This window comes from Symphodus melops (assembly GCF_947650265.1).
Source record: "Symphodus melops genome assembly, chromosome: 17".
Classification (NCBI taxonomy): Eukaryota; Metazoa; Chordata; class Actinopteri; order Labriformes; family Labridae; genus Symphodus; species Symphodus melops.
The window spans coordinates 6,421,649-6,493,737 of record NC_136707.1 but is presented as its reverse complement, the minus strand read 5'-3'; the positions used below and the strand labels follow the sequence as shown (position 1 = coordinate 6,493,737).

Below are 72,089 nucleotides of genomic sequence, written 5' to 3'. Positions count from 1 at the left end.
ATTGTTTTATATGCCAGGCAGCATAACCAGCTATTGTGGAATATAGTCGTTTTTGAACTTTTGCTACTGGACTGTAAATATTGTCAGCATTTTATCCAGCATACCTTTTTCTGAGGAGGGAACCTAAACTATTTTCTGTGTATAAAAAAAAAAAAAAACCAGCACTCATTGTTTTTTCTAGAAGCAAATTGAATTCCTGCAGCAATGATATTACATGTCACATGTTGTCAATCTTGTGCCTTTATGATGTACTTAACACCACTTCACTTTATTGTATTAGTTCAAGAGAGCAAACACATCCATCCATAATTAAGCATAAAGCAGGCAGAAACAGATTTATTGGTGGACAGCCATACGTCTTGTCTGGATGGGCTGAGAAAGTGAAGGAGAGGAAGAGACAACAGTTCAGACAAAAACATAACTGGGTAAACCAACATAAAAATAGTCGCTCCAGAGCTGCTTTAAAAGTCAGAAAAAAAGGAGCTGCAACTTTAGGGAAAGAAATGTGAGTTTAAACAGTTAAATGAAAAGGATGTACAGTATTTTATTAAAGATTGTTTTTGTGAGTTTATTCAAGGCCACAGCTAACTGGTATTGACCTTTTTTGCTTCCTCACAGTCTTCTGGCCTGCTATAACGACACTGTAACTGATCCTGATTGGATGATATTGACCCCGAGTTGGGCCAGGGCACCCCTCCTCCTCCTCCTCCTCCTCCTCCTCCTCCTCCTCATCCTCCTCCTTTAAACTGCTGGAAGCTCTGCTGCTATTGATCTCATTCTTTAAGTGTTTCCATAAATTCCCTCCCCATTAGGTTAAACTGGACGGCGTTTGGTCCACCCCATGATTCACTTGGACAGTCCTCCACAGAGAGAGAGAGAGAGAGAGAGAAGAGTCCTCCTTCCAACTCTTTGTCATCCTCTCTCCAGACTGCTGTTCATGTCTCTTATACGCCTCTTATATTACCTCTCCATCAGACTTTTCCCCCATCTGTTTAAGTGTTGTGCTTCCTGGATTCCTGCAGTACAAAGTGCTTCTATTGGAGAGATTGAATTCATCCCTAATTTGGTTTTGATCCTCTTTATCTGCTTCATTTGCTTGTTGGAAGTGTGGCCACTGTCTGCAATGTTGATACCTCAAATGTACTCGCTGCACTTTTAAAAATGTCTCACTTCTTCTACGAGTTAACGTCAAACAAGCCCTGACAGAAATCCCTCGCATGAAACTAAAGTACTCTTCCTGAACGCGCTGTTTAATGGACTACAGATGAGTTCCAACAGCACTCACTGGTGCCGGGTGACACTGCATTCGCAAACACATTTTGCGGTTTGCGTGTGCACACTTGGGAGCAAGTTATGTGTTAAGGTTGCCAGGGAGAGCGAAATAAGTCATTCTTCTTTTATGATATCTGGTGTTCCCCCTGGAAAAGTCTGCAGAAATGCTTAAAGAAACACAAAAAGGGTGGTTTAAATTTGACCCGCATGGATGGACAAAAACAACTGCATCCAACTAAACATCACTCCAATGCCAGCACTGGTATAGACACAGTTTCTTCATCCTATCATATGTCACATGATTACCTGCTCCTCCATCAACTCTTTAGCTTCTCAAGTGTCCTGTGATCAAGGGACCGGGGTTCAATCCTCTCGGTGAGGGTTGTAGGAAAAACTCCTTGAATCATTTTATTGGAAATGTGTGAAACACTGGGCGCACAAATAAATCATTTCTGGATGAAGCCATATGTGTGGCTTTAAAAGTAAAGACGGCCAATAATAATGTTGGTCTGGAGCCAGCGTCTGCAGTAGAAGAGTTGGTAGATGGACGTCTGCATTAAGCACCTGAGTAGGAGAGTTAGTATGCAGAAGAAAATGCTGCATTATTTTCAACGAGGCTTTTAATGCACCAAACTGAAGGGACTGTCGGGGTCTGTTGTGAAAAAGAAAAGTTATTTGGATGCCAAATTCACAGTTCTAAATTAAGAAATTGTAATTATATGAAATTGTTTTCATGAGCTTGATTTTGCATTTTTTAAATTTAGCTGCTCTTTTTGGTGTTTGTTTACACACACATAAACGAGACGACCGGCAGGAAGTGCGAGGTTGGTTTCAAGAGATCAAAGCGGTAATTTAATCAGTCGTTCAAACACATGGCAATTTGTGCAGGAAGTTTTGATTAAAAAGCTTGTGCGTCAGTGTGAAGGAGCCTCACCCACCTCCATGGTAGCCCGTTAGCTGATTGAAACCCCAGAGGATCCGTAACCTACAGCCAACCCATTACCACCAATGCACCGCTGTCTGAGATGTTGAGGGGGGAGGGAGGGGTCGGATAGAGACCTGAATGCCCCGCAGCAATAAATCCTCTCCATCCACTAACACTTTAATACTATTATATGTGTTTTTATAAACAACGAAGCACTTAAACATAAAGTGTAATAATGCTGAAACACATCTTGGTTCTGCTTTGTCATTTTTACACACCACAGTTCCAAGTAAGAACACAAACAACAGCACCTCCTCTGACTGTCAGCAAGTGCAGAAACAGAACAGTGCAGCACCTCTGCAGTGTTTTTAATGGCCCTTCTCTGGTCTGTAAATCTCTTAACAGCAGTTAGAGACATTTAAGATGCAGCAAAATGTAAACACAAGCAATCAGAATGTTTACTTGCAGGCCATCTGCCAAATGGCAGGGTTGATCTGAGAGTCTAAGTCTACACTTAAATCAAATAAGCGATTACGTTTTGATCATAATTTACTTGTTACTGTGTATAATATACTTCAGGAGGGTAAAGAACAAGTATACTGAAGATTTGGGGTTGTCACAGTATGTTAACGTTATCAGCACAAACTTGAAATACACTTTTCAAAGCGTCAGATTTAACAAGCATAGATTGGTAAAAACGAGAACAAGATGTCAAAACACAGACGGACACAAAATATAAAAAAGACAAAGTGTTCAAAAGGAACGTTCAAAGGACTTTCTTTTTGCTTCTTTGCCATGAATTTGCTGCTAACCAAGCTAATATTTGTGAAGCTGTCCATGGCTTATGTGCTGCTAAACAACTTTGTAATTATTTCTAGTTTGTCCCATTTGTTAATGTCCTGCTTGTTCACATGGTGCCAGTATAGCTTGTGTCATGTTAACCATGTTCACAAGTTTCATGTGAAGACGCAATAGCAAATCTTGTAAATTGAATTTTATTTTTATTTTGTAAGCCCAGACTTCATGTCTAGACATTTTTGCCTTTCAAGAAAATGCGAAGTCCAGGGAAATTTTAAATCTTAGTGAAGGTTAATCTTATTATTCAACTGGTAAATATTTTACAGTATTTTAATTATCCACATCCTTATCGAAATCAGCTTCATTGGCCAGATATGTTCATGCAAACATTGAATTTGACTCCAGTAAACTTAATGCACTATGAACCAACATTCTATTTACCATTAAACACTCATCTATTAGTTTAATATTTCATAGCTTCTTACTGTGCAATCTTGCTACAGGATAACACATTGTATTTTCACAGATTGAACACTTTGAATGACCTTATGTACTTAATACCCTAAACATCCACAGGCCCAGAGCCAATGTGCAACAGCTCCACCTCATTACATCCATTTATCCGGTCCTGTGCTTCTGCTGGTGCGTGTATGGACCTTTTTCATTATCGGCTAGATTTACTGCTCAAAATCATTGAGCCTTTCGTAGATCCACCAAGGTCGAGAAAGGACTGTGACATTTTGCCAGTCGCCCAATCCTGTACATGGGGGCATGACAGCATCAGAGCTCAATCTGACAAATGCTGCGCTGATTTGATCCAGAAATAGAATGTCAATGATTTTTTAATTCATCAAAAATGATGTGTTACTGCATAATGTTGCAGAAACTGTATGTGTTATGTTCAGGGGTAATGTGTTTTTCATTGGGCTGGTCTTTGGTAAAGTTCTTGACAGAGATGTGAAGACTGAATTCCTTAAAAAGACATGCAGTGGAAAATTATTTTTACCCCTATTAACAGCTTGTGCAATAAAGAATCTGATATAGTTTATTAGCCGACAGTCTTGGAAGCCTGCAAGAGGTTGAGATATAATCAGTTCACTTTGTCCCTTGACCAGACTAAACACTTTAATGAGGTTAATCAAGAAAATCTTGACAAGGACCGTATTCCACTCTGTCAAATATATTTTTCATGTTATAAGCGGACATACTGTATCTAAGTGGAGGATTTGTATATGCATCTTTTATAGACCTCAACAGGGGATTCTTTAATTGGATTCTTAATTTGTAGACTTTATATTAGAGAGACAGGTGGAAGCTGGTGGTCCATTTGAAAATCGTAAAAAGGAAAAAACACACCGGACAGCTGCCTCTATCTTCTGCAAACACACACACACACACACACACACAACTACACATAGAGTCCATTCGCTGACCCCATGCACCAACATCTCCATTAGCCAGAGCACAGTGTGATTTCATTACACCAGGCTTAATTGCGTTCGCTGCATCTTCACATGCTGTGGTAGAAACAGTGGCATGAGGGCGGCTGGAGGAAACAGAAGACGAGATCGGTGGCGGGACGCGGGGCAAAGGGGAAGTCAAAGCTTTTATTCACTGGCTTTTAAAAAGCTCTCTATTCCACACCGCCGCATTTCTCCCTCCGCAGGGTCTGTGATGAAAAATGACCTGCAGCCTCCACACCATGTAAACGATTTTCTGCACAACAAGCCTTGTGAGATACAAAATATTTTACCATTTAGTGAGGCAAGGGACTTTTTTTATTCTAGTGATAAAAAGTGATCAGAATTAGAAAAAACAAAAAGTGCACACATGGATAATAGAGGAGCACATGTTCTCTTGGGGGGGGGGGGGGTTGCCTTTTGGATAGGACAGTGTACAGATTTGAACATTTGACAGAATGACAGTATGAAATTATATGAATAAAAAGAAGCAGCAGGACCAATCTAACCCAGTTTTGAGGACTAAAGCCTCTGTACAAGGGGAGCGACCTAACTGCTCTTACTTTAAAAAGATTCACATATCTAAATTTAAAAAGCTTGATTATGTTCTTATTCCTGCAGACAGCTGGTGCCTATTGACTGCTGTGTAATCAGTTTGGACAGCTGCAAAATAAGAGCAGTGGGAGCAGGACCTGGGAGAGACCTTACAGTTGGTACAAGATGAGTTTTCCCTATTGGGAATAGAAATTGAGGTAATTCTGCGCCAGTCTGCACCCAAAACCTGACATGTTTTGGTTTCTTTCTTCTCTCTCTGGAGTTGAAACACCTGCTGGGACTCTATGGAGTTTTGTTCACATGTCAGTTCATCCAGACACACACTGCTGGTTCAACTGTCACAACACAGCAAAGACCCCGGTCCCGTCTACTAATGTCATGTCAAAAAAGTCTAGTGCATGTGCTTTTTGTCTGTGGTATATTTTTATATACTGGTACTGGTATATATTTTAGTGCATGTGTGATATATTACTTAAAGTGAAGTAGCTTTTTAAGGAAGGCTAACAACGTTGTTTTTAGGTTTCAGCCGAAAACTCTGATGTTTTGTTGCATTTTGCTTGTTCTTTTAAACAAGAGTGTTTTTGGCGGCAGCAAATGTGTAGTTTTGAAAACAGGTTTGAGAGTCCAAACTTTTGAAAACAGCGTTGTCTCCATAGTCTTGTTATATGCAGTAACTTTAAAAATGCCCATTACAGTCTCTGCCATAGCCATGCGCCTGTGGGCGGACTTCAACTCTTTGCAAAAGAAAATTATTTTCAGGCAATTATGTTTGTGTAGTCGTGGTCTCAGTTCAACATTTTAGTTGCCATCAAGCGTTTACAGATTTCTCCAAAGTTCAACAGTATGTTAAACTTGTCAGCACTGTGAGCATGTTGAAATGAATTAATGTGATTTTAATGTACAGCCTCTTAAATAAAAGAAAATGGCTAATGAATCCAAAACTAGCTTAAAGATTATTCTACCTCCACACAGTAACTCAAACAGTAGGACAGGTCCAGAGGCCTTTAAAATCTACAACCTTCAATAAGCTAGTCATTGGCATCTGGAGTCCACATTGAGATAATTAGCAACACTATTCTAAGCCTTCATGTTGTTAACAGGTATGGCTTAGGAACAAGGTATAAGGGCAAACAAAGACTGGGATACAAAATGATATGGAGAACTTCCTCTCCAAATTAAAGGATTTATCATGTTGCTCTGCAAAATTAAAGATAGTATCTACATTATGCTAGCAACTGCAGCTCTCTTTTCTTTCATTTGAGCCTTTACGGTAAATATTTGTCTCTGTGCAGCTGTTTGTGGGATCAAAACGCGTTCCCTGGATCTGCCGTAAAAGAAGAATCTACCTCCGAAACAGTTTAAAGGCCTGTGGTTAACCACAAGCTTTGATGGAAACTAATGCTAAACTATTGCTGTGAATGTTTTCAACCAGATATCAAGTTTAACGATTCGGAAACTATTTCATTGAAATTCCATCCAGCCAGTTTAGGAGCGTTGTACCTTTGAAGAATAGAGTCAGGACATTTCTTTAGCTTAATACGGGTGTTAAACAGAGCTAATAATGAAACAATCACTGATGACAAATATCCTGTTTTCACTTTCTGCTTTAAACCTCCTTGGTTCTTACATGGTTGGATAAATGACTTTGGTATATGTGTTGAATTGTAAATGTTCCTGACCTTAAATAACACCACAGTTTGCTGCAGGTTATGGTACAATGCTCATTAAAAATACTGACCTTGATTCTGTAAAATCCAACCTCTTATTATCTTATTTTTATCTCTTTGTATGGATTAAAAGACAAAATAATCAACTTGAAAGACCATCTAAAATGTTAGCAGTGGGAAAATGGTCATGCACCTCGAGCAATTCTTTTCCTTTTTTTCATTGTTGAATTAAATGGCCCTCTGCCATATTTGGCCCTCAAATGCAACCTTGGGATTATATAATTATTTAGGGGTTTGTACAGCAAATACTTTGTTTTACAATAGCATTTAGCTGGTTATGAGTGTTGAACATTTTATTTTATTTTATGTTTTATGAACACTTCACAGCTTTTTTTTAATGCCCTTTAAACCTTTAGGGGAGAGGGGGGTTCCTCTGCATGGAAATAGCTTTTGGGTTTATAAGTACAATGAGGTAAGACATGAAATCTGACTCAGACCAATACTGTCATAAAAAACAAAACACTTAAAATTGGATCAAAATGAAAGGGTCATGTGAAGGTTTGTGAGGAAAGTTTCCCTCTGTCCTCAACACCAGTTTGTTTTCCCTTTAACAAACTCAAGAGGAGAACTGAACTTCACCTCTTTAGGTGTCCTATTTTGTAAATGAACACAAAAATTATCCGTCAGAAAAAAAACCTGCCAGCTTTATGCTGTGTCTCTTCCACGTTTAAGAGTTGCAGTTCCCTCCTAGGCAGGAAAAAGTACAGGAGTCGAAGAACGGTGTCACTAGATGGACTTGAAGGTGAAGGTGAAGATGAGCTTGCCTCATGCCAAAAAGCCCCCTGCAGGGAGAGCATCTGCTGTCTGTGAGCCGCAGACTACATCAGGCGTGATGACAGCGGTAAACGCAGAAACTTTTGAACCAGAGAATATTGTGTCCACCTGTAACACATGCTCGATTAGGGCAGCTGGATGTTAATGGTCAGAGTAACATTAAGGAATCTACTGCAATGGAGAGATGCCAGAGAAACTTTCTTGTGGAAAAAAAGGTTAATTGGTCAGTTCTGACTTTGGTTTCACACAGTTATGAATTGTACTAAATATTTACCTTGATCTTTTTCTTCATTTTAAATGTAAAGTCTGCACCACATTAATTATAGATCCACAAACTGCCTTTCAGCAGTTTACGTAACTAACATCCCTTTTTCATCTTGGTCCTTATTATAGACTGAAGTAGAAAGCTCTACTGTGTGTGACATAGATGCTTTCATCCAAACCCATTAGTGCATTTTTCTTTTTTCATTTCAAGCTCAGTGTGGACAGACCATACAATATTAAATTGGGCTAGCCTAAGGGTGTGATTTTTGATGTCCACTCTCCTGGACGACACTGCAGAAAAGAAAAGTAGTCTTTGTTTTTTTATCTTGTCCCGCTGTCCGGTGCATTAACTACATCCTTCAGCAGATGCACTTAAAAGTAAGCCATTTCATGTTTTATGTTGAGGGGCACCTCTAAATCTCAAAAAATCATTGTTAAATCTGGCCCGACAGACCTTAGGCTGCTTTATCTGACTGTTTAATACATCAAGCCCTGTGTCTCCATGCAGACACATCTAATGCCAGACATTAACGTTTGCTATTATCATAATGTCGTGCATAAGTAAAGCTCTTATGATACAACGTTTGTTTAGTTTCCACATAATACAGATTCAGCCATGTCCTGAAGTATACTAATGCAACATAAATAAAGAAAATAACCTCATGATGTTTTAGAGAAGGACTGACACCAGCGATAGGAATCATGAATTTATGTGATAAAAGTTTTTGTATGGTGATAAATCGGTGGTCCTATAGGGTCTTTTTCAAACCACTTGAGGCGCCCCCTCACGGGAATAAGAAAGAATGCAGGAAGTGGCTTCTTTCATATTGACTTCACCTGCAGACTGTGAGGCTACATCCACTTCTTATTTACAGTCTTTGTCAGAATGTATGTAGCTGCTTTTTAATGTGACGCTACCTCAGCCATACTGTGGAAATGCATTGATCTTTTTTAATTTTTTAACCTTCAAATACCACAACACACACACACACACACACACACACACACACACACAAACATGCTTTATTCTTGTAAAATCAATAAATGTTTTATTCACTAACGTTTGTTATACTTCACACGTTGCTTAATTGTGTGCCAGTACAACTACAGTAGTTTCCTTGAAGTCTTCTTGAACCTTAGAATTTGACAAAGGGAGTAAGATTTTAAAGTGCAGTTAAACTGTTAATGTGGAAATGTGTGCAACGTGTGTCGATATATCTCGATGCCTTTACTTGACTTTGTCCGAGACATTTTTACTGTCATTATTTAATTCTCTTCTCACCTCCAGAGCTCTTAAGATGCTATTGTCATTAATATAGAATAGAATTTACTGCATTTACTTTGTGGGGCTGAATCTGCATGACTTCTCCAATTTGGACCAAAATGACCTTGTGTAAATGAATTTCTGTGGCACATGAAGCTTGATAATAGTTTTAGGTTTGCAGACTATGCCAACACTACCAGTGCCATAAAGCTAACAAGTGCTCATTTAGTTTCTCTCCGCACAGCACTTAGCGCTATAATGCAGTTTTAATGAGTCTCTGTAAGCACAACTTAACTGTATATGTGTCAGGCTGTGAAAAGGGCCTCTGGGTATTTTGAGCATATTTAACAAAGGAGTGCCTCCGTGCCATCTCTGAAACCTTTCACAACCAATAAGATATAGACACGTTTGTACAGTAGCTGTTCTCCACTGCTATTATTAAAGACATAAAGATGCCAGGAATGTGTCCTGAAATGCTAGCTAAAGAAGCTGTTTCTCTGCTGCAGCTGTTTAGCATCACCATGCATTACAGGGAAAGGAGTGTAAGGCCAGAGAACAAGGGAGGGGAGGAACGCTGGAGTCTAATATAATACAATTTGGTAGGAGCTCTTCCACAAAGATGGTGAGTGGATCCACGTGGGCTAACTAACGACAAGACCAGCTGCATCTGCAAATTTGCCCAATCCCTCGGCTAAGGAGAAAATGATTGTCTGGCCATCAGTTCATGCTCTTTAGGTTTGGATTTGCTTGCATGTGCTTTCTTAGCTTTGCAAGTTCTCTGTTTTTCTTTGGGATATAGAAACACTGGGTCTATTCATAGTTGTTTCAGGTGACATTTTGCATCAACCAATATTTAAGTAGTATTCATGGGAAGCAGTTTCTAGATGGAAAACAGCTTTTCCAAGGAGAGCACATCTACCAACTGTATAAAAGAAGAAGAAGGAGGGTCCTAGTTCTATAATAATCAATGTTCAAATGTTTTCATGCCTAACATGAGGCATTTACTGAGGTTGCAAGAAAATGTTAGATCATAAGCAATACAAAATTGCCTTCCATGTCGCTTGTTTTATAACTCACATTATGTTTTTTAAGGTTGAGTTAATTTGCTCACTGCATTAATATGTTGTCTTTTTGTGTTTGTAAATGTTAGTCACACGGAGTAAAACAACGATAAGGTGGTGTTAGCTTCAGGTAACAGCTACCTTTAAATTGACAAGGATAGCTGCCACAAGGATCGAAAGAATGTCTTGTTCAGAGTTCTTCCTTTAATTCTTTTGGAAAGAACATTGTGTCTTAAAGCTGTTTTCTTTTTTCCTGAATAATATCCCTGTGATCACAGATGACTGATTCAAACTGCTTAGTTAGTGAGCTGTGGCATTAGCTTGTTGTTTAGCATTTCTAATCAATCACTCCAAAACTGTTTCAGCCGTACATCCATTGTCACTGCTGGTTCCAAATAAAACTATTGAAAGTCAATGCCATAGCACAAAGTTGTAGTATAACATAACAATGAAATCTATGGGATACAATGGGGCAATATATCAGGATCACTTATGTTTTATCAAACTTAATTTCATCACAAACTTAAGCTATGTTTCACAATTTACTTGTACAATTGCAACTAAATGTGGTGACATCACACCATTTGGAAACAATTAGCTTTCCACCTGTAAAGTGCATTTTTTTATTACAGAGGGTGCATTTTGTGTGGCAAGCTTTAACAAGGAATTGTAGCTCGACAGATGTTCATTGCCTCCATTTATAGTTCAACCTGTTCATGCAAAGCCACTATGCTACAGTGAAATCCATTGCACCGTGCTCTTTCCTCATTAATTCCCATGCTGCAGTCTAGCCCTTTGTTATCAGACAGGGAGGTAAGGGAAGTCTCTGCAGATTCATTTAAGGCAGTGGTCAGTAGGGGGTCTGTAGTTACCAGCAACCTGTTTTTATATATATATATATATATATATATATATATATATATCCAGGAGGCCTGACAGGAAAAAGACGACTTGCAGAACTGTTTTGGGATCCAGTGACACTTAAGGAAAACATGGCCTAAAAAATGGATGGGAACACTAACTGCTACAGACAGATGTGTTGATAAGCCCTCAAAAGGAAAGGCTTCAGAGTGACGCTGTGAGAGGCAAAAGGCAGAAGTGGAGAAAACTGGGACAGATGGAGCTGAAAAAAAAGAGCAAACGAAAGAAATACAGAGAGAAAAAGATTTACAAACATATCTTCCCCTCAGCCTTCTGCCTCTGCCCACTTTGAGCTCAGTCGTATATTCTTTCAGACTATCCCTTCATTTCTCCTGTTAAATTAGCAGCTGTCAGACCCCCTCGCTCTGTGGTGCTGATTGATGACCTCATCTGGGAGTTAACATGACACACTTTGTGTCAACTTTTCGGACTACTGCACTCACGCTCTATATTGTCCCTTTTCCTCAATACCCTGAACCTTTCATTACCTTACCGCTTATTGTTACCTGATCTGTTAAAACAGCGACCCTCTGGCATGCAGCATGTGGTGAACAGACTTAGGTATAACTCTTTTAGATGAGAAACAGGTTATAAATTATCTTAAAAGTATGAAGTCTTCAGTAAGTTTTCAGCGAGGGAGAGGCTAAGGCGTGGGCTGTGCAGTCCCATTGCTTCTCACACCCACATCTTTAAGGTGTTGATGAAGCTGCAGAGCTCTGATTAATGACTCCTCTATATTGCCTGCGCTCTGGGGTTCATCTACAGCATGTGGGTGTCCTTTGAGCGAAGCCTCTCATTTCCTGCCAAGTCACAAGAGTATGGAGGTATTTTCTTTTTCGTGAAGAATTTCCCAAAAGTTTTGAGACAGCGTTTTATCTCTTCTTTCTGTAAAGTGACGTTAAAGTGAAGTTTAATTGATCCTCTTTGTTTTAATCACCACTTTATCTCTAATTTAGAGGAGTCAGCATTCAGGGAGTGGTCAACAGAGGATTCTAGTGGGAAAATAAAGTAATTTTTTATGGCAAAATGTCGACATGCCAAGTGGGTTGTGCAATCCAGCAATTGTTCCAGTACGGCTTTTCGGAACAATAAAAGGCAGGCCTGTGGTCAGTGTGTGGTTTTACACAGGAGGAGTAATTATCCATTAGATGTGTCAGATCTATTAGTTGTTCTCTGAATGGTCAGCTAAAATGCATGTGTGGGATTTCTGTTTTTCCAGAAAGTCAGATCGTAATGACAGGTAATGAGCTCTCAAACATAACATAAGTGCTGGTAAGAGGTGGTAAGAAGTAAGCAAGCTTTCTACTCACGTGTTTCATTAATCCATACATCTCAAAAACACGTTTGCAAAAGATGAATAATTCTATCCAAAGTTTTACAAGCTATTGTATTGTTTTTCTCATTTGTGTTTTAGAGCAGCAAACATTCCTCTAAATTTGATATATTGATTCTGCAATTGCTTCATACTTGTTTTTTCTTGAACGACATGTTTTGTCATGTGGTTCTGCTTATCTGAATAACAACATGAGGGCGTCAGCAAACAAACAAAGCCACAAATATTAGTTACATGCGCATCAGATCTTTAAAATGGGTTGACAAATATTAATGTATTTTAATTTGAATTTGAAGTGAACACTTTACAGACAGAGGTAATGCATACTTAAATTCTTTAGACTGCATACAATTCTGAACTCTTTGTCGGGAAAAAATAGGTTTATTTTAGCACATTTGAACAACAACTTGTAGTAATTAATCACTTTAAAGGGCACTCTGAGGATATTGAAGGCATTTGTTTTATTTTATTTTTATTTCTGTCTCTTCAGTTTTATCCCCCTCCAAGTTAATAAATGTAAACCTTAACCTGATGTAAAATGTACAAGCTAATCTTTCTGGATTTAAAAACAAAAGAAATCAGCAACCATGCTCAGTTGTAGCCTCTATCCCAGACAAGTGTACAAACCAGATGTTGGGAATGAGGTAATTCATTGCCACAAGTTACAGGTCAAAATTTCCACTTTTAAAGGACATTACTGACAATAAGAGTTTGTAGGGCCAATAAAAAAATATGAAACAATAAAAGAGTAATAAAATACTATAAAGTGATTAAGTTTCCCTTGCACAAAATACCTAATGAAATATAAACACAACGTCAATAAAAAAAGAACCCGAACATTCCAGGGAGGCATGAAACTGTGGCTGAAGGATGAGTGGGAGCAGTACAGTCACTTGAATCTTTGCCATGGGTAGTTTACTTTTGATTGCTTTGCTCTCCACTGACCCATCAAGATTAGCTGATTGGCTTATCTTGGGGTAAGGAAGGATTTTACAGTTACATGATCACAACATAGTTACCAACCATAAAACAAACTAAAAACGTAAAATGTGAAAACAGAATCTTATTTGGATCAGATAATGTGTATTCAAGTTTGAAAACAAAAACCTTCATCTGTTGGCGTTCCATGTGGCACTAAATTGGGTCCTCTATTACAACCCCTTAAGAAAGTGCACAATGTTTTTGAAACTATCTGTATATCACTGAGAGGTTAGAGATTTTTTTTCTCTAATTAAGAATACATTCGGTTCAATCTTTTTTAGATGGTATCGGTTTAGAAAGAGTAACGTTTAAAAAATAAATAAAAATATATACATATATCAAATCACCTTATCAATTAATAGTTTTTTCTGCCCATCCCAGGCTGGTGTAATGATAAATGATTTAACCTTGAAGATCAAATTAGGTTTTACTTATAATCTACTTACAAAATACAACCCACATGAAAAAGAACGTGTTACAAGACTTTTCTTATCTTCACCTGGATTCTAGCAGGTCTGTGATCCTTGCTTACTGTCACCCACACAACCTGGATGGTGCAGATGTGGTAGGAAATGATGTGGGTCCTCAGCATCCCCTGCAAAGGAGAAGAGTAGCCAACCAAGACATTTATCTTTTTTCAATTTCCCAAAAAAGTCCCTTTATCTCTTTTTTATCATACACTACAGAAAACTCACAACTCCCTTTTCATCAGGAATCATCCAGGTGCTAGCTTGCCCACACATCCTGTGAGTAAAACACACATGATTTCCCACTCTTTTTTTTCATTTCTTTAAAGCATACATTGGATAGTCAAGCATCTGGACACTGCAGCTGTGCTGCCAGCAGCAGCAGAGGGTCAATACAGAAAAAGACAACTTCTCTGTTTGTATTGTTGTTGACAGAAATAGAGTCCATAACAAGGTGAGAGCCTAGGAAAACCTGTTTGTTGAATTTCCTATCGCTTATATATCAGATTCAGATTTCCACAGTCAGTGCTTGTTTTGTTGGGAGTTTAGAAAGCATACTGTAGGAGGGACTGCTTTCACTTTTGTCGCTCTATGTAACTGATATCAACAATATACTAAGAAGCTCAGTCTATGATGACGTAAGCTGACTTTACCTTCACTACGTTTCTTATATCATCTAAGATGCAGAAAAAAAACTGGTGCGATGCCTCTGCTGGACCTGGGCGCCCTGAGGTTATTTACTCATCATCGTCTGTCACATATGCTGCCAAGTGGGGCTGATGCAGCTGTCTGCATGCAGGCGGGTGGCTCCATCTGTACAAGCAAATGTTTAAGTATATGTTTGTTCTTGCATGAGTGTTAGATGTTTATCCTTTTGCCTTACACAAAGTCCAACGAGGATAAAACAACAAGATGATTAGAGAGGAGAAATCCGGCCTTGTCTTGTAAATAAACACAGGAGAAGGTGTGTTTCCCAAACATGAACACAGACTTTGTGTTCTATATGATCGTTTTAGTCTGTTTCCTATTTAAAAAATACATATTGAGCGTGTGGAAACAAAAAAAAACAGGTACTTCAACACGGTAGAAATGAAATCACAGAGCTAAAAGGGATAATTGTTACTGTATGTGTAGTAAATTTACTCTATGTTTATTTGTGTTGCTCAGTATTGTCTTCATCCCTATAGCTCACTTTAAACCAATGTTCCCAGTCCAAACTGTCTAAAGACAATATGCACAACGTTGTGAGATACTTGATATGTAAATTGAAGTTCAAAATTTGGAGGAATATTCAGTGGCTTGGGACAATACAATAAATACAAACATACATAAAATCGTAAAACCTTTTTACTGAAGAATGTACAAATTGAAGCTTCTGATCCAGAGCTCACCTTGACGGAGAACTATGTTACAGAGAACTTTAGAGGGAACCTTTCCCATTTTTAATGCCATTTGTAAATACATTTCCAGTCAACAGAGAAAAAAAAACAGAATGTAACCACAGCATAATCAATCTTCTTCGTGCTCTCGGATGTATTCCCCGACTGTGCTTGTTTTGCTTTTGAATTCATCTGAGTAAATGGAGAATGAAGCATACCTGAGGGAAGAAGTGCTTCACAATTCACAAATTCTCACACACGCCTTCATGCAAACAATGGCATTCCCATCGGGAGAAACTTGGAGTTTGACATTAGCCATATGTGCTTTTCTTTATTTAGTAAGTTCGATTGTTCTGTAGAGAGTGAAGCAGAATGTGACATTGTGTTATTCTCCTGTTTCCATCAGACTTGGCAGCCATTGTGGGTATTGGCAAAAACATGATTCAATTATTAAAGTGAACATTTCATCTTCATTTGAAATGTAAATGGGAAAAATCTCAAAGTATTCCCCAAGGTTTTAACTATTTGCTGCAAATTAGAACTGTTATTTCCTGCAAAGTAAACATGCATTGCATATCCTTATGTGGGATGCACAGTTTCAGCACTGTGAATTGTTTCGGTTTGTTTTCCTATTGAAAAGACATTTCCTTTTCTGTGTTAGTCTGCCTGGTGTTACAGTTTATTCCTCTATATTCAAAACCATGAGCTGCAATGGGCATGAAGTTGAGGCTGCATACATTACAGGCTCAACTGAGAAAAGAAAAGAAAAACGTCCCCCCTGCCCGAAAATAATTTACCTCTGTCTTGATGCGAAGCGACAGTTAAGTTATGGATGTGGGCAAATCAAATCCCACTGAGTCTCACTGTAATGTATCATTAGACAACTATGTTGTCCACACTACTTTACAGTAAAGCAGGAAACAAGTAAACCGGATCTATGCATGGAAATTCAACAAGTTACTTAACTGAGACATATTTAATGGGTTTTTTTTGTTTGTTTGTTTTTTGGAAAGTCTTAAAATAGAGAATTCAACAAATGGGAACAATTTTGAAGCATCAAAATGTTTATTTAAGAAGTAATGTGTCTGGTTGATTACATGTGATTAAAAAAGCATGCCTTTATTTGAACTTGTCTTTCTGTTTGAATTTTCTTGTGCAAAGGTGTAAATAGTTCCAAGGTTCTGTATACACATGGATTTGATTCATGGATTTGTAAAAAGTAAACGATTTATGTGGCTATACCGAGAGAGTTATATTTCTAGGCAAAGACAAAACACTCTTTCTTCTTTAAATCCTTTTTTTCCTGCTAAGGTTCCTTAGAAGTCTCACAGCAACAAGTGCAACACCATAAATTAGAATGAGTCTGACTGATGAGAGTTTGTGGTCGGGTGTGTTTGACTTGTAGGGGTGTGTTATTCACCAGAGTGAGGTGTTACTGGACATGGGATCATGCAGCTGGCGTGCATCACAATCAAAAGGGATTTCTTCTTGGTTTTTTAGTTCGTGTTTCATCTCTCTTGACTCTTTCTAGACAATTCTAGAAAAAACAATTAAGACATTCAGGACTGGGTGGTCCCTTTCTATCCGTGTGGGATGTCATAGATGTAAGAAGGCCTGAGTTGGATTGGTTTGATTTGCTTTTGTATTAACCACTGCTACGCTATATTGTTTCCTCATGTGGTCTCACATGATCTGCAGCTTTTATTTTCTCACCCTGCAGAGATGTCTATGAATACATCAGTTAAACACAAAACAGGATAACGATCTTGTTAGAAATACCGACAAGTTTCTGGATGTTGGTGCATGCGATGTTTCATTCCGGAGTGTCTTGTATATTTATTTGTCTGATGTTTTAACATCGCAATAAGAAGTTCAAACATTTGGAATGCATTGAAAGACCTTCAGAGATCCACTTCTTCCTCCGTTTTGTGGAAAAAAGCCATTTTCCAAAAATATCCTCCTGCAGGACGTCAGCCCACATTGTGTGCAGATGAGGCAGCTGCAGTCCAAGATGTGTCAGTACAGATGTCAGTGTTTTAGCATTCTGATGTTGTTCAAACCTGTGCTGGTTGTACCCGGGATGTGTGATTTAGATGGGGGACAAATAATATTTTATGTTTGAGACAACTAGAACCACATTTACCATAAATCTTGCTGCTTCCTGTCTTATGGAGATATGACCATGTGTTTCCTCCTGACATTGTCACTCAAGACAAGATAGAATAACATCCCCTCTGATCTCCAAGTTTGTTATAGTATCCAAGAATTTGAAAACCTGCAGTTGTAACATGTGAAATGGAATAAATATGGAAAGTATGAGCATTAACTGTTTTTTGAGTAGCAAATACGGCCAATGAAAAGTGTGTATCATGCTCAAGAGAATGGCACAATGAAGACAAAAATGTGCCAACATGTATAAAACTGTCTCCAACAAAGCTTGTATGCAACCAAAGCAATGCCCCAAATACCAAAGCAATACCAGCAGAACTGTATTTGGCTTTGCTTTCATTTTTTGTTTAAAAATGTGTGATAAATTTGTGGAAATTTGTGGCTTTCTTTGTTACATAACACCATTCCACAAGTATTTGTGCGACTGCCACCACGATTGTGAAACTTGTTTTAGACACAAAAAAGACTTATTCAAAGTTGTACTTGTCAAGAGTCTTTAGAAGCACTTTGACATCAAAGATCCTTTGAGGAGTTTTAACCGGTTGTGAAACGGAGTGAAATAAATACTGAAACCTTTGCATGACCTGCTCAAACAAACATGACCAGCTCGAAGATTGATCATTTCTACATTTGAAATGTGAACAACTGAAAATGCATTTTGGGGGTAGGTGTCAGACAAGGCACGTCAGCTCACTGCAAAAACAGCAAAGATTCTCAATGACTGATACTTTTTACTGTTAAAAGAAAGCTGGGTGATATTTCTTTATAGAAGAAACTCAACATATATATGGGACAAAATTAGAGGTAGTATTTTTTTTCATGCTACTGCAACATTTTATGTAACAAAAATGTATTAGATCAAATTAACAAAAACTGATTTAAATTACCCAGACTATCCACAACTGTATTTTTGTTTTGGTATGTGATTTTTTTGGTGAGTTCAGTAAGTGACATAGTCACGTTTGTGATTTATCACCTGAAGCATCTTTGAATATGTCTTCTGCTCTTTCTACAATAGTCATCTGTTTCCCTTTATCGATATAAGACTTCTTGTTCCATTTCAGCTGACTTGCAGTCTTGATTAATCTTAATAGGGAAAAACTGCAGTTTGATTATTGTCTCTTCATCAGTGCTACCTGCTAATCAAATGCTGTATTCTGTAATCTGACATCCCATGGAGAGAGAAAAGCTGTACATACCCATGTCTTACTGATTTGTTTGTTTTTAAGAAACAAATTGTGAAGACAGCTTGTCTGTTAAACCTAAGGTACTATTGTTATAAGTGTCTCCCCGGGACAGCAGACATTTGTACTGTATTTGGTGACTTCCTAACCCTGTGTCCGTGTAGGATTTATTGCTGAGGATTTATCTCTGACTCAGAGCAGGAACAAAAGTGATGATAAGACTGCAGGGAACGACACTCTGGGTCCATGGGACACATATGGTCCTGCTTTTGACTGTGGTTTGGCTGCCTGTCTGCCCCTCCATACTTTATCGTTTTACCATTTTATTTTCATTTGCTTGAGGTCATTTTCACAAATGCTTTTGGATGTTTGAAGAGAAAAAAAACTTACGATCATTAAGTTTTTGCAACTTTTGTGGACTTTTCCTCAGGGGATTCAGAGGTCTTTATACAACCAACGTTTGGAATCATATACATAGAAGTACTTTGCTCATTGAGTAGCTAACAGGCTTACAAACTCTCTCTTTTTCTGGCTTTGATAATTCAAAGCACAAAAGTTACTCAAAGGAACACGTTTAAAATTAGGAAATATAGTTATACTAAGATCGATATAACTGTAATGTCCACCTCCAGTGGCTGGTTAGTTTAGCTTGATGAATGACAGCACAAAGGGAGAACACAAGGTTACTCAATTGCCCACAAATTCATCTTTTTAGTTTGATGCATGCAAAAAAGTGATTACACTTGAAGGCTGTGCGGGGATTATTAGCCAGATATTGAGAATTGACTCCAGGAAGTCACTGCACTTTGCCAAAGGATATTCTGGCTCAAAACAGCACATGGAATGGAAAATTGATGGTTTTACTCTTTTCAACTCTTTTCCTTTTTAAAGAGTCCTATTCCCTACCTCAAAAATGTGATCGGTAGAAAAGGATCTTTAGGGAGTTGGAAAGGATTGTGTGCTAGGCTAAGTGGCCACTGACTATAACTTGAAAGGTTTTATTCCTGTTGAGACACGAGAGTATTGATCATTTTATCTGCCTCAAGGACATACAGTATGAGTCGTGAACTTTTGTAGTGTGGGAAGACAAAGCTAACTTTTTTCACTTGTGTTTTATGCTAAGCTTAGCAAAGATGCCACCCTTTGAAGTTTTAAATTTCCTGAACAGATAGTATCAGAGAGTATCAAGCTTCATATTTTGTGCACACATTAACACATCTGGACTTTGTTTAGTGAAAAAAACAAAGTGGGAGACATTATGCAATGTCATCTCATTTATTGTATTATAGATGCTCATTTCATTTGCACAGATTTTTATTTTTATTTTTTTTGTACATTTATAATGTATTTTTGTATCTTGTATCAACTCTAAGAAATTCACATTAACACAATGCATTTAACATTAGTAGGTAAGTACAGGTGACATTCAGCTTTTTGGGGTCAGAAGGTCTTGATCTCCGTGTATCAAGTTTGTAATAATAAGACAGAGAATCACAGTGAACCTCCCCAAAGACTTCATATTACAGCACATTACATGTCCTGTCGCCTCTAAAATGGAGGCACGCGATGAGACCTACTGTACATGCAAAAACTCAGCACAGAGCTGATTTCTATTTTCTAACATGTGAGTTTCAGAGTAGCAGACATGTATGTTATTTGTTATGCTACATGGCCCTATCAGTTGCCGGTATTAATAGCATGTATGCATACAGTATGTATTTATTGGCAACCTATTTGTACATGTAAGTCTTAATAATGGTGCCAAGTTTTTACAGTTTGCTTGAGTCTCCACAAATAATGTTTAACTGTGTTTCTGTTTACTAAAAACCTTCGCTCTTAAAGAAAATAAAGAAATGCACATAAAATCATAAAATAAGTGGAACATTTGCAAAAGAAATATAATTCAACTTTCAAACACCTGACACTGTACACAGGCACTTGAACTGTGGTACACTCTTTGAGTGCATTAGTTATACATCTAATAAGTGCTGCAAAATAAAATATCAGTTAGAAAAAATACAGAATCTAAAAGTGTAATACTATTCAAAATATAAACCAACATAACAGCAAATATAAAGACAACAACAATTTACAACAAAAAATGAGGCCAAATTTAAATCTTAACCTTGAATGTGTCTTGCATATTTCTGTGTAGTTTCAGGTTGTACATTCTTACATTGTGTTTCACTCCACAAGCTGCTGTAGAAAGAAATTAAATCAGATGAAGATGGAGTATGCTACCAGAGGGCTGATTGGACCTCTGGGGGGTTGCGGGGTGAGGACGTTTTTCTACCACTCTAAATCAAAACTCTGGTCACTCAGACTGTAACAGCGTTTGCTTTAATGCAAGAGCCACAGCTAGGATCAGGATGATTCATACTGGCTCTCTCAATAGAGGAGTGAATCATTCACTTTCAGTGTGAGTGTAGTCACATGTCTATACCACATGCCCACAACAACTTAGGAGCTGTGAGCAAAATACAGCAGCTTTTTATTTGTCTCCTTTTATAGTGCTGCAGCCAAAAAGGATGAATCACAAAGCGAGACCGGAAAGTTGAATTGTCTTGAGATGTTGGTGACAATGTTGCCCTTCACACAGTATGTAATGACTCACTCTGAACTCCAGCTCGTCTGACCAGTAAACACTATATTTCTCTTTTAAACGTAATAAATCTTTCATTTACTTTTGAAGAGTCAAATAGAAGTGTGTTTTCTTTGCAAGAGTTACACTTAAAAATGAATACCACTTGTCCTGGGGTCTTATCGTACAATCTGTAAAAACTTTTTTAATTAATAAAACGGGCAAAAGAATATCTTATTGTTGACAAGGTAGCCTTTACACAACACTGATTTTAAGACAGATCAAGACTCGCTGTTTCTACGGTTTCCCAGTCCTTATGTTTAGTTAGGCTCAGAAGTTTCAGGCAATAGCTTTATTATAGAATACAAACATAACTTGGTACCTTCTTCATAGGTGTCACCCATCGTTCTGTCAGATGTGTTTTTCAAGCCATAAGGTCAGCATTTTGGCCACCACGAAGTTGGTTTACTTAACAAAAATGGCCGTATTGGCGCTACAAAGGCTTACATGTTAAACTATGCGGACTCCACTCAAGACTAATTCATAAGCTGCCAAAATCAATGTATTTATGACTTAATTCATTTTACTAGGCTGTTTACAGTTTTAATTCTGATTTAATGTTGGGCTTTTTAACATGGGGCCCAGTGAGGATGCACCCTTTTTGGAGACAGCCTCACATGGCCACTAAAGGAACTGCAGTTTTTCTAAACTCAATAGCATTTGCTTTTTTCCCAACCTGGAAATTGCTGCTTGATATTCTCACGTAAGTGCCAGAAAAAAAATGAATCCCCCTAAAATTTCAAACTATTTCTGATTCATCAGTGCTTTAATCAATACAATCTAATACACACACTAAACTGTACCTTTTTACAAGTGTTTTACTCTACAGCTGTTTTCTGTGTACCTGTAGTCCTACCTACTATTTTTAATCTTTACAGGATGTTTACTGAAATACTCTTTTTTTTTTGTCAAATAACAAAAAAAGGGACCCTGAGAAAGTACGTGCCCCTGTAGAAATGGATGCTGAAGCAGTGCGTTCAGGCTTAAGTCCAATATGCTTCTATACAAAATATCTATGCTTTTACAGTTACTGCAAGTAGCAGGGGGTCAACATAAAAGAGGTTCTTTGTGATTAAAAAAAAGTGTCACCTAGTGATTCTTCTAAGTGCTTTTTTATCCCTATGTCGGTATATTAAATGTCACCAGCCTGAGGCTTGGAGAAGGGATCTGTAATGTCATGTTGAGTCTTCAAATAGGGCCATGTCAGCCCTCTGTTGACCACAGCATTAGAGCTACTCAGAAGAGCGGAGGGTAAAGAAGCTGAAACACTAAGGTAATTACTACCTGCCTGTCAGGACGTTTTCTCTAATGGGCCTTGTGTTGATGGATTTAGCGCGGCTGGTAAATTAGCGCCTCAAGACTGTTTATCAGGCTCTATCAGAGCTGTGTGTAAGTGTAAGAGTGAGTATGTAGAGGGTGGTGCTGTCGGTTAGAGGAGGATAGTGAAGAGTTTGCCTCTGAGGGGTGTCCCAATTTTCCCACTCAGCAAGTGTAAGGAATGACAGATGGGACTAGTCTTTGGGCATTTTTTTTCCTCACCAAATTTATCAAAGCGCCTGTTTATGAAGCAGCTCTATACTGGGTCACCAATGACGTCACAGCTTGCATCTCAACCCATCACAGTGACTCAGCAGAGCTCCACAGCCCAGGAGATGTTTCTCTCGTGTTGCACATCCAGGCTCCACAGAGAGCCCAGGGAGCACCCTGCTGAATCAGCCATGTAACTGAAGCCACAAAATGAAAGTAATGCACCACCAACCGGAGCAGTCTTACATTATAAGCATGAAATTACAGAAATACAATCCCTGGAGCCACTGTGAAGAGGTCTATTTCAGACAAGGGAAAGAAAGAGCAGGAAAAAAAGAGAAAAAAAATGTTGATGGGCTACGCAGCAATTGACCTTTCTTCCCAGATATGAGTCACTTGCATCAGTCTGAGCTGCCAATCTCAAGCAATGACGCAAACTCTCTTCAAGACAACATGCCATGAAATGCGTCCATTAGTAAGAAAAATGAACAAGAAACTTCAGAAGAACTTGGGGTTGACTCACGGCTCCCCCGCTGCTTTTTGTATCGCAGACAACAGCGGGGGCCTAATGGATAGGATCCTATGGATGGAGACAAGGGATTAACTGAGAGCGAGACACCACAGAGGAAGAGAGAAAAGCATTTCTTATCCACACAGAAAAGAAAGAGGAGTTCATGGAGAACCCATCTTCCTATTTCCATTTCAGGCACATTCGTTTCATGGCTAGTGATCATGGAAGTAGAGGGGAAATGGCAGGATTAGGATGGGTTTGGGGATGCTAAATTGGCAGTTAGTGGGAATACTAGATACTGTAATAGTCATTTAATACGAGATGCACTGGCATTTTGGATGATTATTTATGTGCAGTGACATTGGTACAGATAATGATTGATATTGCCATACAGTTCGTGTCTAGGCACACTGATGGGTAGGTTTGGACTCTGTATGCAGGGATGACGAGTCAGAGTGTGGCCCAAAGGTGCTGGGAAGCTTTCAAAGTCAAAGATTTTCTTTCTGGCCACTTCAGATGTGAACTGGAGACAGTTTTACATTCCCATGTGCCCCTCCCCCTGCTTTCGTTTTTGGTCCACTGTCAAGTTCCAACTCTCCTCTCCCTGTGTTCAGCTCTGATTTCTCCTCGTCTTTCTCCTCAGACTTCGGGGGGAGGCGTGTCAGGCTGGGGGCCACCATCTACCCTCACCACTGCAGAGAGAATGAGAAAAAGAAATATGTCAGGTTGTCTGGAAGAAGACAGGAGATTTGCTATGATATTTAAATCAGTAAAGGGTGATTTTTTTTTTTTTTTTACTTGAACCTTTTGAATGTCTCACCCTTTCTCTCTTCAGAAGAACAAGATTAGTTTATGATTCATTTTACTATGTTACAACCAAGATGAAAACGTCCTTTTCTGGCAAATACCATTGAGACCCTCTGTATGGAAAAAGCACTGATGATCACCCTTTTCCCTGCAGGGGGCCCTGTAGTGTCACTCACTCATCCAAACCTGTTAAACTGGAGTCATTAGCCGGATGAGGATGGAAGAGGAACACTCTTTTCCCACAAACCTCTTAACCTGCTGTCAATTGAGGGAATCCATGGAGACGCTGGGGGAATGCAAAGGCGTTTCTGAGAGGACCCCCTTGCCTAGTGGGTGTATTCTATTCTTTATAAATGCATCTTGTGCCAGGAGAGTGTGGTACAAGAGAGTTATTTTAAAGCTTTAGAAAGGAGGATTCTTTTGTCAGATTACGTCATACCCTCCCTCTGTTTTAATTCCTTTGCTATATTTGTTTCTGCTTTAAAATACTCTTAGTTTGCTATACCCTGACACTTGGCTTTCTATTTTTATCCTCAATGATTATATCCAGTTTAGGCCACAGTCCCCAATGCTCTTCTCTCTTCCTTCCTGCACTTATTCGATGTATAACTAATGCACTCAAAGTTGACACTCTGCAGGCATCACCAGTGAAAAAGAGCAGCGAGACACTGATGCTGGCCAGTGCAAAGCTATCTGTAACGTACAAAGGTGCAGAAATACCTACAATGATTTACACCTTTGTTTCCACCTCGGTGCAGCTGTTTCTTCACTTGGATTGTACCCCAGTCTTAAGGAAGCATGAATAATAATGGCCACATGGCTATCCAGGGTTTTATAGAGTCCAGCCTCATCTGAAAAATCACTACAAGCTGTCGCTCACTGAACCAGTTCAAGTCTCTGTAACGTGAACTCCCAATCATTGCAGAGCTTTGTTACAGCTTCCTCTTTCTTCTGCTCTTTGTTAAATTCAGCATATTCAGGATTCCTGATTGGACCCGAAGCCATGATAAATCTTTCTAAAAGGCTGATTGGGGTTGAAACTAGAATGGCTTCATGGTGATAACAAGAACTCCTGGTTCTAGATATTTGGATTGTTTCTTTTTTTTTTTTTTTTTCTGACTTCCTATATCCTGGATGCCAGGTTTTTTCCACTTTTTTTATTTTTATTTATTTTTTTTAATCTCAATTTGTTTTGTCAACCTTGTCATACAGTATATAGTCCCCCTTAAAGGTCGAACTCTTAAAGGTTTTGTTTAATCCATTATGGAAGTGACTGTATTGATTTCCTTTATGTTCATCTCACTGGCTTTAAGAAGTAGGAAGGACTAAGTAGGTTTTCTGTGATGATGATTCGTCTACGTATGGATTCAGTCTGAGCAACATTTAAATCAGAACTCCATGGTACTGGGGTGTAAAAGAATAACATAAGACCTTAAGGCATGTTTTCAGGGACTATACTTTTGGTTTATGTCTGTAGCTTGATTTTCAATTAAATTATTTGGTTATAATGGGCTAAAACAATCCCAAAAGGCCTGACGTTCTTGGAAGCCCAAAGCCCAAAAATCAATGGATATGTCTTCAGTTAAAAAGTCTATCCATCAAAAAAAGCTGTATCACCATTGAGTGAATAAGTAAAATCCCAAGGGCTAATGTTGTTGTGTCAACAATTGTGGTGGGACATCTTATACAGTTGGTCTTAAAGACAACAAATTACAAGTCATCTGTCTAACATTACTGAAACTTCATTAGTGATTAATCATGGGACTGGGCTATATTATTACTGTAACCTGCTGCCAGATAATGTTACACATGGGGAAATACTATTAAGCTCCTGTAGATCCCTCAGGCTTTAGACCAGAATCTAAAGTAGGCCTACTCTGCAAAACTAAGCAGAATCCCCTCGATAGTTGATTGTAGTTTTTAATTCAAGGACATCCTCCCTCAGGGTTTTCAGTGAGACTTATTTTTAGCATCACTTCACTTTGGCTTGTAGAAAGAAATCCACTGATTTTACATTTCACGCTAATGAAAATCAATTCATACTGTAGTATATACGCACTGACTCTACTAAAGCAGCTGATTTTTATTCAGTTGATTTATTTTGCCTGGACTGCAGATTGAGTTGACTGTGAGGTCAAACACAGGGCAGTGATTCAGAGATGGGTGCTGGTGAGGGAGGGTTTAGAGTTTTGTTAAAATTTTAAACTCATTCAATATGCACGATTCAGAGGGGGAAGCAGGCAGCAAAAGAGGGTGGGGGGGGCAGAGAGGCGCTAGATAGATTGTGCTTTTTAATGGAGATGAGCATACAGAAATGAGGTCAAGCACCCTTTATATCGAAACTCCTACCACGCAGCAGTGACTCATGCAGGGAATACCCTCCCTGAGTGTTGTCATTCATAACATGGGACATTTTCACTCCTCTGTTTCCCTTTTTAAAAGGCTTATCTGACTTGTTTTCACTGGAGGTGTTCCCATTATTTTAGTCGCCACTAAAACATGGTTCGTTGGAAACAGGAAACCCCCAGCGATTACCGAGGATTTATGGCGCATATTCTCACCCTCTTGCGTATTTTAACACTCAGAGTTTGAAGTCAAGACCAGTCGCTGCCTTTTTAATGGCTTCCACACCAGCACACAGTGCTAATGCCAATTAGCACATCCCTAATACTGACGCTGGATCAGATTTTGAAATGCAGCGAGACTATGCCTGGATGCTGTCTTATAACACCTTCTAATGAGCTGATCAGTTAAAAAGGCAGCAGGGTTACTGGAGCAGCCATCTTCTGTTTGAACAGATCCAAAGCTGTTCCTCAAAGAAAAAAAATCCTTCTTTTCTTTGACATGCAGTGGGGACTGCATTCTTTGAGAGGAATGGACTAAAAAACACTAATACAAAGTAATCGTTTCCCCAGCCTCATTAGAATGTAATGGGCATCCCACAAAAGACGCAGTGGTGGGTATTGTTCGAAAGAGGATTTATCAGCTGTTTGGCTTGTAAGCACATTGTTATCCTTGTAAAACCATTTTTGGGCTTTGCTATGATTTACAATAAAACTACAAGTGAAATACATGGGATTCTCAGACACAAAGTCTTTGAGAGAGGCATGAATGTCTCAATGATTATCAAGATCTGAACTTGAGTCTTCTTCAAGTAAAAAGCCTCTCAGCTTTATGAGTATAGATCGAGTGAGAATCAAGGTTTCATCTCTTTAATGTAAGTGCTATTTGAGTTTTAAAGGAAGGTGCGCGTCTTTACAGGGGTCATATTTCATTCGTGCAGCACTTGTTTTTATTCTCCGAGCTGTTTTAAAGGTGATCCTCTTTGTGTAGCCATTCTCTGTAGATTCCCCACTATGGACAGAGCATCATTGTCTGTACTGTGCTCAGTATTACTAAAAGATTTAAAGGCAGTGATATGTGATATGGATGGATTTGACCAGTAGGGTTTTTTCTACTTTTGGCATACTCGTTTAACTTCGAGGTAATGAACATTTTATCTGGATCCACAGAAATGTAGGTTTGCTGTCAGGGAAAACACTTGCACAATGCTTCGAAACCATCACATATCTTCTCAAAATCTGAGCATTGGGTCTTGAAGTGATAAATTATGATTTTCTGTGGCAGCTGCAATACAATGGTGTGGAGAAGGAATGTGCTTGTACTTGGATGAGTGCCTATAATCTTGAAAGAGTTTCTGAGATACGTATAAGTCTGTCAGTAACAACAATGATCGGTTTCATATTAGTGGACTTGAAAGAACAGTATTTTATTGCATTAGGTTTTCCTGGCATAGCTAAACAATGTTAAAAACATACGCAGGAAACCCCCAACTTTAATAGAGCTGGGTAAAGACTGAGTTTTAGGCTTACCTATCTGTTCCTGTGTGTGAGAGCGTGCAGGTTGAGCCTGGACTTCGGCCTGGGCCTGCTGCTGCTGCTGCTGCTGCTCCTGCAGACTCTGACTGTCGACTGAGATGCCGCTGTCGCTGTGCAGCTTCTCTCCCTCCGGCGTCACCATCTGGTTGTTTGTAGCCGCCCGGTTATTAGCTGCTTGCTTGTTCTGCTTGCAGCTGTTCCACCTGTAAAGATGTCACATGTTAGAGGTAGAAAAATCCAGTAAATGTATAACATCCTGTCCTCAGATATCTGGATTTCGAAGCAATTGTGTGCAATAAAGCAATGGCTGAAAATTGCCTTTTAAATGACTGCTGTTAGATAATCAGAGGTTGTGTTGTTGTAACAACAGCTTAAAGGTCCCATATTATGCCCTTTTGGGGGTTCATATATCTAATTTATGTCTACTAGTATATTCAAAATAGCGAACATTCGAAAAAAGTGTGTGTTGTCATGTACTGCCGCACCATGGAGGGTCTCTAATCTGTCTTTGTTTCTAATGCTCAGAATCTGGAAAAAGACACCTGGAAAACACACTAAAGAGCATATAAAACCAGAAAAGGCATAATATGGGACCCTTAACAGACAGAACAACTGTTTTAGACAAATCCATGTCTCTCTCATGAAGTAGACCTACATATAAATTTTCTTAGAATTTCTGAAACTTCAAAATACCAACAAAAATATAAGGAATGTCCAGCTAACTATTTTGGTATAATAAGTCAATGCCTCCAAGGAAAAACCTTAACACACCCTCGTTTGTTGGACATTAGGTAACATTAAAGTTGTTGGAGACAGTGTTTTATACTGTACCAAGCTGACTGACGTTACATATAGCCAGTAGCTATGCAAATGAGTGTGATATTTAAGCAGCCAAATCAACAGCTCAAAATTCAGATTATGTGTTTATGTTTCATCTGGAACCTGTTATTTAAGAATTTACTAGACATAAAAAAAATTAAATCATCATTTTAAACTGAATGTACTGGCTAAGAGAGACTAGAGAAATGTAATAAAATATGCTCATGAAATGTTGCAGCTCTTTAAAAGATAAATGACTCATGAATAAATCATGAAAAATATTAAAGACTTATTGAAAAGCACAGCCAAGTTTACAACCTTAAGTCTCACTAATGAATTATAAGGTGTTTAAGAAATGAATACATTTTACAGTCTCTATGTGCCTAGTAATAAGTACTTAAAGAGAATCCAGATGTGTGTGTGTGACTCTGCCGATACAGCTTGCACTTGAACTTGCTCTAGTTGGCACTTTCTAAACATTCAGCTCTGCAACTAATGATGTTGTTTACTCGCTTCAAATGTGTTTCAGCCCAGCCATGTATGTATCTAGAATGCTTTCTCTTGTGGTTGTGTGTCCTAGTGAATATCTTTGTGTTTGTGTGTGAGCTCTGTAATGCATTAAGGGTTCTTTTTCTTAAAAAAAGAAAAAACTTGTGGTCCATTCGGATGAGTACATTTTCTAGATCTGGGTCAAATCCTCTTTGAAAGCGACAGGCCTGAATATATGTTACCAACCAGCTTACAACAATTTTTTTTTTGTTGTTGTTTTTTTTTGCCTCAGGAAACATCTATCCAACACCACCATCTCCATCACCATCACTGTCCACCCTCTTTGCCCTAGATTGTATTGTTGTCGAGCTGCAAAACCCAACAGTGCTAATGTCTTTAACCACAAAGCAGCTTTTCTTCTTGTTGTTTTCAACAAACTGACCTCTTAAAAACAATGTAAGCCACTAGGCCCACCACCACAGCAGCCAGGATGGAGCAGTAGATGGGGATGAGGTTTTCGTTGAGCCCGTGACCGAGGAAGCGAGGAGAGCCAGCGCTGGAGGTGGTTGTTTCTGCTCCTGGAATCGGACTGTCAGAGCCAGGGAGGAAGTAATTGGTAAATGAAGGAGGAGATGGGTCCATGTCTGTCGTAGCAAAATATGTAGGAAGTAGAGGATCTAAAGAGGAAGAAAATAAGGATAAAAGAGCATTTGTGAGAAAAGAAACACCAATATGAGTAAGAAAGAAAATAGACGTCAATGCTAGCAGTTCATCATTGAGGAACATATCTACTTAACTTTAATCCATCAAGAGGTTGTTGAGAATATTTCGGTCCAGAGTAAAGCAACAGACCACATATGACATCTAAAGAGTCATGCCGCTAGCATGACTAAAGAGGAAGACATGATATCTAATCTCTGAGAGCTTGTTTTGCTGAAAGTGTAGTCACCAAGTCCCCGACCAGATGTCAGATACACTGCACACATGCAGCAGCTGTTTCTGATTGGCAGATGGTGTGTGCCTGAGTTGCTGTCTACAGAATGAAAAAGAATGTTCCTCAACAAGGGTGGAAAATAGCTGTCACCCACCAGCCCCCCCCCCCCCCCCCCCCCCCCCCCCCCACACACACACACACACACACCAGGCCTGAGGCCTGCACGCCAGGTCTCTTCTCACAAGGTCCACATCTATCTGATCTCATTGCATGACATTAAGGCCATATGGATCCATGTGGGACAAAGTCCAGGGCTTTAGAGAGGTCATCACTTTGAGTGTAGCCTTTGCTGAGGCCAAAGAGGCAGGAAGGCTCTGTGCTACTGGAAGGGTCTGGTTTCTATCAGAGCAATGCCTGGAAAGAAGACTCATTTTCATAAATTGTCTTATTTCCATGTTCTTTGAAGGCTCCATTAACGATTCTGTGTAATTTCCTGTGAAGTAGCAGCCCCATTTCCACTCTGATGGGCATGACTTGTCCTGAAACCCAGTTTATCCATCTTTCCAGGAGTCCTGACATACAATGGAATTATTTGAAAAAGTCCTCTAAGAAACATTGCGATGTGATTCTGTCAGATGGTAGAAGTGGTCAGAGAGTTGTCCTCAGAAATTAACATAACGCGTCCGCGAGATGCAATATGCATGAAACCGAAGAGTTTTATGGTGATAAGACCGGATGTGACAACATCGGAGACACCAGAGAGCTGCACACAACAATGGCAGAAAGTTTTGAAACTAACTTAATCAATCACATTCATGACTCCCCACATTTGTTTATACAGGCGTACACAAGGTTCTGGAGACAGTGCAGCAGGCCTTTCCAGCAAAAAGTAAAACTCTCCTAAACTCCCTCTGGTAGGAGTGGATAGTACAAGCCCGGGTTCAGACATGAGTCTTTTACTCCCTTCAGGACCTCAGGCTGCTCCTCATTAGCTCCATACTGGCGCTCACAGGATTAACCCTGTGAAGACCTGGGGCTTCCTTCAAGGCCAAAGACATGGACATTCTATCCCAAATACTTAAGGGTTGTCCTGCTTTCAAAGTACTCTGTTTTTTAAGGGGTATTAACTAAATGAATGAGTAAGATTGACAAGTACAATATGGTGAATGCAGCAATCAGATTACTAACTGTTTGCTGCTATGGCTTTGACTTTGTATTGCTGACACAGCACTTATTCACTATTCCTTCAATAGGCCACTTACTGAATAAGCCATGCTCTGCATACTGTACTTACATACCCACTTCATGTTTCACTTCTCCCCTGACTTCAATGATATCTTGGCTCACAGTACAGATTATTATCATTTTATTACTAGAGGGTTTGTCATATTCATCTCTTACATCACTCGAGGCAAATACAAATTTCATTTGTGCTACTCGCAACATTGAAAAAATAATAATTCAAGAGCAGTGTTTATTTCCAGAAATAATATCCTGGTTGCTCTGGATAATCCAAAGACTGCAGCATGTGTTAATTTCTTTATTATTACTTTACTACTTAGTTATGAAGAACTCTGAATTGGAAAGTTAGGAAACAGTTGAAATTGTACTTAGAAATATTGGTTATTTTTTCATTATTTTATTTTGGGGCCAGCATAAAAAAGAAATCCTTTTATCTCTAAATCCGCAAGAGAAAAATGTTACCAACCAAAAAATGTAATTATTTTGCTTTAAAAAGCTTTTGTCCATTACTTGTTTTTAGATCATGTCAATATTGATGCTTTTCCGTTGCCTTTACTAAACTTCAAACGTTAATACTAAACAGACAAACAGCCATTTGTCCCACCAAAAATTTAACTTTAAATAAAGGAATTTTGAGTAAAAAACTGATTAGCATCACAGTGTTGTATGGCTACAAGAAGAACATTCAGACCCAGTGGACCATCACAGTCAACGCTTCCTACATATGTATTCCCTGTTCACTGAAATGGCAGCTAGTCACGTTTACCAGGATGGATTCATTGCATAACTTAGACAACCTCTAATAGTCCAATGGGACCTTAATCGGTAAGTTCTGTGGACATAAAAAACCTCTATTGGCCTATAGGAGTCCACCAGACCTGCATGTCTGTAAGCTGATGACGGGGCAGTCCTAACTCCAGGGGGTGAGGGGCGATTGGTTTACTGAAATGATAGAGAATATGTTTTATGGATAGAAAAACACAGCACATGTGCGGGCCATACTTAGAAACACAGAAATAATGCAGAGGTCTATTTCAGGCGGTGCTATTGATTCAGATCTGTCTAAAAGGAAGGGAGCGGTCAGAGGAGTGGAACACGGGTGTCTGTATTACATGCATTTCTTGACCTTTCCTGGGATGTAGTCAGGTTTCCTTAGCTCAGCCATATATCATCCAGAGAAAGCAGTGCTGGCTAATAGTGTTAGCGGTGCAACATGAGCTAGCAAATATAATAAATTGTGCATCAGAGGTGTGAAACTGTTTGCAAGTGTTCAAATAGTTGTCAGAGAATCTGCCTGTTGTACATTACAGTCCCTTTCTTTTGTGCAGATATTCATTCACCTTCCACCTTAGTCTGATTCGAGACGACAGCTCTCCTAGGATTATGCTTCACATCATGTCACCTCATACCTACACAGAGAGCAGCTAAAGCTCGAGTATGCTTAACTTTTTTTAATCTTTACTTTCACTCCCCCACTTTTCCTCCATTTCTCTGTGCTGATGCAGAAAACATGACTGGCTGCAGACCAAAGGATAAACTTCTGGGTTCCTGAGGCTGCATACCTCTGTTGCAAACGGAATGGGAGCTTAGAGGCAGCGGTGGAGCTTTAACAATTTAATTTTTCCTTCAGTGGGTTTAAAACACTTGTGAAAGAAAAATAAAACTAGCTCTGGATTTTACAAGCGTGGGGATGTGTATGCAGTGGAGATGTGTTTATTAGGCGGGTGTGGACTGAAAGGGGGGGGGGGGGGGGGGGGGGACTTAATTTTTATGAGCCATCGAGGTCTTTATGGTGAAGTTAACCCCAGGGTCTTGTGCAGAGGTTGATGTCTTGGCGGCTGCCATTTAAGGGTGGAGATGAGCAACTATCAGGCGCAGTACATGTACAATGACCTCTTTATCAGCTGCCAAACACTCTCCCTCTGTCCCTGCTCAGCCTCTATCTCAATCTTCCTCTGTGTTTATCGCCTGACGCGCACACATCCATCAAACACACACGTACAAATTATTCAAGTGAGCGCTCTGTCTTCAGTTCGGGAGGGTTAATAGGAAGAGCGGGAAGTAGGGGAGGGGGGACGGACAGAGAGGCAGAGTGTTAGGAGAGAGTGAGGAGGGGTACAGATGAACAGAGAAGCTGCTGTAAAGTGCTCTGATTAGCAGGAGTAATTATACTGCAGCGGTGAAGGCGCTGAATGCACACTGGCCACCTTCCACCATTCTGTCAGCCACTCCAGGGCCACTGTGGGAAGTTATAGAGGGAGAAAATGAAGAGAGGAGAGAAGAGGATGGGGGAGATTGGTTGATGAGCGGTGGGAATGAAGAGAAGGGAGTCAGCCTATATCAGCTATTTAATCTTTCCTTCTCTTGATTCCCGAGGACAAACACTCAAACAGATGCTCAACACTTCACGTTAAATCATCACCTCAACTTGAGCCTGAACAGCACCTTTTGGTAAAGCAGACCAAAACCTTCAATGAAAGAGGAGGTGTTTTCAATTTCCCATCAAAGCATTTCACACATGTGTGGTGTCTGGAGTTTAATGAAAAATGTTGAAGCTTAAGCACATTTGGCAGGGTGAGAAAGCGTGCATGTGCTATCAGCTGTATTGATTTTGGATGGCCCATAAAGGGTGTTTGTGAACTGGCTGTAGAAGACTTGGCTTTTCAGAGTCTCTCTGTGTGTGTGTGTGTGTGTGTGTGTGTGTGTGTGTGTGTGTGTGTGTGTGTGTGTGTGTGTGTGTGTGTGTGTGTGTGTGTGTGTGTGTGTGTGTGTGTGTGTGTCCTGCAGTTCAGTGTGGGTGCTCATAGAGGTCACTCAGCGAAACCTGAGCATGAGCAGAAGAAATCCCAGGACTCATATCGACCCATTGGCATAGAATACCAGCACAGCACATATGCTGCAGCTCTCTCTTTCTGTTTTCATGTGTTTTTTTCTCCCTCACTTTCTTTCTGTCTCTGTCATTGTTTCATGTAATTGACACCTGGTGACATATGGATATGAAGTGGGGATTTAAAAATAACTTAATCATACATTTTATCATCATGTGCAGAAGGGAAGAGAGGACAGGAGGATAGGAATACAAAAATATTTTCCTCCCATAAAAGATGCACAAACAGGATGAGAATTCCAGGGAGACAGCTTCCCATTTGCTGCTAAACACGTATCTGTATGCGAAGCCAGCAAAGACCACCAAGGAGGGCCTGGAACCATCATCCCCACCACATGTGACCATTACCCACAGGCCCAATGGTGCTAGACGACAGGGCTGCCCATTCAAATGGATTTCCCCAGTGCACACTTATCGTGCCATATCCAGTCATAGTCATCGCTGCTGTTACAACTCTATTGGTCAGGACAAGGAGGGTCAAAGGTGAGACCAGCTGCATGGGTGGGCGTTAAATGGGCAGCAAAGGAGGGTATTGTGGCCGACTGTACATCAGATAAGCCAGGAAAACAGTGCATATTCATGGTGTTTAAGTGGGCATAGGGAGCTTCTCCTTTTTTCATGGCTGCCAGTCTGGTCATGAAACAACCTCTGAGTGGACTTGACTTTATCACTGCATGCCAAGGACCAGTGTAAGACTTCTCCAAAGCACACAAATGCACAGTGTAGGTCTTGGTTATGTCTGTGTAGACTTTCAAGTTTGAAACGAAATGGAAGAGCTTGCCTAAAAAGGGAACTTGTCATTTGTGGATTCAATTGAACTGAATGATCTATCAGCAAAGATTTTTTTTCTATTTTCCTTCATGTTTATGTTTATGAGGAAGGAGATGGGGAAATAGAGATGAGGCTATAAATAGGAATAGCACTGCTAAAAGCTAAAGGCTAACAGTGCTTTGCTGAGCTATGTGTCCCATCCATTAGTTCTAGCTATGTCCTTGCTGTGATTGGTAAATAATTGTTGTTTGCCTTATGGCCTTAAGGGCATCTGTCAGCACTATATTAGAAACATTGCAGTGTAAGTCTGAATTATTTATTTATTTATTAGGCCAAATCAATACCATACCCAAGCAATGCAACTGACTTACATTCATTTTTGGTTAAGGCCCAAACACTGCTGTGATATATTGAAATAATGATTGTGGTTTGGGTTTAAATATTTGGTAAAAACTGCTTTTTGAGACCAGACATAAATCTATTGGAGAAAATTAAACACGAAAAATGTGCATGTGCTTGTAGTAACAATATAGCATGCTGATCTGATGCAGGTTACCATGTTATTCATCTTGACAGACTTAACATGTGAACACTGGCTAACTGACACACAAGGAGGGATTACTATAGTTGTGAAAAATTATGTAATGGTTGATATGTATTCTTCATTCAATCCAACAGGGATTGAAATATTTTAGTGTGTGCGGAAAAAACACACATTTCCATATAGAACCAAGCTTCTGGTATGGCTTAAACTGTAAATATATGACCTATAAGGGTGCACAATACATACAGTGCAGTGCAGAGCACAGTAGGGCCAATGTTTCAAAGGTGTAATAAATTTAAAAATTACTATGGTGATTTTATTCGTAATGAAAATCAAAATGTTGCATTGGTGCTCATGGAAGAACAGGTCAAAAGTCATGTTCTATGTTATTAGCCCTTCCTCTTCCTCATCTACCTTTTCTACTCTTGTCTCTCCCCAGTGAATTTCTCCTGTGCTATTACAGTCTATTAAAAGAGGCATTTAAACCCTCCATGTGGCGCTACCACAGCAACTAGACTATAACAGGGTATTGACAGATTCTTACGGTTCATTAACTAGGCAAATCCAAATAGCTACCAGTATCTGAGATTGGGAAAATCCAAATAAAGCAACAAAAAAAAAAAAACAGCGCACGTCAAAATACTAACATTCATTTCCAAAGCCACCAGACATTTTCAGAATAAAGTGGTAATGCTCACAGGAGATCAATAGGGGCCCTGCATTAGGAAGTGCTCCCGCTATTAAATGCTTTCTTAGATGCATTTAATCATCCCTATTACATAAAAGCCTGTTTGTTCAAAGTTTACATTAAACAAGTGTCCTTTCATAAAGGACAAGAAAAATGTAATTAAAAAAACAAAATAATCCAAACCAAAGACATTTCTCCTCCCAGATCTGAGCCGTGTTGCCCCCTGATGAAATGGATTTCATGCCTCATCTGGCTGAGAGAATTTACTGCTTCCTTGGTTGCGCGCTGACTTCTACTGTTGGATACAAGGAGCTGCTCCTCCTGTTGTATGATGCTTTCTCGTTGTGGGAGAGCAGGTTTACACTGCAGTATAGTCTTTGACCTTTTAATGCTATAGCTTTTAACTTTCTGCCATTTGAAAGCCTGGTCTCCAACTGGGATCTATATAATGGCTGCAGTGGAGCTTTGAAATTCCCAGCAACTAGTAAGCACAATGAAACCAGAAATAAATATATAGTACAGTATATAGTTATGAAAGCCCAATTTGTGACCTCTTCCACTTTCTCCCCATTTTTTAGAAACTATATTGTAATAGTAAAGTAAATATCCCAACATGACAACGGACAAGGAGCTGTGGTTTGTATTCCTGTCACCTGTTTTGAGCCTTTATGACAGATAAGGGACATTTGCATGCTCGAATGATTATGACAATAACCATCTCTTCTTTATGTGCTCTTTGTAAGTGAAAATAAGTAAACATATCAAAATTAAATGGACCATTTTTCATGGTCAAATCACAATGTCTTTGGATCTGGTTTAAACAAAATTGTTGGTTCATGGTAAAACTGATGATGCATCATTTTGGTCCCACCTGTTGTAACAGTGTCTTCATAAAGTGGACCAAACTAAAAGAAAATAGTGCCATCATTTCTCTCTTTGTTAAATGTTTTCCTGAACTAAAGCAACCTAAATGTGCAGCAGACTTACTGTGACAAACAGAGTCACTGGTTGGTGTGCATTCAGCCAGCTGATTCTCCGTTTCCTCATCACAGATGGTGCAGGGCAGGCAGGGATCGAGGTAGCTTTCCCGGTCAGAGTAGGTATCGTCCAAACATTCCTCACACACTGTATCGTGGTTGTGTTCGCAGTGAGTCAACACACCCTGGCCTGCAGGGCACACTGTACATGGCTCACATTGGCCTGATATTGCGCTGAAGAAGTAGTTGTAGTTGCAGATGCAGATGGCATCGTTGGAGTCGGTGCAAGGCGTCTCCATCCGCATCAGGCCGATGCACTGAGTGCAGGGCGTGCACTGCTCTGTGTGACTGTAGTTCTCTGAGAAAGTTTCACCTGCAGATGTGAGGACAGGTCAAAGAAAAAGAGATGGAGAAGTGAGAAAGAGAAAATGAGAGAAGGGGCAAAAAGCAAAGGAGTTTAGACGATGGAGAGAGCGGGAAATACGAGGAGATAAACAGTGGGATAAACAGTGCGTATAATGACATTAATCATGTTTACTGCACATTCATTAGAAGGGAGGACACATTGATCCACTGGGCTCTTAGTGATTTGTGCTCCAGGACGAGAAAGGTGCTCTTGTGTTGGAGTGAGTCAAAAGCCTGTTGGCTCATTATGATATCGATCTCGATGTGTTTGTGCTGCATCGAGTAAACTGCTTTAATTCCAGTCATACAAGGGGAAAGAGCATCAACACAGGTACAGAGATCATATTAAAAAAAATGTTTAAAAATGATCATTATTTGAGTGTACTTAAAGGCTTTACACTGGCTTCTTTTTTTTTTTACACCCAAGGTTGCTGTTTGAACTATTTCACTTTCCATAAGCTAAGCTAACCCTGCCTATAAGTCAGTGTTATCTTCAGAGTAAAGATGTATACCAGTAATTTTAGTATAGATTGTCAGTTAGCTAGCCAGCTAATTTATAAATTATCTAAACTAACTTACTCTTAAGTTAGCTGAGTAATTGTGCTTTTCAATGACTTTAGACTCATCAAATTTGCTCTCCAGGAATGTTTGCTTCAGGATGGATGTGACGACCTCAAATTAAATTATTCTTACACTGGTAGTTCAAATGGTCCAAAGTAATCTATTAATATTGCATGTTAAAAGAGAATAATTGTCAGATAGCTGAATGCTTGATGAATTATGCAGGGGTGGGGGGGTGGGGGGGTTGAATAAGTTTGGAGGAGGAGGCTGACTAGAAAGAAAAAGAACTGTGTCGCTCTGGGTTTTCCGCAGAGGGAGATTCATTTCATCAAATTCCATTTTACTTTTCTTGTGCCTACAATGAGAACGGTCAACTTGAAAGAGCTGCAGCTCAAACACAAGCAACTCAATATGTTTTACTCCTTGCTGCTTTCAAAACACACAAGCAGTTTTACAAAGTCTAGCAGGAAGGCAGCCAGCATAAAAATAATGCGATTATGAGACATGTTTGTGTGATGAAACAGCACTGTACACTGTTAGATAACACCAGCAGAGGCCTTTTCACAAAGTGATGCATGCAGCAAGTCAATACTGGTTAAAATCTCCTCAGTGATTAATCATTGGGACTGGGTGGAGTTGTAAAAGAAAAAGCCCCTTGACTGTGTGGATAAGGAGAACTTTTTGCGTAAGTCTTATCTGCATTGGCATATGTCAGATAGTAGTGTTTGTTTGGGGTTTTTTATGAGAGCTACTTGGTGGATAATGTGTTGAGATACACCATATTGTGAGTGTGGAAGGCCCCACAGCAATGTTCCAGAACTTGCTTTTGCAACATAAACAGCTTTGACAAACACTGGCACAGACTGAAGCCTTAAACACCTTGTAAACGGCAGTACAGCTAATGCCGTATATAAAGAATGTCACATTTTACACGCAGCCTGAAGGAAACAGAAGGAGGGAATGATACAGAGGCAGGTAGGAATGCATATGCTTTGCTTGGATTGGTCTCTGACGCGATCATAAACACAGACTCTGAGGGTGGTCTGCTGTAGAAAAACATGAATGAGAGATCAAAGTGTTGAGGTAGTGCTGAGGTACAACTGACAGGGGAAAGGTCAGAGGAAGGGATGTAAGTGAGTTCAGTTTCCTTCTTGTCTGCACACACAGCATCAGACTCAATGTTATTCTTTTCTTAATCTGTCAACTCTCCTTCTCTTATTACTGTCAGGAGGCAGAAGTGAAAGAGGATGATGACACTGACTGAACTGACAAATAACAGACCTTAGAGTTAAATGGATATTTGAATTTGTGAGCTGAAAGCTCTTGGGTTTTTTTTGGGGGGGGTTTTTTTGCAACCAGGCTCAACCGGTAAATCTCTGCTCATTCATTTCAATTATCCCGAAGCACGCTGGCTTCCTCGCTAATTTTAGCTTGCATGCATGAGCCCCTTTCCAATCCTTGTGTGTAAACATGTCTAAATGCGACCATATGCACTGAGCACTCAAGAGGAACAGGAGGAGTGTGTGTGTGTGTGTGTGTGTGTGTGTGTGTGTGTGTGTGTGTGTGTGTGTGTGTGTGTGTGTGCGCGTGAGTGTGCGTGTGTGTGTGTGTGTGTGTGTGTGTGTGTGTGTGTGTGTCCGTGTGTCCGTGTGTGTGTGTGTGTGTGATTTATGTGTCAGCGCTTTCAACCTGGGACTAAAAAAAGAAAGTAAAAGGTCATCAAAAAGAATCAGGTGGAGAGTATCTTCTTTAATAAATGATGACTCTTTCTCTAATTGTCCCCAATTGAGCAATGACCAGTGCATCTATCGCAATCAGTTTCCATGTTCAGCAGTAAAAAAAAAAAAAAAAAGCCATTGGTCGAGGAAGACCTGTTTGTGCAGAGGAAAGATGATGCACTTAAAATGTGCCACCTCAGCCCCTCAAGACCCCCCTTAAAACACTGATGCATTTCGCCACCATTAGTGTCATCAATAATGTAGCTGTGGACGGCCTTAAAACTGCCCCATGATCTCCACAATCAGCACTTCAGGTGTAAGCTTTTAGTAAGGGATGGCCATCATTCCCGCTCCATGTAGTGCCACGTTCTAGGTTTCAGCGGAAACACCATTTTTGTCATTGCACTGTGCTGACTGTGTATAAAGCATCAACATTTGGAAATCAGAATTTGTTTGCCTTTTTAAACATGCAACATTTTTGTGTGCAATTATCGCCCTGCTTTGTTGGTCCACTTAGCTTCCTAGTTTAATTTGAAACAGGTGTTTCAACGTATTACCTTCGCTATTTTTAGGAGAACAAAGGAGCAAAGCTGTTCTTATATCCTGTACCGAACTTCTGGTTGTCTGCTATTTCCACTGAAGACCTGCCAGGGCAAAATCTCCATTTCCACTTTCTACATCCCTCATGATCCAGCATTGGAAGCGATTCTCGACACCGTTTCAGTCCTACTTTCCTTCCTCTTTTAAATCCCCAGTGACTCGCCATCGAGTCTAATGGTGCTCCTCTTATCACGCTGCGTTGACCTGTGATGTTCAGCTTTTTGATCTTCAATGATTTGTTGGGGAGAGTTTTTTTTTTTTTCTGAATGGTTCCCCAAGTGTGGCGAGCCAGTTGCCTTGTCTCCAATGACAGCAGAGAAAAGAGAAGGAGACTGATAAATATTTCAGCACTGCTGATTCTGGCACTAGTCCCAAGCAAGGATTGTGGGGGTGGGGGGGTTTCACTCACCAGAAGTAGTGAATAAGGGGGGTCTTAAATAAAGATTCAACCATATTTACCATGAAACAGGAAATGGATGTGTTGAAATCCAACTCTTAAATTATTAATTTCTGCACTTTTGAAAATGTATTTGTCTTAGCTTTCCAGGTAAGGTCAGAGTTTCAGCCTCTTACTTCCACATGAATCCAACTAAGATTGTTTTGTAGACTCTGCTCCTCAGGGCCTCAGGTACATTAAGATTCTGCTGAAACAAAGACATTTTTTAAACCATCGAAAATGCATTCACGTTGGAAATTTAATGCAACCTCCTGAGTATTTCAGCTTAATTGTTGAGTGTTTATCAGTGGCGAATACCGTTCCTGTACAGCAGAGCAGGATAATTGTTCACTGTTAGAGGCACAATAGGCTTTTCAATAAGGTTTAATTAGCTGGATCAAATGAGTAAAGATGCACTGATGTAACAGAGTGCATGATGAATGAGCAGATAGTGCCCTTTGGTGCCTGGCTCTCTAATACCATTTTTATCCGCTAATACAGACGATGAGTCATAGGAAAAGGGAGGGGGAGGAGGGAGAGAAGGGGTTCAGGGGGATCTGGCTGACAGGAGCGACTAACAGGAGGAAAAAAAAAAGAGGAGACACGACAAGAGTTGGATGGATTTGCTGGTGTGAAGGGTTGGGGGATGGGAGAGTGAATGAAAAAAAATACTCATCAGAAGTGCAGTCATGAGAGACATTACGGAGAAATGGAGCTGCGGGTTACCTTTTTGCACTCGACCTGCCAATGTTTACAGCAAGAATACAAGCATCCAAAAGAAAGTCCTTATGGCTTCGAGACAAATTTAAAGTCCATCAGACGTTTGTGAAGCTGTAACGAGTTTCTCCTGGCACCTTTAAATCAACCAATTTCCTGCAGCACACAATCGTAAGTAATGTTCAGGGGGGACTATTAATGACTCGACTCACTCTGCAGCTGTCGATGTGATCAAAAGTTTATTTCTCTCCTACTTTTACACCTGGACCTATTTTGGGTCAATTTCACACCTTGAAGCTTCGGTTTCAACATCGACTTTGTTGGACAGAGTTGGTTTGTGTGAAATTGACTCGCAGTCTTTTGTTTTGTACCCTATGGCACAGTCTCACTCGAGATGGAGCGAATTGGCTCCTTGCCTCCATGTGCCCGTTGCTGCTGCTCCAAAGTTCCCAGAGGCAAAGAATAAAAAAAAACTTCAAAGGGGTGAAATCATCCAGAGTTTAGATTCTTAGTAACACAACACAAAGATTAACATCTGTTTTGCAAAGAAGTTCAAGGACCATCACGGTATCAGCTGTCTTACAAACAACCTTCCTTCCTGCCAGCCTACAAACTTTTTCCACAGTTTTAAAGGTTGCTACAAAATGACAAAATGAGGTTTAGTTGATTATTGTCGCATTTACTTGACACAGGAGAGGTTTGCTGTCTTTGTTAAAATGTGATATTTGTTCATGAATAAACGTTCTGCTAAACTGAAGCTGTGATCTTAAAGGTTAAGAAAAGGTACCACTGCAGAGTGTGTTACCGTTGTCTAGTCCCTCCTGACCTATACAGCCATGATTGTGACCTACACTTTGACGTTTATTTAGCACTCTGACATACACCAAGATCTTAAAGGGCAAGGAGAGCTGCAGGAACAGGTCACAAAAATACCATGGGATTAGGCAGAGCACTATTGTTTGCAAAATGTGCTCTTCTTCTTCTTCTCTGTTTTCTTTTTCGGGATGTTGCAGCATTGGCACCTCTCCCAGCTCGGGTCTACAGTGAGTGCTAATGGTTCACAGCCTGAGCAGAGCTGTCGGCGAACACATTTGGACCCACTTACAAACATCAAACATATGAATTCCTGCTTTATTTCTACAGACACTTGATAAAGGCAAAGTAGACACTTCATACAAATTGGATAATAAGAATGTATTTTGGCTTCAGTATTCTTTTTGTGTTCAGAATTCAGAGTTGAGTTACTTTAAAAAGCTAATAAAATGGAGTGGATGTGTGAAAAGAGAAGATGCAAGAACCAAAAGTTTGTATGTGTAATTCTGCTGATGACATGTAGTTTTGCATCTGTTCATCAGTGTATATACTGTATTTGATTGTCTCCAGATTGAATGTAATCCAGTCAAATTCAACACATTTCAGGAAACACTTTCTGCAAAGTCAGGATTGAGCAATTTAGAGTTACTTTTTGAATCTGTTTCAGGGTTAGGGAGCTTACTTCACCCAAATCAGTTAAATAGAAAACAGATCTTTAGACAGATTGTGAGCAGATTTCATTTGAACCACATTTTTACCATAGACGAAAATTGCTGGCAGGGAGGTTTGTGGACAATGTTTGTGGAAAGACATGTCGCTGTTGTGTTTTCAGTTCTTTGAACACCACCAAAAACTTCAAAATAAGATGCCTCAAAAAGCTCAAAAGCTTGAAAGAGACAAATGTTGGTTCCTAAGACGCCTTAATGTGTTTTTGAGACCATTATTTTCCTCTTAAACGCTATTGTTGTATTTACTAAATGTCAATTAAATAACACCCAAATCATATCACATACCACTAATAACATTATAGATCAGAGACAAGCAGTTGGTTAAAACAATACTTCGCAGCATTTCATCTCCAAGGGTGGCCATACTTTCTCACACATTCGACTGGGATGTACATCTTAGTTCTTCAGCTTGATTCTAACTCATAATAGTAAGTTCCATTAATGTGCTCGCAGAAATAAATGTAATGTTGTTTTTAATGTAATTGTTGAGTGCTTATCACAGTCAATACTATTCACAGCACGTTTTGTCTGCAGAATACTGTATATGAATTATCAGTCTATTAGATTCAAACTATGACAAATGTGTACTCACTGTCCAAACACTGGGCGCACTGGGTCTGTGTCGCACCACATTTTTTCACCACTCCCTCTCCAGGTTGACACTGCTCGCAGCATTCTCCATTGGTAGTGTACTGGCCGCTGTCACAGGGGAGCAGAAGCACAGCCCGTTCCGTCTTAGACGCCAACACTAACGCCACCTGGCACAGCGGGGACAGAGACACAGTACTTTAGCGGAGCACATGCAAACACTCACAGGCAGAGCAAACTTTCACACAAACCCACACGGTGCAGGGCCACAATGACTTAAACCTACACAGCAAAACTAATTGACGTAAATTACTTCCAGGTGTAGAACCTGTTCCTTCAATGCAACTGCTATCAGCATTTATCATAAATCATGTTGTCTCCACCTTAATCTAAACTGTCTAAACTGCCCCATTAGCTGCCCCGAAGGCACATCAGTTTTAATATTAAACTTATGACACGCTCCAGCCGGGGCAGTTACCATAAAATCATGTGCTCACGACATTATACACATGCCTGTCCTAATTACTGTCTAGAAGTGAAGATGGCTGTGAGCCTCTGCTTCTAATCGTTGGTTTACACGAACGTTTGTTTTTCTAGGTTTTTGAGGACTATGTCAAAATGCTGAAAGAAAACCTTCATTTCCCTGTAAACCCCTGCAAGGACAGGTAAACATTTACTGATGGATCTTTAAAAAAAAAAAGCGTCACACTGAATCAGGTGCATTTGTTTCTTGGGGGGAACCCCAACCTTAAACCAAAACATTTGGTCAAACGTGTAAACTTAAATAGTAACTTCATGGGGACTTTAGTACTAATGGGGACCCCAATGGGATATGGGTGCTCATAATGTTTTTTAAAGAACTTTTTTTTTCAATTCTACTCAAGTCATAAAGTAATTTTTTCATCTTTTAGATGAAAAAAATCTTCCATAGCCCATCCTAATTAGCATTTCAATACACATTTATCACCCAGCAGACTGTACCTGCAGACAGTAAATACAATTGCAATTGTTGTGTGTTTCTTTCATCCTGACATTAAAGTGTAATACCCATTAACATTTTACATCCTTTTAAACCGTCTTATCTACTCCAGTAACAACCTTCTTCCTCTCCCTCCTTCCTTTTTGCACTTTCTTGGCTCATTCTGATATAAAAGCCACACAAAAGAGCTGAGACCACAGCAATGTTAAAAAAAAAAAAAAAAACAAGAATTCAAACCCGCAAACTTTATAGAACAAAGAAAATCATCACACTAGAACACACTATGTCCTGTGGCTCTTATTATGTAACCGACAAAAGCTCATTTCCACTTACATTTGCTGAAACATCAATTCAGTCTTTTCTATCGTTCTCATTCATCCCTCCCCTGCTCTTCTCCAGCACTCCTTCCCTCTCTGTGCTGTCGCAGCTTTCATTCAGAAACAGATGTAGAGTGCAGCCAGCAGCTCTCCCTCTCTCTGCCTCTTGTTCTTGCTCCTCTTCTTCAATATTGCCCCTATTTCTCGTGTCACGCTCAAGGCTTAGTCCTCTCATCATTTCTGACAAAAACCTCAAGTGTTATTCAGGCATTTCATCAGAGCTAAAATCTCGTTTTTTTATCTGCTAAAATGAACTTCTGAAGCAGCCAAAAAACCTCAAAGGGTTCCCTCTTGTATCTGCAAGAGAAGAATTCATGTCCCTGACTACTGCGTCAACTCCCTTTCCTGTGACATCTCCCTGGAATTTCACTCAGCTCAAACAGATTAATGGCGAATTCAGCGGGAAAAAAGGGTTCAACATGCATATACACTCACCAAAAAAAATAAACATACGGTGACACAGCTGTGATATGCTTGGTTTGCCCTTTTCCCAATTTCATGGCCAATTTGTGAGTTTATTTCTAAATGTAATTCTACCAAAGAGCACCTGACCACTGCCACCCTTCAAAACAGCTGTCATAACAGAGTGTCCCCTCTCTCGAGGCTGTTCACATGATGACTGAGAGCTGCACAGCCCCATTAGACCAGCTGCTGTGGACATACCAGAGTACCAAGAGGGTTTGCACTCAGCTCAGTGCCTTATCGTACTCTGTCCTCTGTTATCAACTTTTTCACATTTTCAGAAGACCAGGCTCATTTTTGATAAGAATTTAATGAATCGATTTACATTCAATACGCTGCAGCCTCTTTATCTATCCTCTATTGGACTCAAAAATTGAAATGCATAACTTAAAGTCACTAAAGTGTTTGGCCAAATTTCCTGCCAGCAGACCTTTTCTAGATTACTGGATGCAGCCCAATGGGAAGCAGAAATCTTAATTTTCCAGATGCAAGGAGCAGGTCTGTGTTACTTGTTCTTCCTGGATGAAACCCCAAAGGGAGGTGTGTTTGTACAGTATGCACAGGTAATGTTAAAAGTGGATGTAAAAAACATGTGAATTATATGTCTAATGCAGATCTGTACTTGGGGTTAGGACACAGCTGTTTACTGCTTTGCAGTAATACATATCTCATAGTCGTCCATTCATATTACAATTTTCGTGGGGAAACACCACGCACTTCTATACTAAGCATGTTTTACTACGTTTATGATATGGTAGAAATATCAAATACATCACTTACAGCTAAAAATGGATGAAAGAGAATTTAAGTCAGGAAAAACTTGCTTAAAAAGTTCCAACTGGATGTGTAACTTATCAGCATCTGACTTAAAACAAGGTATAAAACTGCAATCTCTATAGTGATAAAGCTGTGTATATCACGGCATGCGCGCATGAGTTACTGTACAGATTACTCACCAGAGCGCACAGAATCACCAGCGATAAGGTAGTAGTCATCCTGCGTCGCCTGCTGGAGTTTCATAAAATCAGATCTTGTGCAGAGAAAGCTGCGCTATGTAGAGGAGGCAGAGCAGGAGAATGAGGAGGAGGTGGAGGAGAGCCGCGCAGCAGGAGTGCTCATTTTAATCCCAGCGGCGTGGATTTTTATCAATGAGCCCGCACCGTCACGCGTCCGTCTGTACGGGACCCCCTCACCAGAGTCAGATACGACTGATGGTGCACCCTTCAACAGTACCACACACAGATGAAAAAGAGGAATAAGAAGAGGAGGCAGAGGAGGAGGGGGAGGAGACCGTCCTGTCCGGAGTGCTGCTCAGCTGCAAGTGCACTGCGGAGGAGGCGAGAGAAGAGGAGAGGAGAGAGAGGGGGGCACGTCCACCCTCCTGTTTATTAGCTCCGATACTCCTGCAGTAAGACTATACAACCTGCTCCTCTCTCTCTCAAACACACACACACACACACACACACACACACACACACACACAAACAAACACACGCACATGCACTACTGCTTTAATCTCACGTGAGGTCTGATGAAATCCAAAAGAGTGACATTAAAATAATTTACACTCATTGCAAACAGTAATGTCTGACACATGTAGCTGCGTTACAGTTTCTTCAATTCACTCTATATTATAACAATGTGGCCAAAAGTATGCAGACATCCCAGCCCTATCTCTAATTGGTGTGTGATTATGTGTGCAGCTGTTCATCAAGTTTGTCCCACATGTGGGAAATGTCACTGCAGCATCACATTACTTTTTTGTGGCAATTGTTTGGGGAAGACCCTTCCCCTTGAAATGCCCCATAACACTGTCCACATTTTTTTATTTTTTTTCAATGAATTTAATTCAGTTCAGTGAATTTTATTGTCCACTTTTTTTGGCCATGATGTAAATGTCCCCCTTTTAATCTTATATTTCATTCCTGTTGACACCATGCCAGAGGCTGCACTTAATCAAGTTTATGGTGTTGTCAAGCTGGTTTGCATTATCTTAACATGTGTTTCTGATAGTCTTTTCTCTTCCACATTATGTAAATGACACAGGAAGCAAATTATTATTAGAAACACCTTTACAGAAAAAGCAAGATAACATAAACCACAAAGCACAGCCTCAAAACTTGTCCTAAGAATTAGGTCACCACACAGAGATGAAAAGAAACCTCAGTAACTTTAAGTGTGACAGGTGTTTCCTGTTTTTCTTCTCTATTTTACACATAACTGATGACTCTATTGCACTGAAACTAATTTAATATTTAGTCCTTGTGTCTCTATGTTGTTGAAACAAATGCATCTACATTTTTGGAAATGATGAAGACGTACATCCAATTTCAACCACATCCCCTTCAATAACTTATCAGGTCTCATCCTGTAGTAAAATCACAGACCACAAGAGGGCACCTCAGCTGAGCTCAGTTCAGCGGCAGCAGTTCATAATGACATTTTGTGTGATGATCTTGAGCTTAACTATGAAGGATGAGGTTGTTTCACTCCAAAGAGCAGTCACTTTACTGAGGGAAGGCCTCATTTTTCACCCATGTCTGCTTTCAAATGTGAGTTCATCATGTTACTTCTACACAACTGAGTTTTTTTTTTTCACCGCCCTCCATTGAAAAAATAGATTCCCAAACATACTCGTAAATGCTCGTAAATGAACTGAATTTAACCGTTGTCCTTTTTTCCCCTCACTTTATTTTGATATTTGATTATGTTTTTTATAAAGCCTAATTATATGCCCCTTTTTAAAAACATGATACAGTAAAGTCCTCAATCTACTTATTAGTCAGAAAATGATCAAATATGGGTGCTTCTCCCGGATATGGCTGCTGTGTGAATAAAGTGAATGAAGTTACTTTTGAACATGTTTGAAACAGGGATCCATTAAGATCTGACTTTAGCGTAACAGATGTTTCTATTTTGTCAAGATGACACAAAATTTGCTGCAACCACTCCAAAACCACTAATGCACGTCTCAGCATTGTAATTGTGTTTCATGCTCATTGAGGTACTTAGCATTTACACTGACGCAGAACCAGTGATGATGGATATTGATCCAAAAAAAAATGTGACTGTGAAGCAGCTGCAGCCACCCAAAAAAGACAATCAGCTCTATCCGTGTCCATCCTCCTGACCCCTCTGCTACCTTCACCATCAGCTCACTGGACAGAGACGGCTGCCCCTGAAGAAGCAGCAGCACCCACAAGGTGATTTAGTTTCACTGTTGAGATCCGAATGCTCTCCAGTATTGATCTTGGGACACATCAATTCTCCCACTTCCTACATCCTCCATTGAGATCACCCCTGCAGCACCTCTGAATACCCCTCTTTCTGATGACTCTGGCAGCACTTTTCTCCATCAATACCTTTCATAGTGTTCACTTCAGCTCCTTTGAATTCAGCATTCAGTGCTCTTAATCACCAGAGTGTGATTAAAAGATGTGTATCACGTTGTGTGTGTCTTGGTAGTTAATATTGGATGAGTTAGGCTACAATAAATGCTAATGTTCATATCACTGTTCACATAAACACTCTCCACTAATGTTGTCGTTGTTTCATTTCATCGGCAATGTAACAAAGATGTTGTACAACTCAAGACTGAAATGTATCCGCCAGCAGCCAGGAATAGAAAAATGTCCTCTGAATGTGAGCTCAATTAGATAGTGTTATGGATATATGGATAGATGCTGACAGGGCCTTTGCTATGATACATGTATTTTTCTCTGTAAGTATCATATTTCTGGCCATATGATTGGTCAGCAAAAGGAAAATGTCATGTCAGCCTGCAAGGTCACTAATAAAATACAATCGTGACAAAGACAACTTGCTGCTCTGTGAAAGATATTATACAGAGCAACCCGAGGAAAGCACATGAAAATCCTTGGTACAGGTTTAATCAATTAATGTGTTGAGTATAAGAAGAAGTAGAAAGCCATTTTTGACTGTGTTGATTGAGTAGTTTTTTTTAAGGCTTTGGCATTCTAATGGGTACATCTTAAGAGTGTTTTCTCTCGTAAACTTCTTCAAATATTTCTTAGTGCTGTGTCCAATTGTTTTGCTGGCAACATTTCCTCACTCAACCAAATGGTGAAATAAATGAATCAACTGTCTGTTTAACATTTTACTCTCTGTTGTGGCTTCAAAATTTTCACAACTGGATGAACATTATGAATGGGTTTTATGCTTTTCTTTACTAAAATTCCCCCAATTCATTACAATGGGACCTAGTTTAGACTTGGGGCATGTGGTGTCATTAAGTCAGTCCTTTTTTAATACAGTGTCCTTGTTACTGTAATAGTTCAGGTTACAAATGCTGACCTCTCCTGAGCATTTGTTAATCAAAGACAGTGTTTTGTTCGATGTTAAAATAGCTGCAGATAAGTCTGCAGTTAGTGATTCAACAGAGACACTCTGTTTTGCCTGTGTACCGCTGCCAGTGGATTTTAAATGAAACAAAGAACAAGGTTTAAGTAATGGCTTTCAGCTTTATGGGTCTTTGAAGTTCCTCCCATCCATCTTGGATCAACAGTGGAGGAATTTGAACCCTATATAAATATATTACCTCTCATTTTTACCAACACATATTGTTCTCTCAATTAAGTGCAGACAGCCTGAAACTGATGTCATATGAAGGGTTTAATCACTGTCATGGTTCATGTTGGATTCTGCATGTGAAGAACATGGCCAAAATGATCAAATACGCCAATAAACTGTAAATGTATTGCACTGTTATTTAATAGCTCTTCCATGGTGTGCTGCCGGTAATGATCCTGATATTCATTTGGATTGGATTTATCTGGTCAAGTCCAACTAGAATGAAAGATTATAACTGATCCAAATAATCAGTTAAATCCTGGCTGCTGTTCAAATCTTGATGGTTGGAATTAAATGAATATCATCCAGGTTGTGACCCAAAGAAATCAGGAGGAATGTATTTCTTCGCTTTGATGCATATAAAATACAGATGCTGTTCTGTTTAGATGAATATCAGTGCAGTCAAGACAAGAGGAATCTCTTGCTGCAGTTCAACGACACTGTGAACCAGGTATGGGATTACAACAGGGCTGTGATTTCTTATCTTTGTGCTGGTTAGGTGACATATTGGGGCTGATATAAGGGTTGGACAGCCACTGTACGCAGTTATGGCCCAGCGTGAGGTTTTGAGGGAACTCTGGTCTGAGTCGAGAGGGTGGACACCACATGTTTTGAACAGTCTGCCAAGTAGGGGATAGGACATCACCTGTGCCTGGTTACACATCTAAAAACAAGAATTATAGATCCAGTTTGAAACAGGGGAGGAGTTGCACTCACCCTGCACAAATCGCTTGCAAATATAAACCGCAAAAAGTAGACACTGAAAGCTGGAGCGGAGCCACATCTGTGTGGGGGGAACGTACACTTTTCTCCTGGCAGGCTGTCTTTATGCTGTCATATTCATAGCCAGGGGATTTTTCTTCTCATGGTTAACTTTAACTCTGAAAGATTGCACACGTCCAGAACGTTAAACTCAAAAATCCAAGGTTCAAAGGGAAGAATAAAAATTGATATTCAAGTGGATGATCCCTTTATAGCCTTTTTAAATGGCCTTGTTACAACATTATTAAACTAGCCAGATAGTGTTTCTCGCTAAAATATCCCCTTATATTACTCATATTTATGTAAAACAGATACAGTAGGCCATTTGAGAATTCTCTCCAGAAAAACACAGGATTAGTTTTAATCCTACGATGGGTCAGGCTACGATCAGTCGTTTGGAATAAGTTGCTCAAACAATGGCTTGTCTTTCAAACAACACTGCCTGTTGATATATTTAGAAAAATAGTCCAACCGCACTTTCACACAATTTTAGGTTGTGTTGCATGTTGTAAGTTTAATGAAGGAGCCTATTTACCAGCTTGTTTCACTCTGGAAAGTGCTAAGTGAATTAAGCATAAATTAACTCCCCTGTTAATTACAGTATGTGAGTGATTAAAGACTTCCTCTAGGTTTGAACAGGCCCAACCCGGATTTCTCCTCATGTTATTTTCATAAAGAGGCTGCCTCTCTGTGTTTGTGAAAGAAAGCGTCCCTCTGGGTAATGCGCGTCAATGACTCATGTTTACTCTGCGTCTTTACAAAGCCTGATCTTTTCTCTCTCGGAGCTCAAGAGGAATTTATTGGAAACACTGCTCTGCACAAAATCAAAGCAGAGGCAGCATTCAAGACTTTTCATCATCATTTTCCTCACATCTGCTATTCTTGGATGTTCAAAGCATTGTTTTGTTTTTTTTTCGGTCATATACGTACTTCCAATGTGCATTCCAGAGTGAAGGAGCAGGAGAGCTGACCTGAAGCCAACAGCTCATGTGGGATGCCAAGTTGCAGGCAGAAGGCAGATATTTCACATTTCACTCTTTGTTACATTTTTCATAAATGTAGATACAGATGAACAAACTAGGAATAACAATAGAACCACAGGCTAAACAAAAGTGACAGGGATCCCCTGTTCGACTCTAAATTCAGGACTGTTTACAATATAGAACATGTTAAGTTTCCAAGATTCATTAATTGTTGTATCATCCGTCAAAACCAGCATTATAAAGTGCAGAGAAGCATTCAGTAAGTCCTGGTCTATGGATTGTAGGGGGATAGCTATTCAGGTATTTATTCTGGGGTCAAGCTATGATGGCCAGAAAATTTAAAATTTAAAAATCAATTGTAAACTGAATAGAAAGCCAGTGTAACGTGAGTAAACTTTTCTTTTTTTATGTGAAAATGCCGCTGCTGAATTTTGCCAAGTTCAGAGTCTATTATTTTTTAGATTTTTACATTTGAGTGTTTTTTTGCTCTTCTTTACTGCGTTTATGAAAGTTCTCATTGTGAATGGATCATTTCAACTCGTTGTAATGGACCTGTTGTCAGCTTGTTTAAGCTAGCTTGCATGATTTTGAAGTTCAACGTAGCAGCTGCACCTAAGACGCTCAGAGTTAAGCATTGGCAAGTTCAACTGTTGGTCAAAACTATCTTCGTGACTTTTCCACAGCTTTCCACATTTCCTGAAGGACACACACAACTGAGACTGATGCAATAATGTGCTATGATGAGGGTGTAAATCATGTAAGGTGTTGGATGATTTTTTTTTTTTTTTATTAAACTGACATTTATGTTTCCCTGTATCATCTCCAAATGACTTTGATGATCCTTTCTAATCTCATATTCTCCATCATCAGATCACAATTTAAATTCAACCAATACTTTGGACCATGACAAATCTCATTAATGATATTTCCCTTGGTCTGTCATGAACTTATTAGCACATATGTAAAGTTGATGAAAAGAAGATTTTTCTTTTTTTTAAAGATAAGTACGTCACTTTTTTCAGCACAGTTGTCCTTGGTATTTTCACTTTGTTGAGCTCAAATTGCTGATGTATCAAAGTACTCACAGAGCCACCAGACTCTCATTATTGATGCCTTGTGTCATACATTCCAAGTAACAAACATAACATCCCTCCTGGCCCCTGATCTTTGTGGACATTATTAAGACCATGGCTTTCTTTCAGTCTTGAGACAGTAAAATTAATGCATTGGGGCTGGGCAAGCTGATTCAAGCCAGGTTTTGATATCTCTTTGTGTTTTCACTTCAAAGTTTTATGAGAACTAAGTTTTTTTTTTGTTTCCTTTTAGTCTTAGATTAAAGACTTACTGAAGACCTGCAGAGTTCATTCTTAATTATACATGGTAACGCCATGATGACGGTCAGACAACACGTTGTGAGCACTAATATAGAATGATCCAGCATATGTCAGATTTCGGGACCCATCAGCTGTGAATGTTGGTTGTTTTATTGTGTATAGTGTATCATAGTGAATGACAATCAAGGCATCTGTGACACCTCACAAGCTGCCATAGACAGCCTAACACGTTAGATTATTTTCTACCTTCTTCAAAATGTTCTGTCACTTCAGTAATTTTGACCAATAAGAGCACAGAGCGCTCTGCACGTGTACATGAGTGCTAACAAAAAAGCAAAGCAGAAAAAAAAATGGATGAAGTTTGAGCTACAAAATGAAACTATGAGACAGAAGAAAAGTTTGTTGCACTCTGGAAACATTTTCTTTTCTTTTATTTATTTATTTATTCATTTATTTATTTATTTATTTTCAGTCTTCTTTCCTGGTGCTGTCTAGCCCAGTCCCTTCTCCTAAACTGCGTCATCATGTCAGTCAGGATGATTGATCGAGTGCAATCGCGTCTGTTGGTCAAGTCACAGCACAATGTGATTGCCTGATCTGACAGTGTGACAACTGTAACAGACAAAAAGCTTGTCTAATTGGACCTCAGCATTAGACACATTTTGCATTTTGCTTTTTAAGTGTTTTAAGTCTATTGTTTAAAAAAACTGTATCTCCGTCAGAAATAGAAAACTAATTACAAAAGCAATGCATTTGCAGTGAAGTATCAGAGTGTTATATAGCTCCCTGACACACACACACAGACATAAACATTAAACAGGGCATTGTATTTCTGAGCAGGTGCACTGACATATTCCTGAACAGCTGTAAAAAAGTCTGTCTCACATGGCTGACCGTTAGAGCGTGCTCATCTCCAGACTCACCCTCAGATCCCCCCCGCTGTCACGACATGGGGGCTGCAGGTTGTAAAACATGTGATCCCTCAGAACACATGACCCTGGTGTACCTGGGAACCAGACACTGAGAGATGCACAAGAGCAGCAGCAAAGACAGCTTGTATTCAGGCTCAGGAAGCTTGTTCATCTCATGTTTGGTTGTGATTTATTTTTTGTTCTCTCTCAGAAGCAAGACCAAACAGGACAAAAGAACATCTTCCCCCCCTGACTAAAACATAAATGTTTTTTTTTAATAAATTGTAAAATGTATGGCAGCATATTAGCTCAGATGGTTGCACTCATAAACAATAGCATTATGTCACTTAGGTCAATCATTTTAAAGCAATGCTTATAATTAAAATAATAATAATAATAATTACCAAGCCCCCTTGGCAGAAAGTCAAAAGCCTGCAAAAGACGTCTTATTAAGTCTCACCTTTTTGGTTCTTCTCCTAATTTGTAACCCATCCTTGTGTTTAGCAACACCATTTATTTCACCTTGCCAACTCACTAACAAATACACGCTCCTAAAAAACTAACTAGTTCCATAAAAGACCAAAAAAGTAAAAAGAAAATTCGACTTCATCCCATTACCTCCCTACCTGCCAGCCCTCATAGAAATGTCTCTATCATAGCATTGAACACAGAGAATTGAATATTTTAATAGTAATATTTTGGAGGACTTTTTCTTTTTGGAGTGTACTAAAAAGCTCAGGAAAATGACTGTAATTACTTATGTGCTGTTTCCATTAATGCATGGGTTTGAATGTTTCTAAATCTTTACATACTGTGAAAACTTGTTTTCCTCTATTGCACAATGAACAATGAATCTGAATCAGATTTTGTCCTGCACAGAAAGGCTCCTGCTGCATTTTCAAATATTACCTTGCTATAATTTGAGCACCAAAATTCACACATTACCGGGTAAGCAGCAGAATGATATTAAACAATCAAACCCTGGGATCATTCAAAGATGATCTGTATGATGAAAATGACTCAAAATAAGAGGGTAAGCTAACCTCCAGGTACAGTGTGACTTAACAATGGAAAACTTTAATTAGAATGTGTAACAGAAGTGCACAGCCAGGTAAAGGCAAACGTGTTGCTCTTTTGTCAGGTTTATGGATAACATTGAATGCGACTAGACTGACATTAAACTTTAAAGACATAAAGACTCTTAATATACAAAAACAAACATTTATTATTTCATCCACAAAGTTGGTGCCTTATATTCATTTACTTACAAGTCCATGCACATTTGTGGTTGCTGCTGTTGTTTTTTCAAAATGCACATCTTTGCACAGAATCTTGAAAGTTTTGTAAATCTCTACTTTTATTTTTATCCTTAATCTTTTTGTATATATTTTTTAAAAGTCTTTCTACTGTTAGTTTACACCATGGACCAGGGAGAAATGTTTTTTTGTTTTTAACTGTATGTCCAGCACATGTTGAAATATTGAAAGTAAATATAACCTTGACTTTGAGAAGCAACAAAAGAATTATTCCTTTTTTATGATAGGCAGAATGGATCAGAGTATCCATGTGAACAATAACTTTTATAAGGAAATCACTGAAACGGGAAATATGGATTTTCCACCAACAAAATGGATGATATTCTTCCCCCCTTGTTTTATGAAAATATAATAAAATTCACACAAAATAAAGCTTTGTTTGTATCATAGGATTTTGCATTTACAAGTATCTGGAGAACTGTAACAGTAATCACTTGTTTTTAAATAGTGTTGCAGGGACCAGATGATGCTCTCATTCTGCTTTATCTGATCAATGTTATCTTTTCATTATCGTCCACGGGGTATGCTTCAGTTTTAGTTTAGTGTCTATTTGCATTAGCTGTTGCCATGATCATTTTGTTTCTTTGGAAAATGACAATGGAAATATGTTTAAAATGGTTTCGAGAGCATCTTTTGATTCCACCTTCTCTCCTCCCTTAGAGAAGCAAAGCAGTGCCTTAAATAGGACTATTTACGATGCACTGTAATTGACAAAAGTAGTGCTTATCTGCTGTCTTAGCTGCTTTTCTCCTTTCTTTTTATGGTGATGCTTCAGTTAAGCACTATAATCAGCCAAATGGATGAGCTGCTTCACTGGAGGTGATGGAATATTGATGGCACCATGTGATTTTAAACCTTGATGTCTTTCGAGACATTAATCCCCACTCTGTGAATGCAACCCAGCACCTCGGTAGACCAGTGCACTGTTCCCTTGGCATCAATCAGAAGAGCTATTGTTATGAGATGCACAGATAGCCATTTAAATATATTCAAATCAGTGAATTGTAATTATAGCGTCATTGTTCGCTCAGATATGAGAGAAAAAAAGAACATCTGCATATAGACTCCCTGCAGGAGGAGGGATTTACATTTCACCAAACTTGCACACACTTTGTGTCGTGCATAGATCAAAGGACTTTTATGTTTGCAAATGAGGCAAGACATTGTTTTTTGGGGGGGCTTCCTTTGGTCTGTAGGAGCATCCTGGGATCATAAAAGCTGCTGCTGTTTGACTTCTTCAGCAGCTGGAGGAAGGCAAATGCATAAGGAAGAAAAAAGACAAATCGAAACAAATTAGAAGAAGGGTTTAAAGGCAAAGGAAAGGAAAGAGATGGTAGTGAAGAGTTGACTAAGTGCAAACCGAAGATGAGTATTGACAGCCAGGCACAGAAAGGGGAGTAATATGATTAGCTTGTTGGGTGGTATCCAATAGCAATCACAGATAACCTGATCCTGTGTCTTTACCTTCCTCCAAGCATCCTTTCTTTCCAGAGCGTTATCATCCGGAGCCCTGGACTTCCACAAACAGCTCAATACTATTGAATTAAAAGTCTTACATTCATACAGAGAAACAAAGGCATTAATTTAGACCAATCATCACTTCTTGCACATGTGAATCCATGTTTGCTTTTGTTCGCTATATATGTCCTCATCTTGATTGTATTTTCTTGATGCATGCTCCATGTAAAGCTAAACGTGTGTATCAGCTTGCATGTGTGTTAGGTGTGTAGTTATGTTGTCTTTATGGTCCAGCATGCTTTTCGTCTCATTAGCGTCAATCATAGGCCATAACCCTCTGTGGTAGGTCATGTTCACTCATCTAGCATGCAAGGCTGGCTGCTAATGTACCGGAAATCCCCAACACAGACACAAATAAACCAGGCAGAGTGTGTGTGTGTGTGTGTGTGTGTGTGTGTGTGTGTGTGTGTGTGTGTGTGTGTGTGTGTGTGTGTGAAGGAGTTTAAATGTTGTACGTGTCAATTTACTGCAATTTTTAGCTCAAAGCATAAAATATGTATTCATTCGCTTGTTTTTTTTTTTTTTTTTATGTTCATCATGTCCTTTTCCGGTAAGCGTCACCATATATCTCTTTTGAGACGACATGCATCCAAATAACTTTTTTACATCCGTTATGTTGAAGGCATTCAAGCCACGGGGCAAAGGCTCCTCCGCTCAACCATATATTTTCTTTCACTGGGAAAACAGACCAATGGCGGCAGAATCATTGAAGTCATTCATCCAAATGTAATGTCAAAGATTGTATCAATTTCAGACTAAATTCAAGCATCCTGTCATGTATGAAATAAGCTCTATTAGCTTCCAAATGTGGCTGTGTAGATAAACATGTCCATATGGTAACCTACGGGAATCTAGTTGTGAAACTCTTTGGTTTGGAGGCAGTGTCAACTTAAGATATCTTCTGTAAGTACAGATCAACTGAAACATAACTTTTCCTTTTTCGATTGATTCATTTGAATACATTTACAGGCATAGCTGTGTTAGCTTTGAGCAACATGAAGATGTTCCTCTGCTAACATACAATAACACTGCACAACACTACACAAAAAAATTAGGTTTCATACCAATACTTGCCGATACTGGCCAAAACACAGAGTTCTGCTAAGGCTGTAAGAAACTTTCGATTCGTTAATACTGTAGGTATTTGATCATTATCCTCTGAGATTTTCAAGTTATCAGTTCAAGAAAATCATAAATAGAGTAGGACTGTTGGATTAAAGCAACACAAAACTAGAGCAGATCCAGGTGTGGATGGCAACAGAATAAAAGTCTGAGGGCATCTGGTGGAGAGGTGGAGAATCGCAGGGGATCAAGGGAAATGGAAATTACATTATAGATGAGACAGACTGTACCACAGGAAACTTTTACAAGCTCAATTACTTGCTTGTTTGTTCTTTTAAATCTAGGATTTGAATTAGAATTTACATCTATTAAATTTGTAGTTATTGTCTCTGAATAGTAGAGGGTTTTTTTGTACCTACTACAGCCATCACACAGTCATTAATGATTAATAAAAATATCATGAAAATGAAAATATCAGCCTGTTGTTGGCACTTGAGGAAGATACTTTCAAATAACGTCAAGGCTTTATCAATGTTGGACCAAAATTCCATTCAGTACATCAAATACCAATTGTTAAATCTAAACCAAAATGAAAAACCTATTACATCCAAATGTGGCTACAAATCTGACATGGGTTGATCTTGTTACTCCGTCTACTTAGTATACAGATGGGATCATGAATTCTTTATTGTTCGTTTTCAAAGAAAGTTTTTGAAGCTTCTGTCATGTTTCCATACCATTCACCTTTTGCTGTTGCGCATGAAATATTGCAGCAATACATAGCTGTGAAAGCATGCTCTTTTGTTGGCCCTGGTTTGGTACAGCTCGTCTGAAGGTAAACGGAACATTAGGGTCAAGCCACAAACCCTGTAAGCCACCATTGATTTACAGGGTTCTCGCTCCATCTCATCCCTCTATATAATTGCTCTTGTAATAGCCACTTTTGAAGCAGATGGGGTCTACATTTTGAACACACAACTGTGTTGCTTTTTCCTCTTTTGTGGTCACCAGTCTGGGGGTTAATGATTTAACGAGTGAGACCTTCTGAGAAACAGACACATATCCAAAATGGAGCTGGAATTCGGTCCATCAGGGTGCAGTTATTTTCCTTAATTGTTTCCTGAACTTTGCCCTTGAGATTTTCCCTGACCCAGCGTATCCTGACGGGGCTCAGTGACAGACGGGGATTTGGGAAGATGGAAGAGGGTGAGACCTTGGTGTTTGTATGTGTGTGTGTGTGTGTGTGCGTGTGTGTGTGTGTGTGTGTGTGTGTGTGTGTGTGTGTGTGTGTAGCTGCTGTGGTCCAGTCCAGGTGGCAGCAAAGCCAAATGTACCTCATTTACTCCTGACACACTCTTCTCCATCACCTTCACATTTCAAGTCTGGACTCATTCAGACTTTTCTTGAACTGTTCCTGTGGAATTGTTCCCACAGGTTACCTGTGATGTCATAATGGAGTCTAAATATGGCCAGAAGCCCTCACATGAATGCCCTGTGCCATCATGACTGATGATACCTTTGAATCAAACCTGAAGACCCGAGACTTTAACTTAACTCAAGCGAGGATTCGATGTGGGTTCTGCCGCTGATAGAATAATTCAAGAAAATGTATGTTCGTCATTCTATCTTTGTGCATGCAGATCAGAAATCTTTGGAATAAAATACAGGTGTAGCGACACATAATTTGGCTTTTGAACAGCACTGAACAAATTGCAGAAATTGCTCACACATATGGAAGCTGTACGGTGACATTGGAGTTTAGGGTTGGGTGAGCTTCAAAACAATGTATTTGTTCAGACATTAACTATACCTCTTATGACTAACTAATTTTTGGATCCAAACCAATGGTGTAATTAAGTGTGGAGTGAGAAGCACTTACCTGTTCACAAGTCTTCTTCAAGACACTCATGACATCACAATCTAGTTCCAAACACTAAAAGTAAATGATAATCAAAGACAGCTTGAGAGCAGAGCCGATGGCCGAGCGATAAGGCCGCATCCCATGTGCAGAGAATGTGGTCCTCCTCATTCCCCACTCTCTCTCCCAGTGTTCAACTCTATCCACTGTCCTCGAGATTAAAGCAAAAGCCACAAAATAAATCTGAAGACTGGGTATGAATGTCAAGTTTGGCAGTTTGAGACAAGTATAGGATATTACTTTCCAAGTCTACTTTCAGAAATGTTGATCTGATAAGCACTTTGTTTGAAGAACATACTTGGGTCTGATTTACTGTAAAGGATTTCACTGTAAAGACTTAAGAGTTCAAAGTTCATGAAGTGACCAAGCAAGTTTTAAGTCGAGACAAAATAAAGGAAGGATATACTGTAGAACAGCAGCAACTGGCACATCCCTTGCAACAGCAACCTTTCATTTCACTATACTTATATACTATACTATTCTTTGAGTTTGCAATTTCAAACTACGACTTCAGGGGGCATTCCTGATCATGTTTAAAACAATTAAATACAATTTTTTAAACAATTTTGTCGAGAACTGTTTTTGAGCACCGACTTTCACTTGTTTTAAGTTACTTGAGATTTGACTTAAGTCTATTTGTCATACCCTAAAACTCTTGATGAAAATTCTGTTTGGCAGAAGACAAAAAAATATGGAGTCCTTTTGCATCACCTCAGCCTGTCTCCCTTGTTTATTAAAAGCTATGACCTAGAGTCCCAGTGCTTTGGACTTAAAAAATTCAGTCTGGCACCACACATCCATGACTTGGCCCAATCGCCTATTACAGTCTTATGTGTACTGGACTCCCACTTTAAGCCTGAAACCTCAGCACCACTGTGAGTCATGTCATTCTGCAGACTGTCTTTATGGGCTGGAACAGGTAGAAAAGTTCAGGCCTCCCGCTGAGGTGCACTGGTTGAAACTGCACCGTGTCCCAGACATCACCCCTTAGGGACTCCATCGTACCAGAGCATGGAGGGAAACGGAGGCTGGATGATTCTTTTACACAAGGTCTAAATCATCCTTTTTTCTTCCTCCCATTCCATCCTTGATCCTATACTCTGACTGGATTTTTTTTTTCCACCTGGAAAAACAGCAGTCAGTGAAACGTGATACAAGGTAGCTTGGGGGGGGGGGGGGGGGGGGGGGTCGTGCTGGTCGCTGCGTTGTCCCGCTAATGGAGATGGATGTGGGTTTAGAATTGTCTCCTGAACAGCCTTCACGGCGGAGAAATAGAGAGGAGATCCATTTCTCCTTTGCTTCCACCCAGCCATCAGAACTAATGAGGAGGGGGTGAGCACTCACAACTTGATTTGGAAGAAGCAGGGGAGTTCAGGGGATGATGAAGAACTACAGAGAGAATGGGATGTTGGAAGAATAGAAAGCCAGAATGGGTGTAGAGAAATTGAGCATTGGGAGAAAAGAGAGGAAGAATGACATGTTGACAACAAAGGAAGATGGATGATGAGACAGAAGGGAGAGGAGGGACATATGGACAAATAACGTTGAGGAAGGTGTTCTTGCAAAGAGGGAACGTAGCACAAAATGAAGACTGGCAGATATGATTGCAGACAAATCACTCCTTTTGTTATCATGCTTCCTGTGAGTCCATTTTCAAAATGTCTTTTTCCTTGTCCTTCATCCACACAGGTGTGATTTCGCTCATCTTTTACAGTAGCATAACATTATTGGATTATTTTTTTGCAGCACAGGTCATCTCTCAATAACACGTTGGGAGATAAGGAAAAAAAAACGTTAATTTGTACAGCAAGAGAAGAAGAACATTTATAGCCAATCCAAACACTGTTATCTTTAAATGCAGCTTGTAGATGACACATGGTGAGTAACACTGTCTACTCCTGGTTTAATTATTGTCATTGTTAATTCAAAAGGCGAAAAAAAAAAGGCCACTGATCAAGTACGTATTTGAAGTACGTATATTTCAAGTACTCTATACCTATATGTGGTCAAATGAGTTAAATACCACAATCAAAATGTGGTTTGTCATTTTATCTTCTAAATATCATCATGTATGCATAGCTATTGTGAAAACGTTTTCAAGATAATGTTAGCATTTATTGTTAGCAATAAGCATTAAACATAGATTTCCCTTCGCTCGCCTTTCCTGAAAACTATGATGGGTAACTGACAGCTGAAGACATTTTTGATAAATGGTTACTTTTGTATCTGCAAAATAATAATCCTGGCACAGGATTCCAAACCTCTTTGCACACAGAGAGCAGCTATAGACAACACATCAACAACAAACTCCTAAGCAGTAGTGAGTCAAACCATATCAAGGAATCACAATGCTGCCATATTATATCAACGGATGTGAAATAGGGTTGCTGAGGTCTTAATGTTTCAAGCAGTTATCTCTGGCTGCCATGTGGAGTCAACAACGTGCAAAGATACACCAAAGCATGCAGCTTGAGGAAAAGCAAGGCAGACACATTGATTATACTGATGTGATGTCAGACCTTAGATATACAACAGGAAACAGAAACTCAGTGATTACAGATATTGTTCTTTTTCCTTTGTGTACACACAGGAAAATCAGACTACTTTCCCTCAGACATAAAATAGGCATGTGCCTCCTGGTGTTACCAATCACTTTTCTCAGGGGTATGTGAAAAGACAGCCTTGACAGCAGATGACAGTCACTGTGTTTACACTACCAGGTCCTTGTTAGCATCTGCATTGTACAGTTTTATGTGCTGCTCTGTGTGACTCACTTGAAGTCTTTTGATTCTGGGGAAAAAAACATTCAAATTGAGCCCATCCAGATTCTCTATTTTCCTAACAAAGGAAATAGACCTCCTGTTTTTAACCGCTGTCACAGCTGTAAACGAGAAGAAACATATGTGGACCTGATGAGCATGGTTAATTTCAACCTTTTGAGGCTTTAATGTTTGTGTGATATGCTGCCAAGTTGCAGGGGATCCTATGATTTGTAAGGTGAGCGACTTTAAGAGACAAACAAATAGCCTGATCTCTGCTTGCCATGGTCCGTTATAGCTTCAGATGAGAGTCAGAAAGAGCCACGACCCTTTTGTTGCTTCCATTAAACCACCGTTTCATTTCTTCCACTTCTGCCAAATAGATGTGGAAAAATTGCCAATTGGGCTTATTTCTTCCCATGTTGTTTCCTCTCAAAGTCATGAATTTAAAGTAACACTTCATAACCAAGAGTATTTGTACGGACCTTGTGTGCTTCTAGAGGTAAAAATATGTCTTTCATTGGGTTATAACCCGCTGATGCTTCCAAAGGCCCTTTAGTGTTATCTTTAAACAATGACTTGTAAACAATAAACCAATGAATGCGCTTTAAATTATGAACATCTTACTTTTTATTCAGTTTTCTTGTACTATATTGATATTATATACCAAGATATAAATTTTTTTCTTGATATTGTGTATTTTTCACATATTGATATTTTTGTTTCTGTCGACTGCTTATGATGTAATATATGACATATGTAATTTTTACTGTAAAGATCATTTTTATGAGCCAGAAGTCTAAAAGAAAATCAAGAGGTCTGAGGAGCAGGGGGTCTTGTTTTGGTGTAAAGATTTTGTTTCATCCTTGATTTTAATCTGACATGACAATGATATTAGAGATGTTTTCTTTTTATGCAAAATTTCAACTTGACCTGGTCTGCAAATAATCCTGACCTCAACCCCCGTAATGCTCTTGTGTCTGAACAGGAGGAATCCCAGCAGCCATCTAAATTCTCTATAAATTGTAGTTTCCCCTGTTTCTGGAGTTGTTCTATTGATCACTTGGAATTAAATCTTTGAAACTTGAAAAGAAACGTTCACATTTAATAGAATGCAAAGCCAGAATACTAAATTGAACACAGGCTCTAACTAACTGACTTTGGATTAACGCACAACTTTTACTTAATTATCATTTTAGAGAAGATACTGAAATGTGACTTTGTTAGCTGAGTGACATCTTCCAATGGCACTCAATATACCTTCAGTTTAACACACACACACACACACACACACACACACACACACACACACACACACAATAGTTCACTGGCCACATAAATTCTTAGACCATAGCTCCCCCTTGTGGAGAGATTGCATAAAAAAAGCTTTTCTTTATTTTACTTCTGAATGGGTGGATAACAACACTCTTTGTCTTTTCACCATTTGTTTACTAAACAAAAACACAAATGCCTGTGGATGACAACATATACTGCAAAACTTGAAAAGAAACTGAGAAGGATAAGACATGATTAGAGTTTACTGACATTTAAATTGGACTTTATGAGAGAACAGTTCACTCCATGTTTTATTCCCCTGTATCAACACTTTCATTGTCATCTTCTTTGATTTTTTCTCGGAGGTCCTGTATGGCCTTCCAACTGAGCTCCAAACTCTTCCTCAGCTCAGCCATATCCACCCTGATCTCCTCGAGTAGCTCCAGCTTTGAGAGCTTCTTGTCGATAGATGAGAGAACATCCTCTTGCTCTCCTTCTGTCTCCTTTAAGGCAGCATCCTGATCAGGCTCAGTTGGCTGAAACGACCCCATGGTATTCTCCCACACCATCTCAAAATAGTCATCAATGAAGGCCTCCAGCTCCTCCATGCTGCTCTGGTGATCCCACTGGTCGATCAGCGCCTGCAGACTGCCAGACTCAGCGAGCCTCATGAGAGTCCGCTCCCTCAGTGAAGGATGGGAGAGGGAATACGTACTCAAGACATTTTCCTCTGCAGGCACTTTGTGCTGCATTTCAGGTATCCCGGGAAGCATTTTCATACACCTTGAGGAAAACAGACGCACTTGATTTTCACTGTTCGGTCTTAAATGAAGCTCATCAGTCGGAAGCCAAACAGGTAGATTTAATGTCCACCTCAGTCCCTTTTCAGCAGAGAATACAAAGGCCAAACAGGATCTGAAGGTGTTTCTGTCCAGGATAGTAAGTCCTGCCCTTCCTCCTGATCTTCCTCGTGCTAGAGCCACGATGCCACCGCCATTATCTGGGCTGTTTGGAGATGTTGGAGTCACTGTAAAGGAAGTAATAAAAGATTTATTGTGCATCAAACCTACCAACGGTCTCCACCCATCATTTGATAATAATCTGCTTATCTTACATTACCGGATATGCTGTTATGTTATGTAACATATGATTTGTTACACCTGATGGGTTTTTTTCTTAGATTTATTGTGTGCGTTGCTAACTCTGTCTGTTTTGTACCTTTGTTGTTTTTCTATACATAGTGCTGTTTTGTATAGTGCATATTCTTTCAAGTTTCTTAATAACGAAGAAGCTAAAAACTAAGGCAAATTGATTTCTAATGCGAGACCTACCTGATGGGTGATCAAATAAGCTTTTCTTGTCTTTTATTGAAAAAAATAGTGTTTTCCTACTCAATTGAAAGCAGTGAAACTACAATAATATATAGGACTGTCTAAATGATGCACATTGGTGACATATTAGGCCATATACAGCTGCTTGCAATGTGTTGGCCAGAATGAAAAGATACTGAATGAGTGATAATGCAAGTAATTCTTTGAGTTAAATGGTATTAAGATGAGTAAAAATAAGTTCATATTATATATATTTCATTTTTCTCATTTCAATCCTGTTGAGTCTTGAATGTCTTGAAACCAATCATATTGGAATCACCAAGGAATGGAGCTGCTATTCTTCAAGAAACGGGCCGTTTTGTCTTCAGCCCAGTGTGAACTCTACATGTTCAGGAAATACATTTTTGTATGAGATTTACTCACATTCATTGGTCAACTGATGTCTGCAGTTTGTAAAACCTTTTTCCCACCGCGTCATGATCTTCGGCTGCTGCTGTTGCCCAACTGAAGAAACTACTTTCCACATGTGATTGTCGCTTCTGTGAAGAGCAGCCTGCTTTTCACCAGAGAGCATCTCCTCTATCAGTTCAATAAGTTCATGAACCTGAGCTCCATCCCTCCAATGTCTATTGTCCAGAACGTGATATCTGTTCCCACACTTCTCCACCAGCCTCTGCAGCGGCTCTCCTTCGCTCTCAATGAGCTGCTCGACGCGTACGTCACCCAGCCAGTCCCCATGGCTGAACAGAACCAACGCTTTGCTCCACATCTGGTCTCCTCCTCCCTCCAGCTGTTTCTCCAAGGCCTCCCTGTGGGACTCTCTAAACGAGGAGCTCACATTGACAACCAGGAGGATGGCAGAGGATGGCACCAGGAGGTCGGAGGTCTCAAAGAAGCAGCCAGGTGTGTCGAGCACTGACACCGTCTTTCCGCTGATTTTTGCCTGTTGTTCAGAACAAGAATTGGTTTGGTGTTCTGTTTGGAAGCACTCTCTGCGCAGGATAGTGTTGCCACAGGAGCTTTTTCCTGTTTTCCTCCCTCCGAGAAGCACTAATCTCAGCTCCAAAAGAGGGTCCAGCCTCTCTGATGAAAAGAAGTTAAGTTAGAAAAAGGAAAAAAAAACATCTCTAGAAAAAGATTATTGACTTTTAAATCGATCACACTCACCCAGCTGAGCCCTCCCCATCTGCCTCTGTTTCTGCTTCCTCTTCAGTCTCTCCTCGGCTCTCCCCTCCTCTCTCCTCCTCCTCAGCTCCAGCTGCTCCATCACTTTCCTCTCTATTTCACAGTGATGGAAGCCATTGCATCCTGCCAACATCTCCTCAATCTTCCCAATCAGCTCTCGGATTTGAAATCCATCCCCTTTGGTTTTATTATTCAGAACATGATACCTGTTGCCGCATCTCTCCATCAACCACTGCAAAGGCTTCCCCTCACTCTCGATGCACTGCTCGGTAGTCGTGCCACCGAGCCAGTCCCCGAAACTAAACAGCACCATGACACGGCTCCACACGTGTCGGTCGATCAGCTGGAGGTGCTCCTCCACTGCTCTCCTGTAGGTCTCAGTGAAGGCCCTGTCCACGCGGACCACCAGCAGGAAGACGTGAGGCCCCGGGGGGCAGAGTGACAAACTGAGCACCATCTCCCTCTGGTCAAACAAGGGGGTCTCATCACTGAAGTAGTTCATCCACCAACCTGGTGTGTCCACCACAGTCACCTGTCTCCCAAACACCACCCCTGTTCTCGCCATGCACCGGGCCGTTCTCCTCTGTGACATTGTGCTCTCTCGATTCAGGATGGTGTTAACTGTGGATGTTTTCCCAGAACCCTTCGCTCCAATTAGAACAATCCGAATATCAGTCATGGGCTGTAGCCTTTCTGGAAGAGTAAGAGTGGAAAAGAGAGAGCAGGGTGAGAAAGTTGTTGTAGCCTCAATGTTTACTTGACTTCTATTTAATATTACAATAGAGGATATTACAGGTCAACAGCAAGACGCACTATCAGTTCAACACTTTGTGAAATGTTCGAATTTGACCTCGGCCATTGCTGCATGTCACCCCCCACTCTCTCCTCCCAGCATTTCCCGTCTCTCTTAGCTGTGTCATCTAATAAAGGCCCCACTAAAATAACTTGCTTTTTTAAAAATCTAAAGCATGATTGTTTTGTCTTCCATAGCCTGGCGCGCGAGAGCTTATGAACATGACATGTCCTTTTTTTAACAACAGCACTTTATTTTTTTCTGGGAAATATTCAATACGTTTAGTTTGCATCAGTCACACAAACACACACACACACACACACACACACTAGCACTAAAAATTGGCCATCAACTATACCTGACTGACTGAATAACATGATCTGAAAAGCATGATTGATGGATGTCCCAGCCAAAATAAGAAACACTTGTCAAAGATGAACTCACCTCTCATGAGAGCTCTTTGTTTCTTCACTCTCATAAACCTCTCCTGGGCCATCTCCTCCACTCTCCTCTTCTCCTCTGCAGCTGCATGCACAACTTTTTCATGCATTTTAAACACTCTGTTGCCATTTTCTGTCACAGCTTCCTGTATCTTCTCCAGCAGTTTGGTGGTTTCGGCATCATCACTCAGGACAACACTGTGGCACCTGTTACCGCACTTGTTACTGAGCCAGCAGAGGGCGTCTCCCCCCGCCTGTACGAGCTTTGATGCTTCTGTGTGTTCAGACCTGTTAGTGCAGGTAAACACCACCATGCAGTGGCTCCACACGCTCTCACCCAGCAGGCCCACGTGCTCCTCCACAGCCCTGCGACGCCTCTCCGAGAAAGCTGAGCTTGCCTTGATAACAATCAGAAATACATGTGGGCCTGGTGAGCACAGAGACACGCTGCTGATAATCTCCCTCTTCACCAGCTCAGGTGTGTCCCGAACACTGAAGTCGCACCACCAGCCGGGGGTGTCCACAACTGTGAGCCACCTCCCCTCCACCACACCCAGCCTGCGGGAGCACGAGGTCCTCTCTTTGGTGACAAACTCCTCATGGCCCAGGATCAGGTTCCCCACACACCTCTTACTAGAGTTTCTCCCACCAAGAAGGATGATCTTTAACTGTGATGTGCTCCGGCCGTCCCCTGGCAAATAAAAAAGACATACAGTAAATACACAGAGAGGGGGACAGTCAAAGTTTCTGTTCAAATGGAAATACAAGATATTGTGTGAGGAGAAAAAATGTCATACAAGTATTAAGTATAACACTGAGTTTAATCAATCAGTTAGTGAAAAGTAATGGAAGCAGCAGCAACTTGCCAAACAAAGGAATAAAATGTGTTTAAATGCATAACATGATACACTGATAAGATGCTCAAGGTCAACACAGAGGCTTTCTTAGAGGATGATTATACTTGTAGTCTACTATATCTGTATCACCTGCTATTTGGACTTTGTCCTCCTACATTCTTGTCTTACCACATATTGTAAAAGTTTTTAACTACAATTCAGTATGTTTTTAATCATTGCAAATTATGTCATTAAGTTCAAGCTGTCTGCATTCAGATCTGTTTAAGTTGTAAACACATGCACATAGTATCTTTTTTTAGAAAGCAACAAGCATTCTGAAATGAAATATCTAAATTTATTTTCTCATTTATGATTGCAAAAAAGAAAATCCTGTGTCGACTAAACGAGCAATTTGTGAATTTCTTGCTGCTCCATTTGGCATTCTGCTGAGTTAAACAGCTAACCTTTGCACTGAGTAGGGAGTGACTGATTAGCCCCCCAAAAAAGAAAGATTTTTGGAAGTTATCAATCAATTTAAAATCTCAGAAGATGGGAGTCTCGATTTTTACATAAAACATGTTTTTCCCACCGCTACTCAAAATATACAAGACCACTACAGTACATGTACAAAGTAACAAAACTGTACTGATATGATTCTGGGTTGTTGTTTTTTTGTGCTTTTATATCTAAACTGAAAAATCATACCGCCTTAAATCTTTAAATCTCAGAGTACATGACACGAAAAGAAAATAGAGTATCCATTGAAGCTGTAAAAAAGTATCTCAATTGCTTATAAAATAGACCAACAAAGTAAGAGCATGGCATGTAAATGGAAATAAAATACAAGATTATATATGTAAAATTCATTTATGGTATAAAACAAAATAACAAATACATTAGCATTAGAAATTAGGAAGTTGTTTAAAAATCATATTTTTCTGGTTATAAAACAGAAAGGTGAAGCAAAACTTACATGTCGACACATCGCTGGTTGCCATCTTATATCATCTATGAACTGGAATATTTTTAAAAACCTAACATTTTGTATTCACGTCAATAATAATGTCCTTGTTTGTGCTTTCTTGGTGAGAAATATGGACACAGATTGAAAACAGAAGTTAGTGTTTTATGTTTTTTATGAGTCTGAAGGTTGTCTGTAATCAGTAACCAGACTGGCATGAGTCAGAACCACACCTCTCTGCAGCAGGTCCATAGTCCACTAATAAAAGAAACAGAACTGTGGTCAGTGTGGGTAATTGTTATTCTGTGAACATTTTAAAATATCATTCCAAAATCAATCAAATGTGTTTTTTTGGGGGTTTTTTTAATCAGGGTGTGGATACAGGAAAAATACTAAACACAAAACTAGGAAACATTAACACACAAGTAAAATAGTTCAGGGCGGCTGGGAGGCTGACCAGACATGGGGAACAGGTCAGGTGGACGACCCGATCCAAAACAGGGGGTTGAAGCTGCACAGCAGGCCCAGATGGCTGATGCAGCTCAGTAAACCCAAGTGCAGGTAACAGACGACCTTTCGCCAGAACAGGAACTGGAAGCAGACATCCCTTCACTGGAACTGGTGGCAGATAGCACTCCCTCAGAACTGGTGGTGGACAGCGCTCTGTGGGAGGAGACCCAGGTACAGTGGACAGATGATGCACTCAGTCAGAACAGGGACAGGAAGTAGACGATGCTCCGCCGGAACAGGTGGCAGATAGCGCTCTGCAGGAACAGGAAGCAGACGCTATGAGACAGAGAGAGGCTTCGGGCCTGGGTTGAGACCTGGACTTAGGACTGGACTGAGGCTTGAGCTGAGGCTTGTGGCACAGGGAGGCTGAGGCCTCAGCTGGGGCTCTGGGGACCATTCAGTCTTTGGGATGCTGCAAACGGGAGCCATGGCGACCACTTTTCCTTCTTGGGCCTCCACAGTTCCACGGTTTGTGACTGTAGGTCATGTATTTGTTCTCTATCTTATTTGCCTCTATAAAGGTTTATTTTCTGATGGGCCCAACAGACATGTAGTATTGCTTAATATGTAAATAATGTAATCTGAAATATGTAAATAATGTAATCTGAAACTTGTTTGTTTTTATAAACAGCTCAAATGGGTTTCCTAAATCGTGCGAAACTTCGTTTACAGAAAACGCATGTCGCACTGGAGAAGGAGTTATCATGGGCTGAGGCTGAACATGAATCTTACTCTCGAACACACCAATTGTTAGTTTGTGCAAATCTACTTGAACGGCTGCAGTTGTACGTCTACATCATAGACTGTCTACATGAATACTCCAGTCCAGTAGGGGGCGGAATTGAGTATTAAGTTGGCTCCCTGCCGTTGCTATTTAAAAACGAGGGATCAAGTCCGGCGTCAGTCAGTTGGGTGCTGTCTTCCTCTGTTGTAACAGTTGCTGTTGATTTGGTAAGATAAATTAATATTAATAGATTAAGACTAATTCTAGTAGTCTGTAGTCATTTAAAGTTTAATAATAAAGGTAACATTAATAACATAATAATATGCCGTTCTCTGTTTTGTGAATGTTTAACCTTCACGGCTGTTGTATTACTTTAATTACTACTAAAACGTGCAACTTGATAGTCTATTGTAACCTGTCTTGTTTATTAAAATGTAAGTAGTTTGTATTGGATTAATTTTAATCCTAATTTAACACAGTGACATGTATAGCTCATTTTGTACCTCACTGCACTCTGTGTTTTGCTCAAACAGCAACATTAAAGTGATACTATTTTTGAATTTGTTTTGTATGTTGGATCTTTTAATCAGATTATTATTGCACAAACATTGAATGAAATTCTCCAGATAAGACTGCAACACCATGGGCCTGTGACCACGTGGTTAGCTTAGCTAGCGACTCTAGCATGTTAGCTATCAGTGTCATGATCCAGGCTTCTGACTTAATTTAACAACAAAGCAGAAGTTACTGTAGATGCATCTTAAGACTCGTGCATTTTTAATTTATGATCTATTTAAACATAGTAAATCTAGCTGCCCTCTCCCCTGATGACTTGCACTGGGCTCTGACTCTGAGTGGAGATAAAAGTGCATCTTTGGCCCTGACAAGCCAGAGTATCTGAGGAGAAACATGTAAAGTGCACTGACTGTGTTGTTGTCTTGACAACATAGTGACCTGATCTTTGTCCTTTCAGATGAAGCTGAATGAGTGAAACGTCCATGAGTAAACTCGGGTTAAAAAAGGTATGTATTGGACCTATGCATCCTTGAAATCAAATTTATGATCTAACAGCAATTTAGACCTCCACTACCTAAAGTGAATATTTGTCACTGATTTTTATAAAATGAAACTAGTGAATATAGCCTCTCTCCCCTGATGACTTGCACTGGGCTCTGAATCTGAGTGGTGATAAAAGTGCATCTTTGGCCCTGACAAGCCAGAGTTTCTGAGGAGATCTGCGTTAGCTGT

General features: G+C 39.8%; 2 protein-coding genes across 2 annotated transcripts; both read right to left on the bottom strand.

Moving 5' to 3' along the window:
• Positions 1-19,803: 19,803 nt before the first annotated feature.
• On the bottom strand, positions 19,804-47,163 carry ngfra (nerve growth factor receptor a (TNFR superfamily, member 16)). Its single transcript, XM_079366703.1, has 6 exons — positions 46,590-47,163; positions 43,820-43,985; positions 37,260-37,622; positions 29,649-29,883; positions 27,893-28,101; positions 19,804-23,905 (listed from the first exon to the last, which is right to left on the bottom strand). Exons 1-6 carry the CDS (start codon positions 46,626-46,628, stop codon positions 23,853-23,855), a joined length of 1,065 nt encoding a protein of 354 aa, XP_079222829.1. The 5' UTR covers positions 46,629-47,163; the 3' UTR covers positions 19,804-23,852.
• Positions 47,164-64,158: 16,995 nt separating this feature from the next.
• On the bottom strand, positions 64,159-70,546 carry LOC306837690 (uncharacterized protein; the record flags this gene model as incomplete). Its single annotated transcript, XM_079365436.1, has 5 exons — positions 64,159-65,088; positions 65,816-66,475; positions 66,560-67,270; positions 67,815-68,501; positions 70,432-70,546. 5 exons carry the CDS (start codon positions 70,544-70,546, stop codon positions 64,373-64,375), a joined length of 2,889 nt encoding a protein of 962 aa, XP_079221562.1. The 3' UTR covers positions 64,159-64,372.
• Between the last annotated feature and the right edge of the window lie 1,543 nt (positions 70,547-72,089).

What these genes read in the sequence shown, in the direction of transcription:
- ngfra (XM_079366703.1), bottom strand. Translation starts at nt 46,628, where the DNA reads ATGACTACTACCTTATCGCTGGTGATTCTGTGCGCTCTG. An exon ending in GTGCGCCCAGTGTTTGGACA is followed by an intron (nt 37,623 to 43,819) that starts GTGAGTACACAT and finishes TCACATCTGCAG; the next exon opens with GTGAAACTTTCTCAGAGAAC. An exon ending in GCTTACATTGTTTTTAAGAG is followed by an intron (nt 28,102 to 29,648) that starts GTCAGTTTGTTG and finishes ACATCTTTACAG; the next exon opens with GTGGAACAGCTGCAAGCAGA.